The sequence below is a fragment of the Camellia sinensis genome, chromosome 11, assembly GCF_055761805.1.
Source record: "Camellia sinensis isolate YWXY chromosome 11, ASM5576180v1, whole genome shotgun sequence".
NCBI classification, from domain to species: domain Eukaryota; kingdom Viridiplantae; phylum Streptophyta; class Magnoliopsida; order Ericales; family Theaceae; genus Camellia; species Camellia sinensis.
Genome location: NC_138971.1, coordinates 48,951,373 through 49,023,461, shown reverse-complemented (window position 1 = coordinate 49,023,461; position 72,089 = coordinate 48,951,373). Strand labels below are relative to the sequence as shown.

The 72,089-nt window shown below is 38.3% G+C and overlaps 1 protein-coding gene across 14 annotated transcripts; it reads left to right on the top strand.

The window, feature by feature from the left end:
• Positions 1-16,150: 16,150 nt before the first annotated feature.
• On the top strand, positions 16,151-51,004 carry LOC114312122 (geranylgeranyl transferase type-2 subunit alpha 1). 14 transcript variants are annotated; one of them, XM_082893865.1, is made up of 6 exons: positions 16,151-16,529; positions 36,594-36,667; positions 37,757-37,945; positions 39,255-39,430; positions 39,757-39,910; positions 48,005-48,704. In XM_082893865.1, the coding sequence occupies exons 4-6, from the start codon at positions 39,391-39,393 to the stop codon at positions 48,570-48,572; spliced, it is 762 nt and encodes a 253-aa protein (XP_082749991.1). In that variant the 5' UTR covers positions 16,151-16,529; positions 36,594-36,667; positions 37,757-37,945; positions 39,255-39,390; the 3' UTR covers positions 48,573-48,704. The 14 variants fall into 14 exon arrangements, 11 of the variants coding, with proteins under 11 accessions (XP_082749991.1, XP_082749986.1, XP_082749993.1 ...); XM_082893860.1 differs by having other exon boundaries at positions 16,289-16,529; positions 39,217-39,430; positions 48,005-48,701; XM_082893867.1 differs by lacking the exon at positions 48,005-48,704 and adding an exon at positions 50,371-51,004 and having other exon boundaries at positions 16,293-16,529; positions 39,217-39,430.
• The last annotated feature ends 21,085 nt before the right edge of the window (positions 51,005-72,089 follow it).

Here is a 72,089-nt window from a genome sequence, read left to right as displayed (position 1 = left end):
TGCTAAACTCAGTGATATCGTGAATTGCTGTTTCACACTCGGTGAAAAAATCTCTAAAGCTAAGGTTGTTGGAAAAATTTTGAGGTCTTTACCCGAGAGGTTCCAATCAAAAGTGACTGCTATTGAGGAGGCACAAGATGTTGATAACCTCAAACTTTATCAGTTGGTTGGAAACTTGTAGACTTATGAAGCCCACCAAATTTCTAAGAAAAAACAAAAAGATAATGTGGCTTTTACAAGTGCTCATGAGACTGCTAAAACCCCTAAGATTGAGCTCGATCTAGAGTCCGAAATGACGGCTATGTTTACCAAATAGTTCAAAAAAAATTTAAAGAAAAAGAAACCTAATTTCAAGGACCCTAGTTCAAAAGATAAGGGTAATGAAAAACCCAAAACTTTTCCATCAAAAGTTGTTCCAAAAACTGAGAAGAAGATTATAAAGGGACAGGGTGTCAAATGTTACGAATGTCAAGGGTTTGGTCATGTTGCTCTTGAATGTCAAGGGTGTCAAATGTTATGAATGTCAAGGGTTGGATCAGAGCAAGAACCCAAAGAAACCGAATTCGGTGAAGACGGAGATAGTACCTAAATGGCATTCGGGTCTACTATAACTCAACCCTCTCCAAAGCTAGTTGAGTTTGCTCGTGGTCAGAATCTACATTGTGCTTCTACCTTTGATGGGAGTAATTACTTATTCTGGAAGATCAGAATGAGGATGTTTCTTAGAGCTCATGACCTTGAAGGTTGGCAAGCAATTGAAGAGGATATTGAAAGCGTTGACAATCCGAGCAATCAAAGAGTTCTGACTACCATCCGTGAAGCAATTTTTGAAGAAGAATAACAACGAATTGCTCACTGCGCAAAGGCCAAAGATGCACGTGACATTCTGAGCCAAGTCCATGAAAGAGGAAAGTCATCTTCACAACCATCCATCAACTTTCATGCCTTAGTTACTTGACTGGATGAGATTGAGAAGGAAGAGAAACAAAAAGAAGATAATGAAACCTCAGAAGACAATGATGAGATTGATGGTGATGACCTACAACAAGCTTATGAAAAGCTTTACAATGAATCTCTGAATCTATCCAAGATCAATGACAAACTCACTCTTGAGCTCAAAGCATGTGAAAGTGATAATGTCAAGCTAAAGGGAGAGATTGCAACAACAAAAAAGGATGTCATCAAGATCTCCAATGACAGGCAAGACCTTTGTGGAAAGCTTCTATCTTGTGAAACCAAAAGGAGTGAACTTCTGAGAATCTATGCCACCTATGAAGAGAAGATTGGAATTCTTGAGATGTCACAAGCCGCTTTGGAAGAACTGATTGGTCAGAAAGAGGAAGAACTCAAAGTTGCTAGAGCCACGATTGATATGTGGAACAAAGGGTCAAAGACACTTGAAGACATTATTGGGTCTCAACAGATGAGTTGTGACAAAAGTGGGACAGGCTATGGTGATACAACACTCCAAAAGGGACAAGTCTCTACATCGCATGACCTAAAGACTCAAGCAAAGGGAAAGTTCAAGGGTGATCCTTCTTTTTATCAACCTAAAGGGGGTAAGATCGACAAAAGGGAGGTAAAACCTATGTTTGTTTGTCATAATTGTGGTAGATATGGCCACATTCGTCCTTATTGTTTTGAATTGTTTGGTAAGGTGTCTTAAAAGGGTAGAAATTCTAATACTTTTTAGGTTAGGAGACAACCTTACATGTCTAGGCGGAACACCAAGATTCATGAGGGTGTTCACAATGCTAAGACGTTTACCAAGACTACCAGTCCTACTTCTGTTAAGACCAAAAAGATATGGGTGAGAAAGAGTGACTTAACTTGTTTTGTTGTTCACACTACATTGAAAGCACGTGACTCACACATGTGGTATCTTGATAGTGGGTGCTCTTGTCACATGTCTGGTGACAAATCCTACTTCACATCTCTTGACAAATATGAAGGAGGAATTGTTACCTTTGAAGATGGTGGCACTTCTAGAGTCATTGGTAAGGGCTTCATAAGTGTGGCTAGTCTTCCTAAGCTTGAAAATGTCTTACTTGTTGATGGCCTGAAAGCAAATCTTTTGAATATTAGTCAAATGTGTGATTCCCATCATGAAGTATTATTTTTAAAAAATAAATGTGAAATTTTGGATAAGAAGGGAAATACTGTCATGCATGGGGTTCGCACATTTGATAATTGCTATGGGATTGTTACCACTAATGATCTTACTTGTCACTCTGCCGTCATAAGTAACCTTGACCTGTGGCATCAAAGATTAGGTCACATGAATTACAAAGACCTAACTAAGATAGCCAACAAAGAGCTTGTGAGAGGAGTACCCAAAATAGGTAAGAATGTGAACCATGTGTGTGGACCATGTCAACTTGGGAAGCAAACTCGTGCCCCTCATAAAAAGGTGAACAACTTCACAACCAAACGTCCTCTTGAACTGGTTTATATGAATCTTATGGGACCCACTGGCACTGAAAGCATTGAAGATAAAAGATACATTTTTTTAACTGTTGATGATTACACTAATTTTTTATGGGTTAATTTTTTAAGAGAAAAATCTGATACGTTTGATGCTTTCCAGGCCTTAGTCTTTAAAATTCAAAATGAACAGGGTGTTTCTATTGGGCGTATCATAAGAATCCGAACTGATCATGGTCATGAGTTTGAAAATAGTTTGTTTTCGGATTTTTGTGATATGCATGGAACTAAGCATGAGTTTTTTGCACCGATTACTCCACAACAAAATGGAGTTGTTGAGAGGAAGAACAGGGTAGTCCAAGAGATGGCTAGGGTCATGCTCCTCAGCAAGAAAGTTCCTCCTAAGTTCTGGGTTGAAGTCTTAAATACCGTTGTTTATGTTGTAAATCGTGTGTATTTAAGGCCTGACACTTTACAAACTCCATATAAATTGTCGAAAGGGTTGAAACCTAACGTAAAATATTTCAAAACTTTTGGGAGTAAATGTTACATTTTCAAAGATAGAGAGCCCTTGGGAAAATTTGACTCTCGAAGTGATGAAGGTATTTTTCTAGGGTATTCAACCACTAGTAGAGCTTTTCGTGTCTATAACCTGTGTACTTTATCTTTAATGCAATCAATCAATGTGGTTATAGATGACACAGGTTCTCCTACTCCAACGATACATGAGGAAGATAATAGTGAGTTTCCAATCTTGGATACTGAACCACAAAGTCAAAGAAAAGCAGAGATGAAGCTCAAAAAGGTGAGCCAACATCAACTTCAATAGTAAGTCTGAGCCCAAAGAGTGCACAAAGAGACATCACCTCAGATGCTCCTGTAACTACCAGTCCAGAGTTCAAATCATCAGTAGGGGTGAAACTGAATCATCTATCTCAACAGGTGATTAGAAGTGTCTCAGACCAAATGAAAACCCGAAAACAAATTCAGGAAGAGATATCTCGTATGTGCTATATTTCGTTAATTAAACCTAAGAATATAAAAGAGGCCTTACTAGATGATAGTTGGGTCAATGCTATGCATGAGAGTTACGTCAATTTGAACGTAACAAAGTTTGGACTCTTGTTCCCAGGCTTAGAGACATGAATGTGATAGGTACCAAGTGGATATTTAAAAATAATTCCGATGAGAATGGTATTGTGGCTAGAAATAAAGCTAGGTTGGTTGCTCAAGGCTATACACAAGAAGAGGGTGTTGATTATGATGAGAAGTTTGCCCCTGTTGCACATCTCGAATCTATTCGGATTTTACTTGGTGTTGCATGCATTCTTGGGTTCAAATTATTTCAAATGGATGTGAAAAGTGCCTTTCTAAATGGGTACTTGAAAGAAGAGGCTTATGTTGAGCAACCAAAAGGGTTTAAGGACCCAAAATGTCCACACCATGTCTACAAGTTAGACAAGGCGTTGTATGGGTTGAAACAAGCCCCTCGAGCTTGGTGTGATAGACTTACCATCTTTCTTCTTGATAATGATTTTTAAACCGATAGTGTGGACAAGACCTTTTTTGTGAAACATACCAAGTCTCATATATTTGTTGCTCAGATTTATGTTGATGATATTGTGTTTGGATCCACTTCTAATTCTCTTGTGAAATATTTCTCAGATTACATGACACATGAATTTAAAATAAGCATGATGAGGGAGTTGTCTTACTTCTTGGGTCTTCAAATTAAACAGTCTCCTTCGAGTATGTTTGTCTCTCAGACCAAGTATGCCAAAAACCTAGTGTCTAAGTTCGGTCTAGAGTCAGCCAAACATGCACGTACTCCCATGAGCACTAGTCTTCACCTTTCCAAAGATTCCTCTGGTATTGATGTTGATCTTTCCCTTTATAGGAGTATGATAGGGAGTCTCTTGTACCTCATAGCCAGTCGACCTGACATTGCATTTAGTGTAGGTGTTTGTGCCCGTTACTAAGCCTGTCCTAAAGAGTCTCATCTTTTAGCAGTCAAACGCATCGTTAAGTATGTTAATGAGACGTTGGGGTATGAGATTTGGTTCTCGACCAATACTACTGTAGAAATCATTGGTTTTTCTGATGCTGACTAGGCAGGGTGTGCTGATAATCGTAAGAGCACATTTGGAGGGTGTTTTTACCTTGGGAATAATTTGGTTCCCTAGCATAACAAAAAGCAAAATGCCATCTATCTTTCGACCGCTGAAGCTGAGTACATTGTTGCAGCGAGTTGTTGTGCACAAATGTTATGGATAAAGCAAATGCTTCATGATTATGGTATAGACCAGAACACTCTTGCCCTTTTCTGTGATAATGCAAGTGCCATTAACATTTCTAAAAATCCTGTCCAACACTCTCGCACCAAACACATTAACATTCTTCATCATTTCATTCGAGAGTTAGTGGAAGAGGGCCTTGTTGCTCTTGAACATGTACCCATTGAGCATTAAAAGGATGATATTTTTACAAAACCCCTTGATCTTCTTAAGTTTGAGTTCTTTAGAAAGACCTTGGGTGTAGTGCTCAGTCACTAGGGTGTGACCTATTTCTTGAGTGGGTGTGAGTGATTGGCTGTTTGTGTACTTGGATGCTATAATCTCATTGTCACTGATTTCTATCATCTGTTGCATTTAGACTTATATGAACACCTCTCACACTGCTTGCAAGATTTCATTGTTCTTTGTTAATAGCTCATTCTGAATGCTTATACTCATTAACTACATGAACTCATTCAGTACACATCATTGAGATAAACTGTTACAGGGGTTTCCGCACAAGTGATCAAAGTTCTCTATGGACCTCTAACAGTGTTTCTTATATATTTTTAGAGGAATTGACCTTTACTGGCATATCATGAGTGATGTTGAGTCTCTTAATCATCAACCATCATTTTTTCACTTTCACGGTTCCTCCTTCAGTTATTTGCAGTTTGGGCATTAGGAAAATGCTACCTTAGAGGCACCAACCAGGCCTTCCTTTTTGTTTTTATGCTTCTTTGGTTTGGTCTCCATACTCTTGAGCGTGAAAGCCACCAATGAGTGCCCACAAGAATGAAAAGTTAAAAATCAAAGGGGGAAAAAAAAAGGACTCATTGATAGAGGGGGAGCCTCCGCTTTTACTCAACAAATACCCCTTGATTTCTAGTGGTTTGACTTTTCTCAATGATGTTTAGTAACTCTTGCCAGAGGTCTAGCCATCCGATCACTACGAGAATTAACCCTAGCTCTGTGGCCTTTCAAGGATTGCACACACACACATTCATTATGTGAGCACTCATGTTTGTCTTTAAGTTGTGCATTCCTATATAGCTTATGCTCATTGATTGATGTTTACCTGATTTGCTCATGATACTGTGCTTCATATTGTCAAAATTACGAGTTTGTAGGCTTCATGGAATGTGGATTATCCCCTTTTAGTGTCACGGTTTGTTGTTGTTGTAATCCCCTCTTGTTTCAGGTCCCACTTGACAGTGTGAGTTGTTTTCAATTGCTCAGAATGGTGCATTTTGCCTTTGTTGGTTTTTCTTACCCGCTTGAGTGGCAACTCTAGCGCTCAAGCGGAGATTTCCTTCAACTAGTACTTTTGCAAAGTGCTCAAGATTTTGAGAGCTTGTTTTTTGCGCTTGAGCACCCCATTCTTGGCTCAAGCGGAGAGACGCACCTCTGTGAGTCCGCTTGAGCGTTGAGTATCATGCTCAAGCGGTAAGCCCAGTATATATTCCTTCACCCGTCTTTCAGGCTCATTTTCCCTCCTTTTCGCAATTGTCTCTCTCTCTTTCTCTCTCTTGCCTACGGCTTCATTTGTGACTTATTTGGATGGTGATTTGGTGATTTCTTCTTCCTTCTTCTCCTCTGATTCATCTCTGGTAAGTTTCTCACCCCATTTTTTGTTTTTTCTCCCTTTGCTCTCTCTCTCTTGGTCTGCGTTGTTCTTCCCTTGTTCACACACTTTACAGAGGGTTTTCATCTGTTGAGTGTTTATGCTTGGAGGTTGGATCTTACTATGATAGTATTGTGTTCCTTACTACTTAATTACTAATGGTTGTCATGATTACTCCTGCTTTTGGTGTCGTTGGTTTTTGTTTCCATTGCTGTTGTTACTATTTTTTGTTTCTGGTGCTTATCATGATGTTGTCTTGGGTTTTTGGTAACTACCAACTTTTGGGTTTCCTTTTTGTGAGGTTTGATTCTGCTATATGGCTGCTTGTCTTAATGGCTTATACTTTATTATGGTTTGCATTTTGTGCTTTATTGGTTTGTTTAATGTTTCTGCTAATGGTCCTGTTTCTTTGAACTCTATCTATTGGCCTTGTTACTAATATTTTTTTTTTCTACTGGGTTTGGTCTTTGCCTTGGTTTTTTTTTTTTTTTTTGGGAGGGGAGTGGGGAGGGGGAGGGGTGTTTTGTTTGGTTAGTGTTGGTTCTGTTATTGGGATTACCATGTCTACATCTAAACGTCATAAGTCCACTACTACCCATCCTCCGTATAACTCTGATCGGTTCCCCTCCGTGGAAAACGTTAAGAATTTTCGCAAAGCCTTTATTTCTCAGACTGTCCACTTGGAACGCAATGTACACCATAATACCTTTGAGTCCATACCTATTCGTCCAGTGTTTGATCCATTGGTGGGTGATCTTGTCCTTTCCTTTTCCGGGTGTCAAAACTTAGATTGGGTCAGGGAATTGTATTGCAACATAGAAGGGGTTGATGATGTAGGTCCTTCCTTCAAAACCTAGGTTAGGTCTAAGGAAACTTGTAGTTGACCAGGACCTCATTCGTTCTCTTTTCGATATTAGCGCTGTTTTCAGTGCCCGCTTCCCCTTCTTTGTCCGCCCCACCTGTGACTTTAATGAGGTGGCCATTGAATTGTGTGGTACACCCTGAACCTGAATTCAAGGGGCTCTAATCAAGCAGAATGAACTCTTTCCTAAATTTAGGTTGTTCAACCTCATTGTTTGCGCTAATCTCATTGTCACCACCCATTCCTACGAAATCAACCAAGACTAAGGGTATACCCTGTACTGCATTGATCACCAGCTGTCCATCAATATTGCTACTCTTATCCTCCGCAAAATGATTGTTGTGATTGGCAACAAACAATTAGGGTTGCCCTATGGTTGTTTGATCAATTGTCTCTTGTCCAAACTTGAGGTCCTGGTCTTTGAGGAAGATGAGTATGCCACTCCCATTAAACTCTTTACTAAGAAAATCGTGTCTCAAAGTTGGGCTTATGTTAAGGAGGAGTCGTCTAGGGCGGGTCCTTTTTCTTCAGGTGATGATGATCTTCTAGCAGAGGAGGCTGAGATTGATGTCGTGACAACTGGTGCAGAGGAAGCTGATGTTCATCCTTGGACCATTTATGGCCAGCTTCGTTGATTTGAGCAGTCCATGACTCAACGATTGGATCACATGGATGCTCATCTTGATGCCTTCGATGGCCGCCCTGGATATCTTGAGCAGTTTGCCGCACAGACTACTCTTCAGCTTGATCAGATTATCTCCATGTTTCAGTTACAGCAGCCTCATCCACAACTGGTCGATCCTTGACTGAGTTGCTCATTGGACAGTAATTTTTTTTCACTCTTGTGTAGTTTTGTTTTTTCTTCTCATGTTTGTTTACTGTTTGTCTCCTGGCCAAAAAGGGGGAGTATTTTGGGGCATTTTTGTTCTAGACACATAAACACTGGTTAGTTGTTTACTTTGTTTTAGACCTGCTAGACCTTTGTGTTTGCTAAAACAGTTTTGGGCATGAATATTAAAACAGTTTTGGGCATGAATATTAGTTTTGGATATATAGTTGGATATATTTTTTTTTTATATCATATCTATCTTCATATCTTATTTTGTTCCACAATTTTGGTTTGTATGGTATTTTGGTAGTTTCCACAGGTGGATTGTTTAAAATGTTTCTAAGTGTGTCTCAATCAAATCGGCATTTGTGGTTCTGCAGTTTTTGTTTTTGGTAGGCTGGAACTTTTGATTGTGATAGTTAGTGTGTCTAGTGCTTGTGTTTATTAGGAAAAATTGTCAGAAAAGTTTTGCCCAAGAATTGACAAAGGGGGAGATTATTAGGTCCCTACTTGTTGCCAATTCCGTGAACAAGCTTAGCTTAATTGAGTTGTAATTTTTCCTCTGTTTTGGTCTTCCCGCTCGAGCGGTAAAAGCTGTGCTCCGGAGTTTTCACACTCTTAGAAGTTTGGCTTGTCTACAAAACTACTGCAAGGTGTGTTTTTACGCTTGAGCGTAAGTTCCAGTGCTCGAGCATAGACCTTGTTTAGTCACACTCGTTTTAGTGACACCGTTCGAGTGGCAAGTCCTGCGCTCGAGCGAGGATCGGAGATCTGTTCGCTATAAAAGCAGTGGTTCTGTCAGATTTTAGGTTACAACTTCCAGATCTTCTTTGAGGGTTCTAGGGTTTTCTTCTGGGGCTGTTTTGCAAGTTTTCTTTGATGTTTGATTGAGTATTAAACTCATGATTTGACAAGCATACATCCAAGATTTGTTTGATTAGTCTACAACAAGAGTGTTCTTCTTCGGTGGAATCCAGAGATTCAAGCGTGGAGTGTTCGAAGGAGTTTGAAGCTGTGCGCAGTCGTTGATTTGACATGGATGTTATAGATTCAATATCAAGCTGATCAATTCCGAGATGAAGGCTTCGGTGAAAAAAATACAGATTGTTAAAGACAAATTGGTTGCGTTTGGGTAATTTGTTTCGGTAAATTTGTATTCTTTCTTTCTTCTTAGTGGATTGATTAGTGGCGTTTTGCTCGTGATTTTTTAATCACAATTTGAGGTGCTTCAATTGTGATTTTTTTCATGTAAAAATTGGTTGTGTCGATTTATTTTGTTTGAAGCAACAATCTAAATTACTCTCGTACGTGCTAGATAATTTAGACTGTTAATTTTAATTGTTTGGGAATTATTACAATTAATCTAGATCTAAATCATGAATTACTTAGGTTTTTCAATATCAACCCATATAACTTGTTGTGGTCTATAAGACAAGAAATCACCACCACAACAACAATAACTCTCGGACTCAACCCCATCCATGTTCCAATCACCTACAACACCCAAACCACCACCGAGTGCTCAAACGTTCGAGTGCAGAGAGTAAGAAAACTCCTCACATACAAAGCTCCCAATCAACTCTGTCGTAACCCGAGACATAAATAAAACACAACCAACAAGCAATGTTATGGCACATCAATGCCCGAAAATTCTAAATCCTTGCAAAATAAATATACAACATGTAATTAGCAATTCAGGGTAGATCAAAACATGATTTCCTAATACAAGATACAAGATACCCCATTCCTATTGGTTTCAAAACACTTTGCTTTCCCAAAAGGTGCTCAAACCTGCACCGTCACAATCCAGATACATTTTCAATCGTCCATAACGAAACTCAGAGATTTCCAAATTGTTTTTCCGAAAACCAAAGGTGTTATTTATAACACAAAACCATTTTCATTCTGTTTTTGATTTGTTGGATTTAGCTTTTTATTAAACCGAAAACTTACGTTTCAACCCAAAATTGTTTTAGTTCAAGAAAAGTGCCCAAGGTCACAACACAAAAGGAATTTTTTTTTTTTTTTCCCCGCAAAATCATTCCTTTGGGTTCTCCGGTGAACCATAACACAGTCACCCAACAAAATCCATCACACCCATGGTGATGCCATAATACTAAAACAATATTTCCACGATGAGAATCTCTAGAATTTTCGAAATATCAGCAACGCAATAACATAAGAGAAAAAATTTTTACACCCTCCAATCACATAATAGCATAAAAGCGCTTATAAGACCAAAGTTCCCAACTGTAACCCCAAACTGGTTACCACAAACTCAACACAATTTCCCAACTGTCCATACGGGACTTACATGCCACACCTTGACACCGTTCAATTACACAACCTTCAATTCCATTCTATTCCCGTGGTGATTATATGTCAACCAACGCAAATACCAACCAACCAACTATCCAATACCACTATCCCACACCGGCTCCAAACACCGACATACCTCTTAACTCCACCTATCTCAAAACTACACCAACATATTGCCTAACCAAACCAACTTCAAGATGGAGTTCCTCATATAATCTTACATTCTCATTGAATCACATCGGACTTCGCAAGTTAACCAATACTACCTCAAATCCTTGTCCATCCCTTACACCTATGCCTACATGGCAACACTTCTTTGCACCAAACTTGAGTTCGAGCCGAATTCCCAATGATCAAAATATGCACTCACCCCATCACGTCAAGTCCTACATCAACCCGTGATTGTTAAATACCTCCCACACACCTAAAAATTGATAAAGTCAATAACAAAGTTACACAACTCACTACCTACTATACACAACCTTACCATACCACTTGAAGTTTTACTCTCAAACCAAAACTGCAATAGAAAATCACCCCAACACTAGGGATCCTACATGAGGTTCATAAACAATCTCCACCTACCATGAAAGTAATTTAGTTTTAGCACACATTAATCCACGCAACAATATATTAAGTATAATATTACCACACTAAGGCAACCTCCTGGAATAGTCCCCATGATCAATCCCCTTCTATGCACTCCCTAATCACACACCTATACATACCGCCAATCCAAAACAAAAGTGAATCTATAATTAAAAGTAATTACCATAAAACAAAACTGCCACCCTAGTAGGCTAGAAATAATTGGCCCATAAAAGAAACTCAAGTCACCCTCATGTCAGCCACTCTTAACTAATTCATACACCACCACTGTCAACTCCCAAGGACTTGATAAGGATTCTTAAAGATGCTCTAAGGACATCAATTCATCTAACCAACTTCTTGGTATGAACAAATACACTTTACCCTTCACCAATCTATAAGACTCTCGCTTAATTTGCCCAACTACTCTCCTCACTTAGCACCAAAACAACAGTAATCCAACACCAAACACCCCTATAATGGGTTCTATATATGTGCAGACCGCTCAAGCAACCCGAACACCACACTCCCAGAAATTTTGCAAAATGAAGCTAACCGCTCGAGTGTAACAAGTACGCTCGAGAGAAGAACAATACCCTCTAAGTATCTTTGTAGACCTACAAAAATATTGGAAGTTCTCAAAGACCGCTTGAGCATAAGAAACACCGCTCGAGCGAACTGGCCAAAATCGAGTCTAAATCAAAATCATTATGCCTCTAACATAAACCAATAACCAACATCAACAAACTGAACATACTGTCTGGTATAACTCTACTCTCACAATATTCTAAGAAGTCACAATGATTCTCCAAACACTCACAATCCACAACCAACTTTACTGTGCACCCATCCTAAATCAATTTCATTCAACACAATTTATTTAGCATAACATACAATCCCTAATCAAAACAAGGCTCTTCGGCCATCACATTTCCAAGTCAAGATGCAATAGTTCATACATGTCAATATGAAGATTTTCAAATTCCACAGCAACTCATAAAATAAACAACCCACCATCCATACATACATATATAAACAAAGTCAAAATATTTCAATGGTTCACACCGTACTGGTTACAAAACAAAACGACTACATAATAATTACCACCGCTTATCCTCCAGTCACAAAACAAGATAACCAAAACTAATTACCCAAAACAGCTATCCCTCTGCCAATATCACTATCACATTCCTAACCAGACCGCTAAGACGGGTTATTCTCAACCCCTAGAACACTTCCAGAACTATGACGCCAAGGACAAGAGCTACAGACGTGACCTAGCTGGCCACATTTGAAACAAACTAGCATCTCTCCATTTTGATGGTAAAAGTTTGACCCTCCAATGGCCCTCGAAGTCTGGCCTACTCGGTTCTGGTATTGGTATTGCCTTTGCTCGGATGGATAAGGCTGAACCTAACTAGATTGTGGATTACCCGAAGAAGTTCTTGATTGTGTACAAAAATGCCTAATATGGCCCGGTTGGTTACATGCATAACAAATAGGTGGCCCCCAAAGATGTGACTGGTTTAAAGCCTGAACTGGTAAGGATCCCAATAATTACTCCTCCTATGAACACTCAATCACCCCAAGTCCCGACTGGCTAGATGATCCTGTTGGTGCAACTATTAGTTGAGGCAACAATCTTGCGCTTCTCCTTTGGCTCTTACTAGGCCTACCACGAACCCGAGCTGCAGGAGTTGTTGAAGTGGCTTCCTCCCCACTCTGTCTCATGGCTAATACTACGGCCTCCACATAACCACCCCTTCCACAAGTGCACGATAATTCCTATGCCAAGACCCAGCAATCCTTCCTCGAACATCATCACATAACTTGTTCTCAAACTCTGCACAACAGAGCTCCTCGATTTCCACCAATTCCAGAGCAAACCTTTATAGATTGGTAAACCACGCCTCAAATTGTGCCAAAGGTGTAGTACCTTGGCGCAACTCCATAAATTGCCTCCTTAATTCTTCCCGTATGGAAGGAGGAAAGTCGTCACTTCCTTACCTAAACAACCTAACCAAAAACAAGCACAACAAATTTAGCATATATCTAAATGTACCCCCAACAAAATCTCATACATTTTAGTATTAAACACACAATGCATTCCACATAAGCACTTAGTCACATAGTCACACACAAATTACATTCTTAAAATAAAATTTGTTCCACGAAACCTCAAGAATTCCTATTAGAATGAACATTGATCAAGTGTCCTTCTAATAAGACCTCCAAGTGTTTAACAGACACAAATCACATCCTAAGGATCCAATTCCATACCCACTTAGCCATATAAACATGTTACATTTAGCATACTGAGCATACAAATGTCCTCACTGAGCATGATAAACCCATTATGGCTAACCACTTTCCGCGAGGCCAAGGTTTTCAAACCTAGTAAGCTCTGATACCAAGTTGTCATGCCCTGAATTTACACGGTCCAACCCAGTTAATAAACCACCCAACGATAAACAATTGATAACAACTCTCATGCAAATGTATATAAAATAGTCACACAATACATGTGTTTATTCGATTTCATACATTCCTAGATATAACAATCTAAGTCAAATGGAAGTTCTGAACTAAAACATGCAAAGGTGTTATAAATTATATTGAAACGCCCAAAGGCTTACATCAAATACAAGGGTGTAATCCTTACAAGAATGACACAGCCAATAAATAATATGAATGGCTCATGGCCTACAAATAAAAGAACCACCCTACACAGTTCCAACACAACTTCGCGTCTAGGTCCATATCCACACATGTACACCTGAAAAACACTTTCAGCTATGTAGGGTGAGCAAAAAGCCCAGTAGAGAATATTTCAAAAGGTAAATATGCTCCACCAGTGTAAATGACCATGATGCAATACATACATACAATATGTCCAAATGTATTTTCTAAATCCACTTGCTTTCTTAACAAAATTCTTTCTTTCTAGTTACCAAAACCTTATGTTTATTCAAAACGTTTTCCGAGTTTACAACATATTTTTGAAACAAAAAAGAAATCCATTTCCAAAAAAAATTCCTGGTATCTCAATACCAATGAGCAAATACATTGCCAAATCAAATGTGAACATATCTCTAAACAATCGTAATTACATTGCTAGAATCATTTCCAAAACATTCCTTTTCAAAACCAAAGCGATAAGAAATAAAATAGGTAAATCTCCAGGGCTAGTGCTCATAATAGTAACTATACAGGTCACTATGTCATTTTTACCGGTATTAATCGAAAGGCTCGACACCTACCACGCAGGTTTAGGTTTTACACCAATGACACACATGCCAACTTAATTCTGCTTTAACTCGCCCTTATAGCTTTACCATTTCAATTACCATTTTCCAATAACACAATACACAAGATCCAATGTATAATTTTCAAAATGTAACAAATGTTCTTAATACATAACACGAGAATTTCCAAAATAGCCTTTTATAAAATACACAGTTCCAGTTCCAAAATCCCTTTCAATATCCATGATATGCATGATTCATAAACAGTTCAGTTTGCCTAGTCCACATACAGTTTCTAACATGCGGCAATGCTATCCTCCACTGATAGCCAAAATAGTTATCTCTAATACAATAAATAAAAAGATAACAATCCGAATATACAAATCAAAAAATATTAAAGTCACGATTCCAAAGAATTTCCAAAAGAGTATCCAACACTCGGTATTTCCCAAATCTCATAACACCTTTTTCTAATCAAGTCCCTTTTCCAAAAATCAAATAATTCCCAAAAGATTATCTTTTAGGTTTTTCTCAAATCGGGGCTTTTCACTTCTAAAAACTTATATGCATCTTTGTAAATGGAAAATAGATTTTTTTGTAGATAAACTATAGCTCAACAACCCCATTTTGAACAAACCCTCAATTCATCAAACAAATTTCCAAAATCAATCCAAAAATAATGAAATCTACATATTAAAATACACCACAAATACACTACCGAACTGACATCGAGTTTAAGAAATAGACCTTACCTTTGGAAGCAAGAAGGAACAAGCTAGAAAAACCACCGGTGACAAAAAGACGATCTGCTCAGATTTAATAGAAGCCCTCGCCGAGCTCTACGTTTTGGTATAAGGGACTAGGGGTAGAAAGTGACTAGAGGTAGTTGAAACCAAGCTTGGAAGTTTGAAAAAGGAAAAAAATGGTGGACTGGAAGAGAGAGAGAAAGGAAAAGGGATCAAAAATAGATATTTTTTACTATTCACAGGTTTTTATATAAAACCCATCTCGAGCGCGAACTAAAAGACCACGGGCATGACCTGCCTAGGTGGCACGGTCATGGCCGCGACCTACCTAGCCTAGAAAGACTTGGTTGTTGCCCAACAACCAGCTCGGACCACTCCGAAGGTCCACAACCACCAGACAAGACCGAAAACGCTGGACATCAACGTGCCCCAGCTAGAAACTAAATCAGCAGAGGGCTTTCTCTACCCATGCCACTATAGCAAAATCGTCCACTAAAAAAGAGTACCTTTTTTTACTGTAGCTCAATCTATTCCCTCTTATATAATACTAGGTGCGCGGGCTATGTGCATTGCACGATAACTCGTGCCTATGATGAGTTGATGTAATATGTAATTTAAAATAATGTGATTGTAAATTTTGTGAAATTCATAAAATAGATGAAAATATATAAATAAAACAAGAACTGTACGTAGAACATTGTCTAAACAGAGATGAAGAACAAAAACAATTAATGGAAATATAGAATTAGTTGTTGCTGAATAAAAAAATAAATGATTGCCTGAAGTTTAAATACAAATCAAACCAAGACCAAACTAAGAAACAAAATTAAAGAAATTAGAAGTGCAAAGAAAAAATTGATTGCAAAAAAAAAAAGAAAAAGAAAAAAAAAAGAAAAAAAGAAAGAAAAATAAACCGTGAAACCATAACTAAGGTTGGTTGTGAAACATTTAGTGATATTATAAAAGCTTAATGCATCTTTCTATGCATTCAGAAGAATTTAACAAATTTACAATAAGAACCTAGAAATCAGTAAATATCCATATAGAAGCTTGAATACAAACCAAAAGAAGAGAACCTAAAAATCAAAACATATATAAGTATAATGCTTTTTTTTTTCCTAAAAATATACTTCCCATACTACATACCTTTAACCAACAATAACTTTGCACTGCTCAAACTTTATAATATCACCACCTAAAATCCAACAAAAAGTTTCATCCTTTAGGCCACAAATATGACAAATATTGAGTTGTCAAGATAACAAAAACATAAACATTTAAAAAAAAAAATCGAAATCATCCATCAGTAATCGCATATAAAACTCACAATATTTTTTTCTATAACCATATATAAAAAGTGCGAAAAAGCTATCGGAGTGAATGTAACTCATATTAAAATGTCCAATACACCTTTCTTGTGGCGAAATACAATATCAGTTGAACCAAGGCACTAAGTGAAGAAAAGTTCCTGTAGAAATTCCTAGAACCCAAAACTCTGCTCTTCGAGGAAGAAGCTCAAACCTGGCCAAGCGATTTGATTTGTCTGTTTCCCTAACTGCATCTAGCAAGGGCCATTATTACATTAGACATTTTTACAAACTCCCAAATAACACTACTTGGTAAGACATTATTACAAACCTTTTGTTTTGTTTTGTTTATACATTAGATGATTACACATCATAGTTTCCAATTTCTTTGTTTGTAGATGTTGGTATTGGAATTGTATATTTGTGTGTTAATATGTGTTTGTTAATATGTATACCTTGCACACAATGTGTTTGACAATATGCCCATAAGAGAAAACTTGTTACGTTCATGTGCTTCTCACATTTATTGGCATTGAAATTGGCTTTATTTTATTAAATTTTTTTTTTTTCATATCAAAAAGTCCTAGACAAATTAACTTGCTTGTTCTTGTCACACCACATGTAGGGGCAGGGAACAAACCCAAAAAAAAAAAAAAAAAAAAAAAAGAAACCCGAATTTCTAAAGTTACAACAAAACCTTTAAAATAAACTCCTGAAAATCAATTGTATACCAGGAATTTTCTATATTATAAACTTCCATTCAAGCAATATGAACTGATCTTATTTGCCAAATATCAAACTGCTCAATTGAGCCTACATAGCACAATTTTAATTTGCAACACAAATCCAATAGGACAACCATGACAACACAAAATAAAATCCAATCAAACAATAACAACACAAAACCAGGAAAAGATTCAAAAGACATAGAAACTCAAAAGTTTTACAAGATACAGTTTCTAAGAGCAATAAGATGCAAATAGAGCTGTGAAGTATGATTTTTCAAGTATAATTATATGGGTTGTCTTGATTTCATCGCTTGGTTTCTATGTTTCTTTCTCTACTCCAAGTATCCATCTCAATATGATGGATTATGGAGTTTGAACAATGATTTTAGAGATAAATGAGTGAAACCGGAGAAAGAGAGAGAGAATAGAGAGACTAAGTGTGTGAAACGTGAGGAGAGAGTTTGTATAAGTCTATCTATAGTATGAGTGGAAAAAATTAGGTTTTGGGCCCACAAATCTGATTAAAAGAGCAGTTTTCACGTGCTTAGTTTAAACAGACCGCTAGAGCATCAAAACCTACGCTAGAGCGGTGAATTGGGGCTTGTAATACATATAGCTATAACTAAATCCCTCATAAAGAGAACTAATGTCAACATAAACATTTTACCTATGGATTGATGAAAGCATATTTGAAATTAGCAAATTGACAAATAATCTAAAAATTGAAATCCAATAGTGAACTGATAAACACTTCAAAATAAGGAAAGGAAAACATTGTAGCCTCTGATTGGAGGGATTCGAATCCAACTTTTACTAACATGCTTCATATCCATCTATTGGAGGGCATATTTTCTCCCTCTAGGTAACTCGCACCAAAAAGCCTTTCCCTACCGGCAACACCCACCCTCCTTAAACTGCTTCTATCTTCTTCCTGTCTTTTCCACCTCCTTTCTCTGCCAAGAACAATCTCACTTCTACCATCCCTCTATCTCTCTCTCCCTCTTCATAACTACTCTCACCTATAAATAATCTGAAACTAACCCACCACACTTTAAGGCATTTCAACCTACTCTCTCTCTTTTGTCCCTAAAATATCATAAATGTAGATATAGTTGCAGAGTATCACAACTCTCAATCCACATTCTACTGTTAGAGAGTAAATCGTCAACACAAGCTGTCAATTGATGGCAAATATAAATAACTTCCTTCCCAATTGCTTTGGTTTGGTAAAGAAATGATAACAAAATAAAAATAAATAAATAAATAAAACAAACTTGTAAAATGACTGAGTTTTACAAACTTGTAAAGTTGCAAAAGTATACAAGAAGGCTGATTTATTTTAGTTCAGAGACAACTTGTGTGGCAAAATTGATTTGGGACTCTTTTGTATACTGATTCTGACATGTTTTATATCCATTTCTTACAATTTGTACTTTTCTCCATCATTGTAACCCACATCTACCGGCCCTTCTCCACCCACCAGTTACACCTAGTCCCTTAAATTGCTTCTATCTTCTCCGCCATCTTAATCCACCAAACACAATTGCATCTCTCTCCTTCTCAAAATTTTCCACCATCAATCACACCTATTGATAATCTAAAACTAACCAAAAATCAAAAAAGAAATTTTGCACCCAAAACAAGTTGAAAAGAATGTCTAAAAATGACCACCACGGACTAGGAGAAATCAATTATCACTATTCAACTTCTATTCACATCAAGTACAAAAAATTATCTGCTTGGAAACAGTCAAATATATGTGTATATATATTGAAGGTACAACTTTACCTATTATTTTGATTAGCTATGTAACACCCTGCAAATACACCCTGTTATACACACCAATATTATGATCATACAAATCCCAAAAGGTCATCTTTCCCATTTGAACTAAAAGTTGAGTGTCTACACTACATATAGAACATCCCCAAGATGTTCAAAAGTCTTCTCTCAGTTCGGTGAACTAGATATCTTAACAAAACATAAGCCCCTCGGGCGTGCAGTATTACAAATACAAGAGATAGTTCTGTTACATAAATCCCAAAATAAATGCAAAGCAACTAAAAGCCCTTGACTTCAATTAGCTCCCCAAAAGAAAATAGGGTTGGTGCTTGCGCCAATCCTTCAATGAGGTCGACCTTCTTCAACTCCTGAAAAACAGATTAGGGTTGAGCTATATGCCCAGTAGGAATACATTTATCCAGGTATCTAATCCTCTGAATATGGTTGTGGCGTCCATGTGAAATAACAACACAATAAAAGTTGTTTCACAAGTATATATATATATACCACATCTCACAAGAACCTTTACAATCTAATTCAAATAAATTTAAAAAAAAATGTTATTTAATTAAATAATTAAACATTTATAGCCAAGAAATCAAGTCACATACATTCCATCACATAAGCCCAACTGAGAACAACCATTTCTTTTCAAAGACAACCCCCACATTCGCCGGCTATTATACGGGGGGGAGTGGGCACCCTAAGAAAATCATTTATTTTTCCACTTTTGCCGACTACTATACGGCGGGACTGTGTAGATACCCAAAAATATTTTTCCCACATTCGTCCAACGATAAGCCTAGACAGGGCAATTGGGCACCTTTTAAAACTCCCTGAGCGGGTACACACAACACCACCTTCACACATTACCGACTCACACATGGACTCATGCATGCTTAATAATTAAATCACATTTCAATTCCATAATCAACATCATGTATCATCATCACATATAAACATCACATAGAACTCATTGGCTAATAGCATTCAAGCCATCATCTCTTCATTTACACCAGTACCCACATATTATCTCTTCATTATTCACTAAGGTCATGAATCAATTAGGTATTTCATTAGCTAGGGAATTTTCTAACCAATTGGAAATATAGGGTTTCTCTAAATTTTGGGGGTTTCTTCCCTTAGTCACAAATCTAGTTCTTTAACCCCATCTTCACCCATATTAGAGAGAGAGATTTAGGGATTTCAAACAAAATATTATGTGAAAGAGTAATTACATGAAAAGTGGGTTTTATTCAACAAAAACTTCAATTAGGTTGTCAAACACACATAATACCATGAAATTTCTTCAAGAGAGAAGAGATACAAGAATAAAAATATCCCTACCTCGAATGACGAGCCAAAACCCAAGCTCCTTCACGGTTCTATCGCAAACCCACGATCTAATCGGTAAAAACCGATGATCCTTAAGTGTATTTCGCCTCTAGCAAGAGATTTCGGGTGGATTTTTATGCTAAGAGAGGTGTTGGATGATAGGAACTTAGGGTTTTCAATAGAGGGGGGAGGGGGAGGAGATCAAGAATAGAAAAAGGGGGGTGTGAGAATGACCTACAGTTGCTGGGTTTACAAAGATGTCTTCGCGATCCCCGCTTGAGCGTGACTTCCTACGCTCAAGCATCTAAACACAATCAAGAAGGCCCCGCTTGAGCGACAACTTCCACACTCGAGTGTAGAAAGAAAAGTCTCAGAAGTTTTATAGTGCTACAGTGTAATTACTGGATGCTATCATTTCACGCTCGAGCGTGACATCCCACGCTCGAGCGGACATGCCTGAAATGCCACAAAGTGCTGGGAGCAACAAATCCACGCTCGAGCGACGGATTCCCCGCTCGAGCGGACCCAGAAACAAAATGTCACAAGCTAAATGCCCATTGATTACTATATGTTCTTACATATTTTTGGATAAATTACATTGACCTCTCATGCTATAAAGAAAGTGTTAATTAGTTGTATTTCATGAAACATGTATAGAGAGATTGAGTACTAAATGGAGTTGGAATTTTTTTCAACATTTGTCAATACATCATCCCTAGACATGCAAATAATAGGTTGGACCAACGGCAAGACTACTGTCGATTTTATTGGCAAGACTACGACCGATTTTATTCTTGTATTATTTGTTTTTTTTTTTCCTTCTTTTAATTTATAATACAAGTAATTTATAATTTTCTGCCACCTTTCTTGGCTTGCCAGTTGTTTCACAGCCTTACAATGATATTGTTGATGCCGGAATATCAAAAACAGATGTCAACTACTGTCACACCCCAAACCCGGGTATGACAGGCCGTGGCCCACAGGGCCTTATCCCAAGGCACACGTAAGCCTAAACACAAATCCATAACCACATTGAACAACTATACAATAGTCTCGAAATAAATAAATCAAAACCCAATCCACTGACATGCCACAAAGTATAAATGGTAAAACCAGCCATAACTAACTTCCACAAATATATACTAAATGGGACACAAACCGCCCACAAAATAATATAATTCTAAATAAAACCCAACCACAATGTATGCACAAAACTCGACATAACAAGCTAAAACAAAATAAATGAATGTCCAAAAGGTCCATGCAATTGAGTCCCCGCTACGTCATGAGTCCACTCTAAGTCCTTTTAACAACTAGAAGTGATAAACAACTAAGTCAGCTGATAGCTTAGTGAGTAACAGCATGGATAGTATATACAGTTTTGAAAACAGGGATGAATTCCAAAATAAGATATATATCACAGAAACTAAATTGGCATACAATTTTGATAAAGATAATATGTTTCAAAAAGAAGGTTCCACAGTTCAATAGTTAAAATACTCATGTCTCTCAAGAACATGATAAATGACATTTTTCATTTAAAACATATTACAACATGAACACCAATAACTTTCTGGGTACCAAGAATAACAAGTAACATGCCACATAGTTCTCAAGGCAATAAGCCCGTTTGATCCAATATCGAACCAAGAGTCATCCTCGGGAGGCAACCCGGGCCTTTTCTCTAAGACGATCCGATTAAAGATCACCTAGCCTAGCCTAGGTTTCTTTCTTACAATCGTTGAGCACTAGAGTCATCACGGCCCAACCCGGACCTATTCCCTAGTGGCCAGAGTCGCCACACACAGTGGAATAATTTCCCTAGACTAAAATATACAGATGGCCCCGATAATCAATACAATTTAGTTTCGCAAAACATGGTAGTTCACCATTATAAACATGAGACCATAACAAATCATTTATAGTATGCCAAGTTTACACATGTTTCAGAAATAACTTAATTCCATTGATAATATAATAATTTATCAAAACAGTTTAGTCCTGAAACAACAATTTAATTTTTCAACAGTTCAGGGTAGGAGAACATTTATAAAAATATGTAGCATGAAACTACTCACCTGAAAATGAAATAATATAATCCTCGAATAGAGTATGAAAGTCCAACTAGTGCCTTGAACCAAGTATGAAAACTATATGTCGCTACTAATTTAAAAATATTAAAGAGAATAATAAACTAAGTACCCCACACTAAAACGCACTAACAAAGCTCAACCCCACTCACCGTTACTCTTAAATAGTACCTAAGTTCATGTTCTTCAAGGTCTCAAATTACTCATGAAATGGGTTCAGATCGAAACTTAATTAAAAGTAACTTTAAGATAAAATAGAGTTTTGAACAAGTTTTCCTAATCTATTCGCTAACTTTGAAAATTAAAAACTCACTCCACGTTGTTCGAAAAATTCTAAAACCCTCAAGATATCAACTAATATATCCTAAGTTTCAAACCCAATTGGTTTTACTTGATTTGCTTGTCAAAATAATTATTTACAATTAATTATATCCAAACAGGTTATTTTCTGCAGCACTTAAAGAAATTGACGGTTCTCTTAATATACATGAGAAACCAATGCAAGGCCACAAATTTAAGAAACTAGACTCGTAACCGGTTCTAATGACATTGATTTGATAATTTTTGGATTTATACCCAAAGAGAACGACACTTCTGAAGTTATTGTTTTACACCAGTTTTCTGGACAGATTTGAACGCACCAGTTAATATAGATTTTGACTGCCAAAAATTATGAGAAAATTTTGATATGCAATTCAATATGTAATTAATCTACTGTAAAACTTTCAGTTCAAAATTCATTCGTTTACTATATTTTCTTGGTTTTTAAAGTTTATAGCTATGTGCAGAATTTCATACTCATAAATTGCACCCTCAACTTTATGTACCCGTTTAATTCCTCAAACTACATAAAAAAAAAATGATATTCACAAACAGTGGTGGCCAAGTACTCCTACCTATCCCACGTTTCACTCAGAAGGTTCACCATTACAAGCAAAAACACTCATTGAATATAACCCATGCCAGATACTTGTTTTTCATACATCCACTAAACCCATTACACTATTCCACACCAACTATTAACCTGATAGATATTCAAGCAACCTAATCAGTACCTTTCATTCCTTCTTCTTCCAAAGAATGCACAAAAACAGCTATACAAAATAACTATATTTAAAAATATTGGTTTCTACCTTGGAGATGGAGTTATTCAAGCACCAAACTAGTTCTTCAATTTTCACCAAAAGCTGTGCCTATCTCCTCTTCTCTCTAGACTTCACGGTTGCTAATTCAATATTATGAGATTTTAGGGTTACCCACACACTTCAAATAATCCGACTCCCTTAACCTTTTTATTTTCTTTTATTATTATTATTATAGTAAATTTTGCCTCTAAATTAGAGATTTCCACTATAAATTTATTTTAAGTTTAAAATTAATTAAAAGACCCTGCAACAATTTTAATTTGTACTTTAAGATTCATTATGAAAATATTTGAGATTGTAAAATTATTATTACATAATTATTTATTTGATTTGTATATTCGGGTTCTCACAATTATGCCTATGTAGGCTGTGGTATGCTACCGCAAACTAGCCTGGTGCCCACTAATATGTATGTATATATATAATTTTTTTTTATTTTATTATTTTCTCACTTGATTTATTTTTATTTTTTTCATGTTTATCCAAAATATTACTTCCAAGTTTCATTTTCAAATATATATAATTTTATTTTTAATTTCTTCAGAAAGGGTGGACTTTCGGAGATCAGATTAACAAATTCACTTCGACCACGCAAGATGCCTTGACCAAAATATTCAGCCAACAAGACCTTGTAGAACATTTGAAAAACTCAATCTTCATATTTTCTTTGGGAATAAATGACTATTCTTGCATTTATCTTCCCTCTAACAATGGTTACTCCCAGTAAATTTATGCCCGACGCCTTTGCAGAAAATCCTTCTCAATGAACTATCGATGGGTCGAACGATAAAATGCATCATGTTCACATCACCACCTTGAGTGATTATAAATTGTTTTATTGTTTTATGAATTCTTTTATGCAAATCATGCTTTATAAATTATATTAATAGTTCAACTATGTTATTTATTTTATGAACCCTATTTGCTTAAAAATGAAAACTCATGGATATAACTATTTATTAAATATATTTTTGAGCAATTATTTTATAAGTACCACCACGGAAGTCCCATGTCTGGGGAGACTTAAAAATAACCATTGGCCTTCTGATTAGTCACTTTATGACCATCTGTCTATCATGGATCCATTGACCTTCTGTTCCATTTAGTACTGTGGTTATAATTATTTTACTTATATGATTTCTGCATTATGTTTCTGTTAGTTAAAATGATTTATTTATTCGAACCAAACTATTTATTATTTAACCTAAATAATTACCTATGGTGATTTGTATACCTTATGCTCTTGTATAATATTTCTCATTCTGCCATGTGCTTATAACTATTAAACCCTTTCAGGTGAAGAAACTTAAGGAGGAATTGTTTTATCCCATTAATCAAGACCCAGACTTGAGATAAACATTGTGTTTTTTTTTTTTTTTTTTTTTTCCTGTTATATGTGATTATTGTCTGACTCATGTTAAATAAATTAAAGTTCCAAAGTATGCTTTAAATATTTATGTGTACCTTTTATTTTATCCTACTACATTATTTAATTTGTTTAATCTAGAATTAATCCTTGGTAACTTTAGAAATCAACTATTTGCAACATCCAATCCAAAGCACCAAGGTTGGGTCGTGACACTCAGACTGTCCGTCAGTTTGAGGGTGATAGACAGTACTAAAAGTCAATTGGGTGCCCATAACACTCTGCAAACTTTGCCACAACCGTGCAATAAAACGAGGGTCCCTATCTAAGACAATGCTTGCTGAAACCCCGTGAAGGCGGACAATCTCTCAAATATAAAGCTCAGCTAAGAAATGGACTGAACCCTCCCATATATATAGTAAGGAAATGAGCCGACTTAGTCAATCCACTACCACACAAACCGCATCGTTACCCCTCTGTGTTCTAGGATGGCCCGAAACAAAGTCCATAGTGATGTGCTCTCACTTCCACTCTACTATAGGTAAGGGTTGTTGGCAAGTTAGACACTTAGATGCAAGAAACACTACATCTCGTTTCATACCCCTCCACTAAAATTGACGGCTAAGATCATTGTACATTTTTATACCTCTCGAATGCATGGCAAGGCGTAAATGATGGAATTCCTGAAAAACTTCGTCTCTACAGGGTTCTGGTACAAAAAAGATGTTCTAAAAATGGAACACTTGAATCAGAATGTACCCTCAACCCCTTCTCTTCCTTCCCTTGAGAGATCTTCCCTCATATTACCTCCACTTCCGGATCACCTTGCTGAGCTTTTATAACTCGAGTGACGAGTGTTGGTTGTGTAAGAACTGTAAACAAATTGGCATGCTCAGGAGACTTGCCAAAATGCAAGTCAAATTCACCCAGAACACCTAACATTTCCCACTCAATAATAGCAAGACTATCAATGGTACTCACGGATTTTCTACTCAAGGCATCTACTACCACATTGATGTTTCCTGAATGATAATGCAATTTACAGTCGTAATCTTCCATAAATTCCATCTACCTCCTCTGACGTAGGTTCAAATCTTTTTGAGAGAATAGATACTTAAGGCATTTATGGTCCAAGAATGCATCAAACTTCTCTGTATAGATAGTGCCTCCACGGTTTTAAGGCAAAGATAACCGAAGCTAACTCTAGGTCGTGAGTTGGGTAGTTTCTATCTTGAGTCTTCAACTGACACAAACCATACACCACAACCTTACCCTCTTACATCAAGACACATCCCAAACCTTCCCTTGAAGCATCACAGTCCAGAATAATCAAATAGGTGTAGTAGTCTGCCTAGACTTCAACTCTAGGAAAGATTTCTCACATGACTCACTCCAAACGAACTTGACACCTTTTCTGGTTAGTCTAGTCAGCGGAGAAGTTAGGGTAGAAAAGTCTTTCACAAATTGCCTATAATAACCAGCTAGAGCTAAAAAGCTACGAATCTCAAAGGCGTTCTTTGGTCGCTCCCAATTTTGCATACTATGACCCCATTCCCAGAAATTACATGACCCAGGAACTTCACCTCGAAAAGCCAAAATTCACATTTCTCATACTTAACATATAACCAATGTTCCCTAAGCAACTATAAAACAATACGGAGGTGTCCCTCATGCTCCTCTTTGGAAGGTGAATAAATAAGGATGTCATCCACGAAAACCACTACAAATTTATCAAGATATACTTGTAAGACTCGATTCATTAAGTCCATGAAAGTGGCAGGGGCATTGGTTAAGCCAAAAGGCATTACAAGAAATTCATAGTGGTCATATCGAGTACGAAAGGCCGGTTTCGGAATATCCTCCTCCTTCACCCGCAACTGATGATAACCTAACCTTAGGTCTATCTTTGAAAAACATTGGGAACCTACAAGTTGGTTGAAAAGATCATTTATTCTAGGCAACGGATATTTGTTCTTAACAGTGACCCTATTCAACTTGTGGTAATCAACGCATAACCACAATGAACCATCATTCTTCTTAGCAAAGAGAGCCGGTACTCCCCATGGAGAAGTACTAGGGCGTATAAAGCCCTTGTCTAATAACTCTTGTAGCTGCTCCTTCAAAACGAGCAATTCTGCCAATGCAAATCTATAGAGTGACATAGAGATAGGTGCAGTGCTGGGCACTAAGTCTATAGAAAACTCGACCTCATGATGAGGTAGTAATTCAGTAAGGTCCTTAGAAAAGACATCAGAATATTCGCAAACCACTCTAGGGAATACACCTCGAATCCTACTATTCTCATCATCAAATAAGGTTGCAAGAAGAAAGCTAAGTTCACCTCGACCACGTGGGTCATACAATGGCGGTAACAATCTATCGGTTCTATCCCCCAGAAAAGAGAAACAATCACCACCTAGTGTGCACACAGTGACTCTCATACGGTAACAGTTTATAACGGCACAGTAGGAGGACAACCAATCCATGCCAAGGATGACATCAAAACCCCACATATCTAATAACACAAAACTGAAAGGAAGCCGGCGATCAGCGACTTCAATCACACACCCGCGACATTCCTGATTCAAGACAACTTTACCCCCGACATATGACTCTACCAGAAGCGAAGATTCTAGTTCTTCACTTTCTAACCCCAAAATGAATGGGAATGCAGATGCTATGAATGAGTGTGATGCTCTAGTGTCTATCTACACATTGGCCCAAGTATTGAAAATAAGATATGCATCTCTCACTACCAATGGCCCAGATGACTGCTCAGATGGGGTAATGGCATAAACTTGCCCCTCTGGTCCTTGTCTACTTCGATCTCCTCTCTAAATGTAGGTCGGTTGGACTGACTTTGCGGAAGTGGCCCCCTGTACCACCCTAGATGCCTGTCCAGACTAAACTGGCTAATGAGTTTGCCTCTAACTTTAACCTGACTAAAAACCTCCCACTGGTCGGAACCCTAAAGCACTAGTCATCCTGGTTATCTGTGGACAAGGCCCCTTTGTATGACCAAACTAGCCACACTGATAGCAGATGGGCAATTGACCTCTACCCGGTGTCTGGCTCTAAGAATAAGCCGAAGTTTGGCGTTGTTGACTACTCCTTTGGGGACATGCAACGGACTTATGGCCTTGCTCACCACACCAATAACAAGTAACTCCACTTTGCCCCGTACTATCCGTACTCTTCCTTGGCCTAGGAATCAATGACATGACCTGTAGAGGTAGTGATTGAAAAGATGACGAACCCCTTGACTTTTTGGATGATCTAGTATCCCCTCGAGACTTTGAAAACCCTTGCCTCTTATCTTTAGCCTCCAACATTACTTCCACATGTGCGGCAGACTCTACTAACCTATCACAATCACGAATCATATTTCCCATCACTTTCATCAAGATCCCTAGACTCAATCTTTTCTCAAACTTTAGGCACCGACACTCTTTCGTTATTACTAGGTCAGGTGTAAAACAAGATAGACTAGTAAAGGTAGCCTCAAACTCTATTACGATAGATTCAAATTGTTCAAGCTCCTCAAATTCCCTCCCTAGATGCTCTTTCGTAGTAGGAGAAAGGTATTTCTCCTGGAAGGCATGTGAAAATGCCTCCCAAGTGTGCTTAATTCAGCCCTTGGCATACTTCCACCATTGGCTTGCGTTTCCCTTTATCTGGTAGGTGGCAAGCGCTACTCGAAGTTCACCCTCACGGATGTCTAAAATCTCGAAAGACTTGGTGATTTGATCTAGCCATTCGTCGGCCTTCAATGGTTCAGCGCTGCTGTAAAATTTGGCAGGGTTAGAGAGGAAAAACTCCTTCTTTAAAAATGAAGTCCTAGACTCTCGCTTGCTCAGCTCTAAGAATATCCATGCACTCTCTAAGAGCCCCAACCATCTCTCGGGCTAACGCCGCCGTAGCGTTTTAGGCCGATGGAGTGGCCATATTATTTTGACCCACTCATTCTTCCAGATAAGGGATTTCCAGTTGGGCTGGAATGTCCCGACCGTTTTGGCAAGGTCTACTACGACCTTTACCATGTCGAAACATCTGATATAAGAGTAAATGTAAAATAGAATTAATTCATAGTTCACATACTAACACACCACCTCACACATTACTCCCAGTTAAGTCTTGATTTCACTCCAAACAATTAGAGCACATACAAGTCATCATCCTAAGATATCAACTCGTTCCATGACACTCAAAGATTTCCAAGTGGAAGAGGCATTGATCGGGTGCCTTTCCAAAGAGACTTCAATGGTTGTAATGGACACCAGTTATATCCAAGAAACTTGACCCCATACCCAAATATTCACATAAGAATGGAAACATCCAAACATGTAAGGCAAAACGTCCCATCCTAATATGATAAACCCATTATGGCAAGAGCCACGTCCCATGAGCTCCAAGTATTCAAACCCGGTTAGCTCTGATACCAATTTGTAACGCCCCCCAAATCTGAAACTGTAAATTATCCAACACAGTCAAGATGTATATATAATATTCAACTCAAATTCACAATAAATCCCAAAATTTCTCTTTTTCATTGAACTATAATTCCAAGGTTACAAAATACATATGCAAGCTTTCACAATTCAAGAAGATAGAGAAAGTTAAACAAATGTCGCACGGCTTACAATATTAAATACATGGCCTTCAATGAACAAAAGGGGCCCTTGATCTCAAAACTATATAAAAGTTCAACAATTACATTACAAATTCAAAATATCATTGACTTTTAAACAAAAGAGTTGGTTAGCTTCTTTTTCGTTGGGGTAGTTGCGGTTCACCAAGTCCTGAAACTTGTTAGATAGGAATGAGCAATTGCCCAGTAGAGAATATATTTAATCACGTATATAAAAATTTGATTTAAATTATGCATAACTGTGTTCCTTTACTCATGCACATTAATTTCCCAATCTCATAACCTAATACACATAATTCCATTTAACTCTACATTTCTCGGTCCTCACACAGATGGCCAGTAGGCACCTCAAATATTCCACATTTATCGTCCTCGTACAATCAGACATGTAGACACCTCAACATTCTCATATTTGTCGTCCTCACACGACTGGGCAAGTGGGCACCGCAATGCCCCACGCAGGTAAAACCATATCATACAACAAGCAACAATCCAAAAGCTCAAATATCATCTCAACATAAGGGATCTCAACACATATCTAATTTACCCATTAATTCCTCTCTTATTACCCACGAAGACCCATGAACAACAATTAAGGTTTCATAAGAAATTTAGGGCTTTTCTTTCCATTCCATAATTTCCAAAATTATTAATGTATACATTATTTTTAACTAAAAAATAACCAAATCTCCCATAAATCTTAGGACAAAACTTGTTATCACCATTAGTAAATATACATCACCCATTCCAAATCACACCTTCATATCATGAGATTAACACATATTCAAACCAAAGCATAGATATACATGGGCAAAAATATTTCTACCTCAAAGGTTGTAAGAGAAGAGACGGAGACCCAAGGAGTGAGCTTGAGAAATAACACAATCCAATCAGTTCAATGTGTAGCTTATGGCAAGATTAACAACTTTGATAAAAGGAGAATGATGGATTCTTGCTTAAAATGGGTGAAATATAATGCTTTGATGCTAGGGTTTTTGGAAATAGGTGTTAGAGAGAGAAATGTGTGAAAAAGTGAGCCCAAAAAATGTTTAGATCGAGTTTTAAAACTGTTGTTCTGAACAAATCACTCGAGTGAACTTTCCACCGCTTGAACAAAGTGCTCAAAAACAAAGAGACCGCTCGAGCTAACTTTACACCACTCATGCGGTAAACATAAGCACTTAGAAGTTTTGCGGAGTAACAGTGAAAATACTAGAAGCCTCATCTCTACGCTCGAGTGACAACAAATACCGTTCGAGCAGTCATGCTTGCAACAAGCAAAATACTGGAAGCTTTGCATCACCGCTCGAGCGACAAATTGACCGCTCGAACGGTCTCCTAAAATAGATTGTTACACAATTTGTGTTCGCGATACTGGAAATAGAAGTTGATTTCGCAGCTTCTTGGTCCACTTTGATAGAATCTGAGATTTTCCAAGTGCTTCGACCCAGAGAGGACCAGAGATGAACCTGAAATTTGAGATTTTCGGGTGCTGCAAACCAAACGTGAATGAATAAATCTGATCAGTTCACGAACTCAACTTTGATTTTAAAGAGAAAAACCAGTTTGCAATACAAGAAACAAGATTGAGATGGCTTCGGATCGCGACTACCAAATCCAGGGTAGTTCTTAATTGTGAAGTCAAATCTATGGCTTCTGATCAACTCGATCAGACTTGTGATGGCAACTTCTGGTGGGACGATATAGGGTTCACACCCAAGAATTAGGGCTTAGATCCAAAACCGGGTATGTTTCTTATTTCTAATTGACGAACTGTATGTACAATTAGGAACAATTAAGTACAAGATCTATAGCTCTGATACCAAATAATGAAATCCAAATGCAAATGAAGATCAAATTGAGAGAGAGAAGACAAACGCCCCAATTAGGGGTAAAACCCCTAAGGGGTAAAAACAGAAACTAAGCTCTACTTTGATCATAATGTATATTCTTTATTCTAAAACTAAGTACAATATTTATATGCAGACTAAAATGCACTATCTAGTAACCTATAGATATCGTTATAGGCCTCTTTAATATCCTTACAAGCCATTTACATTATATAGTAATGATGTAACATCATCATTACTCTATCCTCCCCTCGAGAGCTGCCTCTCTACTCTGCTCACCTCCTCCATCCCTTCACTGATAGAAAAATGTGTTAAGCATTTGATTTCCATCAGGGAAGGGAAACATGGAGTATGGAACCGCTGTTGCTTTCGAGTGTAGCATGTGTTAAGCACAGAATGCCGGTAATAGACAGGTCAAACCTGCCCCAAGCGAATATTACTCTTACAAAGCTTTAAAAAAGGAATGGGAGGGCTTTTCTCTTAATGCATAAGCCCACCACGGTTGAGGTCTTATAGGCCTCTTTAATGTCCTTACAGGACAATTGACTGTATTGTAATCATGTAAATAATGATTACTCCCATGCCCTTGATTCGTGTAAAAATGATACAATCAGTGAGGCATGCGATTGCATGCCTTACTTCCTTATTTCAGTATTAGTGAATTAAGGTAAATCCCGCTAAATACTCTTATGAGGCAAGTGTTTTACACTTATTGCTAATTTGGACGGAATGTCTAACGGTGCACTTTAATTTACAAACTACAAGAAACTATGTATTTATTTCTAAATAAGATGAGACAAACAACATATAAAATAGTAAAGTAGAATGTCTTTTTTTTGTACTTAAAAAAAAATAATAATAATTATGTTAATATAAGAAAATTTGTTGGATGGTCTTTTTTTTTCTTTTTCTTTTTCTTTTTTTTTTTAAAAAAAAGCATAAATAGGTTTTTTGGCGTATTGGAAATTTTGAGACCTCTGAGAATTTTCCGAAAATTTTAGGGCCTTTGCACAATTTTGAGTCCTAAAGCACATGCTTTCAAACCCTATTTGCTGAGCACTAAGGGCTTTCAAGTTCTTTGAGTTGGTGTTCCAAAGCTTGATAGTAGCATTGGCTCCTATCAGTTCTAGCTCCCTTTTTGCTAATTTCTCTTCAAGTTCCTTTATTATTTCAGCTCTCTTCTCCGCTTCTTCTAAAAGAATGCACACTCTCTTTTTCAACTCATCATGGGCACTAAGAAAAAAGGTTCTTTCGTTCTCACAAGTGTTGAGTTTGTCAAACAGGGAGGCTTTGTCCATGATGAGGGTTCCCATTCAAGGAATCTTTTTCTTCCTAACATTTCTTGTTTTTTTTTTTTTGATAAATTTTTCTTCCTCACATTTCTTCAAATTTGAAGTGAGTACAAAATTCTACTTTGTGAAATTGCTGCATTCCTTGTACATCTTCTCGTAGGTTTCCTCAAAATCTTCTTCTTCATTATCAGAGGACTCATCATTAGAGTTTTTGCTGGGAAGATCACTGCTAGCAACCAATGTCTTTTCATCCAGGGTTGTATGAAATGCCATGAATGAGCTTGCCTCATCTTTCCTTTTACTTGACTCGCTTTCATCATCCCAAGTAACAACGAGCACTTTCCTTGTGACACTCAAGAACAATATGACCAAGACTACCACATTCATAACATTTAACTTCTTGGAATATAGAATTAGACTTGTCAGATTTTACAAAAAAATTTAGTTTCTTATTCCCATTTTCTTTAGAAGTTGAATCATTGAGATTTAACGTTTTCTTTTTCAATTTTTTTTTTTTTTGTTTTTTGTTTTGTGAACAATGCCAATATCTCGGATTCAGATTCATCATCGACATCAGATTTACTTTCATCCTCATGAGAACTTTTGAAAGCTAAAGCATCTTTATGTTTTTTCTTTGAGAGAAGATTTGTCTCATAGGTTTGTAAATTCGAAATCAACTATTCCAGCTTTAGAGTGTCAATGTTTTGAGCTTCTTCTATTGCTGTAACTTTTGATTGAAAGTGATTGGGAAGATAACTCAAAAATTTGGCAACAATCTTAGATTCAGGAATTTTCTCACCCAAGGTAAAACTAGAATTGACAATATCACTTAGTTTGGCATAAAATTCATCAAAAGACTCATTATCTTTCATTATAAGAGTTTCAAAATTAGTGGTGAGTCTTTGAAGTTTTGATCGTTTAACCGAATTTGTGCCTTCGTGTATTGTCTCAAGGATATCTAGAGCATCTTTAGCTACTTCAAGTGTGCAAATTCTGCGGACTTCCTCAGATGTGACAAAGCTAAAGAGAGCATTAATAGCCTTGCTATTCAAGTTAGAACTCGAGTAATCATTATTATCCCATTTGTCAACAAGTTTAGGAATAGAAACATCATCCATAGCAATCATAGGTTCGCTCCAACCATTCATGACAGATTGCCAAACTCTCTCATCAATTGACTTTAAATAAGTTCTTATATGAGCTTTCCAATAAGAGTAGTTTGTTCTGTCTAGTAAAGGAGGACATTTATTGTTGATTCCCTCTTGGTTTGAATCCATAGTTAATAAGCACAAAGATCAGATCACGTTACTATAGCTTTGTTGAAAAACAAAGGACTAGCGTCCCGCTCTGATACTAATTGAAAAATTATAGGGCCATGATCTTGTGATTATTGCTTTAATAGATTCAAACCAACCGAGCTTAACAATAAACTAAAGAACAAGAAGCAAACACAACACAAGATTTTTACGTGGAAAAACTACAGTTGGAATCCACCAACATGTGATTAAAAAACCATGGGCCCTCGGCCACAATACCAATCCACTATGAAGAAGAGTACTACAAGAGATTTCTTACACCGACCAATCCAGGCACATGTGCTCTCTCGAGACCTACAAGTAACTGACCTCTATATATCCTTCAATCTGTGGATATCCGCCGTTATTAGAGAGATGTCGAATCCACGATTCACTCACTTTTTAAGAACACTCACAAGTTATTTGGTGATTTGATTTAGACTTGATGATTTCATGAAAGAACAAGTGAGAATGAATCATCAAGAAAACATGAGAGAAATATACAACGTAACCTTACTATAGATCACTCTCAAAAGATACGCTCAAAATACCTACTCAGTGGTTCAAAATACACAACTGAACAAATTTACTATCTATAGACAAGTGACCATCGCAGATACAACCTGATGTTCGCGAGAGTGACCATGTTGTTCGCGGGTGCGAGCATATATGTTCACGGGTTGTAGATCAAAAACTTTTGGGAGCTGATTTCCTCGTAGCCTGGTCGCGACCTATTCATAGCCGCTATGAGCTTGATCGCGGGCGCGATGATCATGACAGACAAACTACAATTTCTAACTTTTTGCAGCCTTCTTCTCTCCTCGTTTTGAGGCATGTTTTGCTTCATTCGTTGCAAGAAAACCAATCACTCTTTTCACCATACTTGTCAAAAAGTCTATGCATCCCACATGTTAATTAATCGAAGAAAAATATCAATCCAAGAAAGATGTAAACATGATATGACCCGTGCTTTGACAACATCTAGCAGACAGGTAGCCTTATTTCTAGCTAAATTTTCTACTTATGTAAACCATGCTTTTGCCACACTTACACAAAAAAAAAAAAAAAACATACTTTGATTATTCCAAGATAGATAATCAACAAACAATATTTTTTTTTTGACAAAGAAAACAATGCAACCTAGTCAACATTTTTTAAACCAAGAAATATATTTCAAGAATATGTTTTGCAAGCATACCATCAAAACGTATGACCATAAAATCTCATATAGATAATGTACCAATAATCAACAAGATCATATGTTTTGTGAAGAGAGGAAATTGTCAAACTCATAGGATAAGAATCTTAACACTCTTTGATGTCCTTACAGGACATTTATGTTATATAGTAATGATGTAACATCATCATTACTCTACCTTCCCCCCAAGGGCTGCCTCTCTGCTCTACTCTGCTCACCTCTTATATCCCTTCATTGATAGAAAAATGTGTTAAACATTTGATTTCTGTCAATGAAGGGAAATATGGAGTATGAAGCCGTTGTCTCTTTTGAGTGTAGCATGTGTTAAACGTAGAATGCCGGTAATAGACAAGTCGAACCTGCCTCAAGTGAATATTGCTCTCATGAAGCTTTAAAAAATGAGTGGGAAGGCTTTTCTCTTAATGCATAGGCCTACTACGGTTGAGGTCTTATAGGCGTTTTTAATGTCCTTACAGGACAATTTTTTTTTTTGAACAGGAACTTACAGGACAATTGACTGTATTGTAATCATGTAAATAATGATTACTCGCATCTCCTTGATTCGTGTAAAAATGATACGATCAGCGAGGCAAGTGTTTTACACTTATTGCTAATTTAGACGGAATGTCTAATGATACACTTTAGCTTACAAACCACAAGAAACTATGTATTTATTTCTAAATAAGATAAGGCAAACAACACATAAAATGGTAGATTAGAATTTGTCTTTTTTCTGCACTTCAAAAAAAAAACATAATAATAATTATGTTAATATAAGAAAATTCGTTGGATGGTCTTTTTTTTTTTCCAAAAAAAAAAAAAAACATAGATAGGTTTTTTGGCGTGTTGAAAATTTTGAGGCCTTTGAGAATTTTCCCAAAATTTTGGGGCCTTTGCACAATCTTGAGTCCTAAAGCACATGCTTTATCTTCCTTACGCTTAAGCCGGCACTGATGTGATCTAATAAACACTGATAATTTTGAACAATCTTGTATTTGTATGTGCAAATTGTTCAGTTACACGAAAGAAGCCCTAGATGTCAATGCGAAGCTTCTAGAGGCCAATCCTGAGTATCTCACAACTTGGAATTACCGAAAATTTGCTGTTGAACACATTCTCAGTCATTCTGAGACTGATACAGAGATTGATCCAGACTCCATTAAATCTATTTACAGTGAAGAACTGAGAGTTGTACGTTTGTCGGAACCACTCATATGAAAATTTATATCTATTTCTTTTTCTGTCCATGTATTTGATGCTGTTTGGTTGCTGAAAAACTGAAGGAAAAGAAAAAGAAATTCAGCTGTGCCAAATTGGGCTATTTGGTTAAATTGCGTTCAGTGCAAAGTTTGTTTTGAAATTTTAAAATTTTAAACCATGTGATTTTGAAATATTACGTTGCTTTCTTTTCTTTGGTTTTTTCAACGGCCAATTGTAATTATGTTTTGTGTATTGTGTTCGGGTTCAATTTATTTTGAATTTTATGAAAGAACTCAATATATATGTAAACAGAGCGTGCATTGGCAAAGAATTATAGGTCTTATGGTGCCTGGTGTCATCGTAAATGTGTGAAGATTTGGGTTTGATTTACTTTAATATATTGAAGGACTGTATTTTCAAATGGTCTAATTTGGTATTTATTTTCAGATTTGTGGCAGCATTAAAGAACAGATCATCATAAACGAAAACTTCAGTAACTATTCTTCTTGGCATAATTGTAGGTATGCTTGTATCTCAATATTATTTTACCATTTGGATCATCATAATTAAAATGGAGAAAAATGCTTTTTTGTGCCATTGCTTGATTCTCAAGTTTTTTTTCGTGCCTGTTGTTATTGTAGTATTACAATGAGATGTGCCAAAGTCATAATGTTTTATCTGGCTTCATGGTTCAGTTATAATTTGTTTTCACAATGTCTATGATGTATCTTATCAAGTTATCACTGATAATTCTTTAATTGTATAATCCTTAGATTCTTTTGCAAAAATTGCTTTAGGAAAAATGTGTTGGAACTTTGAAATTAGTTCTAGCTTTGGTCCCATTAGATGCAGAATGTCTAGAGGTAGTATGCATAGTTATATAGAACATACAAAAAAAATTTGTGGATTTTCTGCAACATAGGGGTTTTTATTTTTATTTTTTATGACATTTTAGTTAAAGACAAAATATTCAAATATCCACTTTAAACCATATGACTTATTGTTTATGTAATAAAACATTCAAAATAGGTAAAGCATGACAAACTGGGTATAAGTTATCTTGTAATGTGATGCAAGGTTGATAAGATATTGATGGCATGCAATGTTATATAACACATCCACTTTAAAACATGTAACTTGTATTGATGGTATATTGTGATGCAAGGTTGCGAAATGCTGTCTCTTTTCATGCATCTTGTGGAACCGGGGAAAAAATATTCATTAGTTCTATTCCTTATATCATAAGTTGATAAGCACTTCACTATTTAAATGGTCATTAGCCTAACAGATTCCAAAAAAGAAACAAATGGTGTTTATTTTAGATTACTCTTCAACGGAATTTTTCTGTATGTATTACTGTTTAAGCAGCTTTCTATGTGTGTAAATCTGGCATGTGATGTTATATAAAATTGTAGCTTGATTAACCTTCAACTTGCTTTGGAGTCAAATGATCAATTCGTATGCACATTAATATTATAGTGGAAACTGCATGATGAAACGCCTGCTACCTTTTGATATTCTATCTATTCTAGCAGGATTAGAAAATTAAGTTTCCTGTCCAATTGTGCCTTTTGTTTTTCCTTTTCAACCTTACCATAAATGTTCTGCAGTGTAATTCTGTCTCATTTACTGGAGAAAAGGGCTCAAGGATTTTTCTCAAAGGAGAAAGTTCTGACAGAGGAGTATGACCTTGTACATCAAGCTCTTTTTACCGACCCAGATGATCAAAGTGGATGACATTGGACCCACCACATTCTCAATACTACAAGGATGAATATAGCTTAGTCGTGTTAAAGCAGGTGAATATTTCTTCTCTTCTATATTACTGTTTAGGAAAGCACAGTCCATTTAGGTTCATTTTTTATTGTTGTGCTGGATGTATGAGTAGTATCTCTTTAATATTTCATGTTCTCCTTGAGGAGAGCTAGAGCTTTGAACAATTGCATTTAGGAGTAAGAACAAGCTGATTTGAGTTGAGAAGCAAACAATGTATTGTGTGTTTGTGCTTAACTTAGCAGGTAAGGAGCAGTGCTTGTGCCTGGTTCTTGTTCGGTTGAATTTGTACTGTTATTGTTTGAGCTCAGTTTGGCCAAAACAGACAAGCTACTCCAGTTTGTCTCTGCTCATTTTGTGAATACCATCAGATATTATTTCCTGGTGGTTTTAATATCCTACTGATGTATTGATTACTTGATTGGCCAGCACAGGTATCTTATATGAAATTATGCCTCAAAGCTCATTATATAAAGTCATAGATAGGCTTAAAATATATTAGTAAAACGACACTTAAAATGAAAATATATGTTTTCAACTTAACAAGCCCAGGTGGCAAAGTCCCATGGAAACAGTCTTCTTCAATTGTCCCTATACAAAGGCATGTTTTCACAGCCTCAACCCACACACCCTCTTAGGCTAAAGTCACCTTCAACTTGGATCATGTCATTCCCACACACTGCTATCTTAAATTGGTCTATGTTACACATGAGGTTGTCACCACTCATCATGCTTGCATCAAATTAGAAATCTGATGGTGGCTACTGAATGCCCTCGTATTAAAGAATCTAAATGTTATTAGGTTTGAGGGGTTTTGCTCAACATAGTGAAGAGTTTTTCACATTTAAACTGAAAGAAATTGGCTCAACTCTTGCTTTAGCTTTCACTCATTTTGCTTAAGAACTAGGTCAAATGACCCTTTAGCCATCCAAAGTCCAAATAATTGTACTTGTATTGCAGTCCTATAAACATGCTGTTTTACATGCTCATTTAAGTAAACAGATGGGGCATGCTTCTTCAATAAGTTCATCTAGTATTCAAAGTAAAACCAAACTTAGTTCAACTATTTAGTGGCTGATCTGTTCATATAGTGGGTTTATTATTATTTTTATTGAGATTAGTCTAACTAACTATATAGTTATGTTCATTGGAATTATGAATGTCTTGTGTAAGAATCTCTGATAGTTCTTTTCAACACAAACTCTGAGAGATCTCTAGTCAATAATATTAGTAAGAGTTAGTGTTAAAGATTTGCCTTGAACCTTTGATATAGATTACTGATTTTTCCATAACCCAGATTCTCATATTTTTTGTGCTTCTGCGGCTGACCTCCAGTCCGGAATCTTTGCTGAGGCATTGCTGTCATTACTGGGACTCGGCATCATCAGGCACCAATAATTATATCTGTTTACGACTCAGTAATCTTTCATTGTCACATGTTGGGTCTATTGAGAAATTACTGTGGGTCCAAATGTTAGACCTCAGCCACAACCAACTTATCTCAATTGAAGGTAAACTACAAATAATTCTTTAAAATTTTCATTGCCACTTGAATCTGTTTTTGTGGTTCGGATTTTCAATTCATTGTATTTCTATATCTATCTATCTATCTGTCTGTCTGTCTGTCCATCTATATGTGTGTATTATGTCTTCATATATCCAATATTATACATAAACACATTTGTACAACATTAGTTTATTGCATGGCCATCTTTATTTGTAAAATGGTGCCAGTCAAAGTCTTGATAGTTTCATGGTGCATTTTGATGCTTAAAAGGCATTTCTAATGATCATTTAAATGCAAGTAATTGAGTGCTTTTATCGGTCTTTATGACAGGATTGCAGGCTATGCAGCTTCTTCCTTGCTTGAACCTCAGAAACAACAAAATGGGTAGTTTTTCTACCCTGGAGCCTTTAAAACTAGTAAAGTCATTGAAAGTGTTGGATATCTCATACAACGAAATCAGTGCACACGCTGTCGACACAAGAAGGTACTTGTGCTCTTCTCCCCTCTCCCGTACAGTAGGAACTTAAGAAGTGATTGGAATTTTGGTGAATTTGCAATTAGTGGTGTCAATGTGACAAATTACTTGGAAGCATTTGCAATTTTTAAAGCCTCGAAGTTGACACAATTAGACATTATTGGGAATGTTGTTGCTGAAGAAGAGTTTAAGTTGTTTCTGGTTAAGATATTACCTGCACTTCATTGGCTCAATGGTGTAGAACTGCACTGATTCTACATTCCTTACCCTGTTTCTCATACGGTTAAGTTGTAGCTTGTTTTCATATAATTTACCTAAAAACAGTTGCTGTTTTATAAGATAGTGAACATTTGCTTATAGACACTTTTAACCCCAACTATTTTGCCATATGCTCTTTTGGTAATTTTATAAATTTATCAATTGATCTCTATTTTCCCCATTTGATTATTCTTGGTTTCATATTAAATCAGTGAAATATTTAGCTGGAATTTTTGTCCAAGGAGATTAATAGAAAAATACGGAGGAAAAAGAAGAAGAATATGCTTATAGTTTTTATGGATTTAGCAAAAAAATAAATAAATTAAAATAATACTGACATTGTACATATGGAATATTGCTTTAATAACAGTAGAAATAGAAATAACAGACAAGTTGAGGTTGAAAAGCAGGAGATACCAAAGGGTGAGCAATTTTGTTACGTAGGTTTGATTATTAATAAGAATGGAGTGAGGTTGAAGATGATGAGGCCCTTAGAATCAAAGTAGGCTCAAATAATGCTATCTCCATTTGAAGCAACCCTCTCCATATGTGTCCAGGTTTCTTTAGTGGACTGGATAAAAGTAATTGTGGTTCGAAATGTTAGGCTGTTGCAATTGTGTTGGTTCAATAGTGATCGATGACAGCATTTTGGCTTGAATGAACTTTACAAAGAGATTAAACAAATCAAAATCAAGAGTACATTGAAGAAACTGATCAAGTCAACAAAACCCAAAATGGTATGGATGTAGTCGAATGTGCAGACTGCAGTGGCATCAAGTATCTGAACTGTAAACATTTGGCACTGAAGTAATGGAGAACTTTGATTGTCAAAGTGATGAAGCCATCATGAATCCTCCTGCCACAATGCTGTATGATTGATCTGTACATTTGGATTTCAAATTGTCGATTAGGAGAAGATTAAAAATCATAAGATTGAAAACAAAAATGAGATGGAAGACATGAGGATTATCACTTTTTATTTATTTATTGTGTTTCATTTTTTATTTTTGTTTTCTAGGAAACACAGGGTTAATTTTTAAAGAAATGAGTTAAAAAGTAGATACCAAATATTTAGATAAAGTGATATGTGTTTTCTTTCCTCCAAATTCCTTGGACACACATTCAAAAATAAGCCAAGATAGACACTAAAAAGCATTCCTAGGAGGGCACAAAGGCACACAGCCCTGCTCATCCTCATAACCTTTGACACTTAAGTATTGAATTAACTCTCCCATTTTGTTCTCTTTTAGGCTCTTTTTTTTGGAGTAACTAGTTCAACCTTGTTGGATCAACTTATATTTTTATATTTTTATAGGCGTCTTATTAAGTCAACCTTAGAATTCTTGCTCAACACTCACAATTTCTTAAGGTTAGGTATTTGCCTTGCTTTAGAATGGTATTAGTCAATAAACAATAGGGCAAATTACGACGGTAGTTCTTGTATTTTAGTCATTGTGAAATTTTAGTTCTTGTAATTTCAATTGGCTCGATTTTAACCCTAAATTTATGACTTTGTCTCAATTTGGTTCAATTGATTTGAACTCTTAGCATTTTTATTTTTTTTATTTTTATAGAAAATATGCCCTTAAGTGTTATGTGTCATATTTTTAAGGGTAAAATTATAAACTTACTCAATTCTATGAGTTAACAAATTTAGTGAAAATTTTCTTTAAAAAACACTAACAATATTATCAATTGAACTAAATTGATACAAAATTTAAAATGAATGGTCAAAATTGAGCCAATTGAAGGGACTAAAATGACACAAGAAATAAAATGTAGAGATTACTGGTGTAATTTACCCTAAACAATAAGCCAACTAACCAAGCATTACGACAAAACCAATAAACTAAGTCTATGTAGGCCTATTGTAAAATAATTTAAGCTTATTTCAACTTAATTCACGGCAAATTTTAAAAAGTCTGTTAGGCCATCTACGGCCCTTAAATTTGTAATCAAATTTAAGAAAAATTATTCATCCACATAATTCTCTCTCTTCCCCCCCCCTCCTAAAACCCCTCCACCCCTTCCCCTCAAATGATGTGACAAGCAAAATTTGAAAAGTTGACCCACATTCAAATATTTCCTCAAAACTCTCTTTACATGCATTTGGTTTTGCCATCTCATTAGGGGGATTGTGAGGGGAAGAAATTGTATGGATGTAGCACTGCTGCAAATTTAATTAAAAATCGAAGTTTGATTTGATATGACATTCCAATGGATAAACTTAGGTATGAACGTAAATTTGAGTAAATCTTCAGTAATGGCAGAGTGGTAAATTTGAAAATTACAAAATGATCTTGAAAAAATTCGAGTATATATTCAAGTCTCCTTTAATTTGGGTTAATAAATGGGTAAAATTCAATTTCATATAAATTTGAGTTAATTAGTGGAGAGGTGTTTTGCAAGATTTTTATTTAAATTTAAATTTGATAAACCTTGTTTGGCAATTTATCCAAACAAATAAATAAATTAATAAATAAACCTTGTTTGGCATTAGACTAATATAGTTAAAAAGTCACTATAAATTATCACATCAGTCTTTTTACTTTTCGTAAAAAATCAAACAATTAATTAAAATAACCACTTCTCAAACCATAGGGGTTGAAAATGTCCTTAGATGGTGGTTTTCAACTTTTGCTTGTGTGGGAAGATTTTTTAATTGGAAATTTACTTAATTATGGTTCCTACATGAATAGTTCCCCCCACTTATTTCTCTTTTACTCTCGAACCTCTATGACTAATAAGGACAAAAAGGATAATTACACAATGGGGGTGATGGAACCAACTTACCAATGCAATGTGAAGAAAAACATGAATAGTTGAACTTATATGTGAATTTGACTGTTGCACAATAGCTCTCTGTTTTGATTAGGTTTTTCTTAGTGATTCCATTACTATATGTATATCATTGTTGGAGCATTTTGCTCAATTCTCAAAATTATAACTAGAATCCATGGCCTCAATTGGAAAAATCATAGAATTCACCAATAAAAGGAGAATACATATATATGCAAAATACAGTCTATAACATATCCTGGACAATATGATAGTTCACAAACCATTTATTTAAGGCACAAAATCAACATATATACTAGAACTATAGAATTATTCAAACTTATTTCTTTCCACCAACTCAAGAAAATCCATAACATGATCTCAATGTTGCTTTCCTATGAGGCTCCTTTCTCCAGCTGAATATAAGACCCTTTGATGGCAGCAAAGCATATAACAATCATATTAGTAGATGCTATCGTGGTTTCTCTGAAATAATGCAACAAATGACTTCTGAAAAATTATTTGAGAAATGTATTTGCATTATTCGAACTATATAACAACAATCCTGCATTTCCTTCAATGTTTTTAAGCATGTGACAAAGAATTTTGGCGCTTTTGGTAAAGAAATTAGGTGGAAATTAATATGTACTTTAAAATATGAATGGTTATTCTTCAAGTCGTGATGATGTTCCAAAAATCATTAACATGAATAGCATTGTTATGTTAATGATAGTAAGGAATTGATAAAAATTCGAAAGATTCATGCAAGATAAATCATGGGTTATGAAGATGTTGATTTGATGCACACATCGCAATCATGACAAGATACAGAGGTAATATAGGTACATGACGAGAGAGAGAGAGAGAGAGAGAGAGAGAGAGAGAGAGAGACACGAACCAATTGGTTGATAAATTCATCCTCCAAATTTGCCTTTGTTGAACTTCCTCCTTAGCCGAGCGAACTTGATTGCTATGTTTATTGATATCCAATTGTAGTTGTTTTCAATGAACTGGAAGTATGCATACCTCCAAGACTCCTTGAAATTCAAAGTGCCACAAACCCCCAAGAACCCAACCAAGAAACCAGGTCCAATGCCAGTGTAGAACCACAAAAAATCAGTTTCATCTGTAACTTTACTCTCATCAGCATGTTTGTGATCACCATCAGATGGTTTATCATCGAGGCAGCTATTTAGTGGTGCACCACAAAGGCCATCATTGCCTATATAAATGGAATGATCGTCGAGAGTTTGAAGTTGATTTCCAGTTGGTATTCGCCCTGATAAATTATTGAATGACATGTTCAAATGACTTAGGTAGGTTAAACTGGACAGACTTGGAGGAATGGGGCCAGAAAGATTGTTTCGAGACAAATCAAGAGATTCCAATTGTGTCAAATTGCCAATATTATTAGGGATCCTTCCTTTTAGATGATTTCCAGATAAATTCAAGTTCAGCAACCCAGAAAGATCCATTAACTCTTCTGGAATCTCTCCAACAATGCCATTGTTTGAAAGGTCCATGGAGATGAGAAATTTGAGTGTCTTGGTGTATTCCAGTTCTCTTCCTTTCATTGAATCCAAAATGTTCTCTTCGTAAAAATAATCCAGTTCCGTTCCAGTTGGATCACGATCTGGTGCAACCATGGCAGTGAAGTTGCCAAAACAACGAGGGATATTTCCCGTTTATGTTATTTTGTGCTAGGTTCAACAATTGCAAGTTTTGGAGATGACAGAGTTGCGGAGGAATATCACCATAGAAATTATTTGATTGAAGATTGAGAAATGTAAGATAAGTTAGGTTATATCCAATCCATGGAGGGATATTATCAGTGAACATATTTTCACCTAGATCAATGGTGAAAAGAAATGTCAAATTCTGTAAGGACAAAGGAAGCTTCCCATAAAACTTATTGTTACGCAAGTGCAAGGATTTGAGAAATTGTGGGGAACCCAATGAACTTGGAATTTCACCATATAGACTATTATTCATCAAATCTAGCACTGACAAATGATCCAACTGCCCCAAGCAAGAAGGAATTTTTCCTGATAACTGATTGTTTGAGAAATCAATAAGATTTATATACTTTGCCTTGCACAAAGACACTGGAATAACACCAGTCAAATGGTTATTTGAGAGAAGAAGATAGTAGAAGCTCATCGTCGCATTATCATCACTCACAGTAATAGGTCCTGAAAGCAAGTTATTGGAGAGATCTAAGAAAGAAACATGTGAAGGAAGCGGTGTTAGTTGGCCCTCAAATCTGTTAGAACTCAATTGTAACCATTTGTCATCAACACTATCTCTATATTTACATTTTTGAAATATTGGCACCTTTCCTTTGATCTGATTGTTGGAAAGATCCAAGTGTATAATGCCACAATATATACTCTCAAAGCAATCAGGAATGACAACTGAGATGCTTGCATTAGACACGTATAACTCTGTAACATTTTTTTGTGTTTTGAGCCATTGAGGAAATTGGGGTCCTACTTTGATGGATGACAATTGTATGACTTGGAGTTGAAAGGGAGGAACCCATTGGGAGGTCACATTCAAAACTAATGAATTTGAATGCAAGTACAATTCATTTAAACTCTTGAGTTTGGCAAAGTGAAGTTCAAATACGGTGCCAACAAATGAATTGTTTGACAAATCTAGAGATTCTAGTTTTGAAAGTTGTCCAAGACTAATTGGAATGCTCCCATTCAATTGATTGTCTCCAGTATCTAACACTCTCAAATATGATAGTCTTCCGAGTGATGATGGCAGCGGACCATAAAATGAATTCATGCTCAAGTCTAGGTAATTCAAATGATTTAAATCGAGTAAGGAAGGACTTATCTGACCACCCAATTGGTTCATTTGGAAATTTGGATCATGGTCGTCGGAAATTGGATTATGCAGATCAAGCTTCACAACATGGCCTGTTTTTTCACTACAACTAACTCCCTTCCATGTGCAACAGTCCTTTCCAACCACCCACGAGGATAAACGGTTTGCTTCATCTGTGAGATTTCCTTTGAATTTCATAAGAGCTTCTCGCTCACTCGCTATGCAACTCACATTTGAATTTGTACTACTACAAATGAACTCAAGTCTTTCAATGAAAAAAAGAGCAAATAACATCACAAGAACACTAGAGGTTGAGCCCATAGCTTCTGAGTGTGGAATGAAATTTTGATGCCAGTGTTAAAAGATTAGAGTTTTATAAACTGTATAAGAACACTTGATTGTTTTGAAAAGTCTCATGTCATGAGCACTTAGATATAATTATTATTATTGTAATATAATATAATATATATAATTAAAAATTATTAAAATATGTAAATAAGAATATTTATGTCCAAATCAAGGTCTTCAGTGGATTGCCATTCCGTCTTCTTGGGGGTAGAAACGAGGCCATTACCTTTTCTTGGGGGTAAAAACTCTTGTCTCTAGTCTTTGGTTTGTCAGGTTCATATTGGACAAAGAGCAATGATAAAATAAGTTTGTACAAGTGTTTTCTGCAAGTAAATTTAATGGTGTTAGTGTTACAAATTAATCAAAAGAAAAAAGATTAGGAGCTCTAAATTAAAATTTTTAATAGTTTTAATTGGTGTGTGAGTCTTATGTGATGTGACGTTTTGATCTTAATTTTTTTTTTTTTTTGATTTTTCACATCATTAGTATTCTTTTAGACCTCTCAAATTAAAGGAATGTATCATTTCTGTAATCTAAAATCATATGAGAAGTATATAGTTATTTTTAAAAGAGACAGTTAGAGTGAGTCAAACAAGAATGAGATAAAATATTATATATAAACGGCCTCTATTTTAGTGGGGCAACCCCGCTACAGACCCCCAGTGATTTCCGACCCCTAGTGACATGACAGCTGATGTGTAAATACAGCTGGAAAAAAAAAAGAAAAACAAAGTCTGGAAAAAGCGAGAACCAAACCTGTAGCTCGTCTATCCTCACCTCTCGCCGCCATCCTCCTCCTCCACCGACGACGGCCATAGCTCGCCGAATTTCTGCAAAAATGTATTCTGGACAACAGCCATAGCTCGGTGGGAATTTCGACGACGGCAAAAGTTTTGAGCAATATCAAATTACTGTGCCTCCAATACACTTTTGAATGGTAATATCTCCATAGCTCGCTCTCATCTATTCTCAATCTTCGTCGCTCTCATCAATTGGGTTGTTCTCTGTCCATCAATCTGTAGGAAAATTTATAGTTCTGTGCCCCTGTAGGTAGTAAACTGAATGGAGATAATTAATTGTTGCTGCTCATAATTTTCAGGAACTACTTTCAGTTGAAACAAACAGTGGAAAACAAGTGTTGGGTGTAAAGAGATATCTTTTTCTTTTTGTTTAGCTCACTGCAGAGGCATTATAAATTTTCTACCAAAGTATATGTTGAGGTATGACGAGTTTTTCCTTGAAAACTTTCAAGTAGATGTGCTAGTTTAAGCAAATGGAATGGAACCTAAGGCATTGTGTCATATCCAAATCCATTGGGTTTTGGTTTTACTACCCTATTGCCTTTGTAGTATAACTTCATTCGTACGCCCTATTGATGATATATCACCTAGAATGTTCTCTAGGGGTTTGATCTGGATTGGAGTCTGTTATGTGATTAAAACATCTTAATTGTGTTAGGCAATTCAGATGTTCTAATGAGCTTTTCACAGTTCATAAGTAAATTTATCCGAAAAATGTTGAGGACTTACTTGTAGACTCTGTAGGTACTAATACTATTTCATGTGATATTGAATTATTGGATCCTCTTCGCCTGTTAATTGGTGGTGACTCCTCTGAAATTCAAATTGTTAGGTGCTTTAGATCATTCACTGTAATCCAGCTCAGAATTGTGTTCTTGAGCTCCTTCTAGTATATCATTAAGGATCAATGTGCAGGTTTCTCTAATGGCAGTGGGGATGTTTCTCATTTTGGTGCACCATTAGTTTTGAACCCTTATATACAATTATTACCTCTTTTACAGTTCATTCGCTTCAATCAAGTTTATTTTCTCTGTGCTGCAAGTTAATTGTTCTAATAGCTGTATTTGTTTAATTGTTATTTCAGTACGCAAAGTGAAAGAATGGAGGTTGATTCAAATGTTGGTGAGAATCCTTTAATACATGAGGGCGAAGACGTTGAAGAACCTAAAAAGGGTATGGGTTTTAGCTCAAGGGAAGAGGTGTACACATATTATGGCAAATATGCTAAGCATGTTGGATTTTCTATAGCTCATAGAGTGCAACATTTTGGAGATGATGGGCAATTGCTAAACTTTGCAATTGAATGTTCTCGAGCGGGGCAGAGAAAAAAGAAATCAGAAGTCAACCCTTTGAAGCCATGTTTGTCCACAAAGATTGGTTGCACAGCAAGGGTACGAGGTAGTGTACAAAAGGATGGGAGATATAAACTAACCACAGTTAACCTTGAGCATAATCATGATTTGATTCCCACCGACTCACGTCATTTTGCAATGAATAAGAAAATTCTTACTCCTGTGAAGAGAAGATTAGAAATTAATGATCAAGCAGGGATTGGGGTGTCTAGGAACTTTCATTCAATGGTTGTTGAAGCAGGGGGATACGAGTCATTGACATTTGACGAGCGAGATGCAAGAAATTACATTGAGAGCTAGAAGGTTGAGGCTTGGGGAAGGTGATGCCGAATCACTTCAAAGTTATTTTATGAGAATGCAAGCACATAGTGAGAGATTCTTTTATGTGATTGATGTTGATGAGGAGTTTCGCATTAGAAACTTATTTTGGGCTGATGCAAAGAGTCGGACGACTTATGAAGATGTCGTTTCATTTGGCACAACTTATTTGATGAACAAATATGACACGCCATTTGCTCCATTTGTCGGAGTTAATCACCATGGACAGTCTATTTTGCTTGGTTATGGATTGTTGTCTAGTGAAGACACTAACACATTTGTTTGGCTATTCAAGTCATGGTTAAGTTGTATGTCAAATCATCCGCCAAAAGCTATCATAACTGATCAGTGTAGAGCTATGCAAAATACTATAGAAATTGTGTTTCCACAAGCTCGACATCGGTGGTGCTTATGGCATATCATGAAGAAAATTTCGAAGAAGTTGAAAGGATATGCTTAGTATGAAGCCATAAAGTTGGCTATGCAAAATGCAGTTTATGACTGTTTGACAAGAACTGAATTTGAGAGTAAATGTGAAGAGATGCTTGCAACATTTAATCTTTATGATAATGAGTGGTTGGGGGTACTATATGATAAGCGGCATCGATGGGTACCTGTCTATGTTAAAGATATTTTTTGGGCTGGCATGTCAAGTACACAACGAAGTGAAAGTGTGAATGCGTTTTTTGATGGATATGTAAATCCAAAAATTACACTGAAGCAATTCGTTGAACAATATGACAATGCCTTGAGAAATAAGCTAGAGAAAGAGAAGAAAGCAGGCTTCAAGTCTCGACACAAATTGTTTGATTGCCTAACTATATATGGTTTTGAGAAGAAATTTCAGCAAACCTACACCAATGCGAAATTCAAAGAAGTTCAAGGAGAGTTGAAGAGATTAGTTTACTGTCAGGCGGTGATTGTAGAAGAGGAGGGATCAATTTCTACATATAATGTCCAAGAAACGATGGTAGTTTGTGAGAAGATGAAGCATGTGGACTTTGTTGTCTATTTTAATTCAACTGAATGTGAAGTTCAATGCATATGTCGGTTGTTTGAGTTTAGAGACATTATGTGTGCTCACTCACTCGCTGTGCTTGTCAGAATATGCATAAATGAGGTGCCAAGTAAATACATTTTGCCCCGGTGGAGAAAAGATGTGGATAGAGAATACGCATGCATCAAAACCACATACACCGGCTTTGGGAATGATTTCAATGCAAGTACCTGTGAGAGGATGAACAAAGGAATACATTTATGATAGTACTGGTCCTAAAGTTAATAAAAAATAGTTCATAGAAAGGTAGTGGAGCTGCCATTCTCAGATTGTCACGCTGGTGCTGGTGCTGCTGAGAGATGGAGTTCGAGTGATGGGTTTCAAGGTGCACTACCTTCTGCATAAGCTCAGAATCAGAATCACCCTTGGAGGTGATTCTGAAAATCAGCTTATTTACCCTCCAAAAAAGCTGTTATAAGTTTTAGTTGGTGTCATAAAGCTGTAACAAACAGTTAGATTCTGCTTTATTTAAGCTAAAATCTATAAGTTGAGTAGAATATGGGCAATAACAGTATGGAATTAGAAGTTAAAAAGAGGTGTGGTGATGGCTTATGAGGACAAAAGTGTCATTTTAATCAATGGACAATAAATGTACGTGGAACCATATAATTGGATTGTGGTATTAACTACTCATTTATTTTTGCACTTCTGAAATTTATCTCCTTGGATAAATAAATCTTTAAAAGCTATTCGTGCTTCATAATGCTATTTAAATTCTTACAGGGACGAGGTGCTTGTGACTTCATTCAATCATTGGATGCTACTAGCAGTCATTCAGATAGAAGTGTTATTTCTCAGTCTACATTCACCAACTATCATGACACTAGCCCCTCAAGCAGTGACTTAGTTGAGGATGGGGATTTTAGCCAACAAGGGATGGATGTTGTGTCACATGTACTGAACAGTTCTGAACATCCTCAAAAGTTAGGGGCAATTTCTGAAATTTCTAAGAGAGATAAAGTGAAGCCGATGGATTTTCAGGCCCAAGATGAGCTTATGCGAAAGCATTGTAAACGACAACGACATAAGGCTCCAGAAGTTGATGGTTTCATCCTTGATGTCGACACATTTTCTTTGTTTTCATGTGTCAATCTTACTTTTAAAAAAAAGAAAGAAAGGGATTTGCATAAAAAATCTGGACACATTAGTCTTCAAAATGATCAAGTAAAACATGTTTCATTTTAGAAGATAGATAGATAGATACAGGTTTTCATAATTTACCTTTTCATTTAATGGGAAAACCTGTTTCATAGATACAGGTTTCATAGATTATGAACAGGTTTGTGAACAGGTTTATAAAATTATGAAAACCAAGATTATGTTTCATAATCTTGGATCCATCCTGTTATGTTTCATAGATACAGGTTTCATAGATTATGAACAGGTTTATGAAATTATGAGCAGGTTTCCAAGATTGGGATAAACAGGTTTATGAAATTATGTCTATCCTGTCATAATCTTGGATAGACAGGTTTCGAAGATTATGTTCATAGATACAAGTTTCATAGATTATGAACAGGTTTCATAAATTATGAATATGTTTATGAACAGGTTTTCATAATTTCAAATGAAGGATAGTTGGTTTTTCCAAATTTCGTTGTTACAGCTTTATGACAGCTTATTCCAAATTCCAAATTCAAGTATGTTACAACTTTATGACACCTGCGTAAATCACTGTTTATGAACAGGTTTAACATGCGTAAATCAGTTTTATAAAGTATTCAGTATTATTGCAAATTCAGCTTATGAACAGGTAACCTGCGTAAATCACAGATATACATTATTTATGAATACTGAATACTGCGTAAATCACAATAAATCACAGATTGAATACTGAATACTTGAATTTGGTTTAACCTGCGTAAATCACTGTTTATGAACAGGTTTAACCTGGTTTATAAATCACTGGCATAAAGCTTTATAAAGCTGATTATGAATAGGTTTAACATTTCGCTAATAGGTTTATGGCAATGTAAGACTCCAAATGAAAAGGCCACAATTCCCAAATGAAAAGGCCAAATTCAATCCCCAAGATCAGATAGAATGACAGAGAAAATCAAAAGGCCAAATTCAAATTTAATTTTTCAGTATTCAGTGCTGGAGCAAAATATCTGTCAATTCTGGGCTTTCTAGGAAAAAGTGGTCGACCGACTACCTCCACTGGTCGACCAACCACTTTTTCTGGTCGACAAGGATCATTTCTGGTCGGCATATGGTCGGCATGCTCCATTTGTGGTCGGCACACTCCCTTAGTGGTCTGCAGCAAAAATCAGTCCTGGTCTCCGACTTGAAGCAAGCCTAACTCCTTCACCTGGATGTCTTTTCAGGTCATTCTTGTGTGCAAATTGAAGCCCTGGAAGTAAAATTTCCAATGGTGGCAGCCTCACATCAAAATTTCAACTGTGCTAAGAGATATCCCTCTTTTAGTGAAGACTGCTAAGTTTCGGTCCAACCGGATTGATGCCCTACTTCAACCAACTATATCTCCCCCATCCGGACTTGGCTTTAGGGGATTATTGAGTGCAAAATGAAGCCCCAGAAGTCTTCTTTCCAATAGTGGCGGCCTCATAGCTGAAATCCAAGTGTGCAAACTGATAGCCCTGATTTAGCGAGGGCTGCTCGACTCTCTCTTAGCGATTCGTGCCCATCTTCTTCTCCAGCTTGGTTTCTTCCCTCTTCTCCTCTTTTCTTCAACTCGAAACCTCTAAACAAAATGTTTTAGAAGATTTTTCAAAGAGTTCACCTCTCTTTCATTCATTTCTACTTTTTCCCTGCTCAGTTTACTGAAAATCGCAATATTTAACAAAATGCGAGCATCGGAACATCGTAGGAACTTTATTTCAAAAATATTTTGAAAGAAAGGGTTTTAAGGTCTAAAATCTTTGGTCAAAATAGTTTTGGTCCAAAAATGGGGTATAAGGTTTGGATTTGACTCTCTCTTTGCCAAAGAAACCGAACCTTTGCACTGCACAACTTTCAACACCAAGTAAACCATCAGTAACGCCCAAGTCTTAAGGGCAGTAAAAAATGGGGTGTTTACAGTTGCCCCTCTTTGACAGAGCTCGAAGTCATGAAATGACGTGAGCGAATGTCAAAGCCCAGAGACGACCCATTTTTGACAAGGCCGAAGACTTGGACAAACAAATAAATAAATGGTTGCGCCCATAGGCTGCCTACGTATCCCTTTGCAAGGAATCAAACCAGCGTAGTTTAGGGGCAGGATGCAGAATGATATGCAATATTACCAAAACAATGTGCAATGACATACAATGTAATGAAACAATGCAAATGATATGCAATGTAATTGAGATAATCAAATCACGAGCAGTGCAAAACCACACAAATATCATAAAGGGATGGAGATGCAGAATCAAACTACGTTTAACACAGAAAAGGTGCCGGAAACCTCAAACCACAACTCTCTTTAGTGGGATAGGTGTATGCACATGCAGAACTGTGTGTTTCGCAAAAAGAAAACAAGATACAAGTAATTCAGTGGGATGATATAAGTGAGGAATGATCTGCTGAGGAAAGATCGTGATCCTACATGCTGAATACAACAAAACAAAATACGATGCAATGGATGCAATGGATGAAGTGAATAAGGCACACGGCCAAACCACATTTTGCCTAAAAAAGGCATGAACACAAAACAGACCATGTCTAACACAGAAAAGGTGCTGACACCCTTAGACCACAATTCTCTTAGAGGAATAGGCGTGTACACATTAACACAAAACCATGCCTCAACGAAGGAAATGTATGAGCACATGCCAGACTAAGCTTAACATGGAAAGGATGCAAGCGATAACATGGTATGATGTAATAAACGAAACAAATAGTGCAGTAGATGCAAAAAGGGGTGACATACTCCAACCACGCTGGAATCGTGAGAGGAAGAAGAACAAATCCCAAACACGCTGAAATCGTGTGAGGAAGGGGACACTTAAACCACGCCGAAATCGTGAAATGAGGTCTGAAAATAACCACTTAGATACGTTCCATGCAACCTGAGATGAATTCTAAACACGCTGAAATCATGTGAGGAAAAGAACACTCTAACCACGCTGAAATCGTGAGAAGAGACCCGAAAACAACCGCCCAGGGGTGCGTTCAATGCGACCTAAGATAAATTCCAAACACGCTGGCATCATGTGAGGAAAGGAACACTCCAACCACGCTAAAATTGTGAGAAGAGGCCTGAAAATAACCACCCAGGTGTGCGCACGACGCAACCTGAGATAAATTCCAAACACGCTGAAATCGTGTGAGGAAAAGAACACTTTAACCATGCCGAAATCGTGAGAAGAGGTCTAAAACAACTGCCCAGGTGCGCACACGACGCAACCTGAGATAAATTCGAAACATGCTGAATCGTGTGAGGAAAAGAACACTCTAACCACGCCAAAACCGTGAGAAGAGGTTCGAAAACAACCGCCCAGGTGTGCACACGACGTAACCTGAGATAAATTCCAAACACGCTGAAATCGTGTGAGGAAAAAAACACTCTAACCACGCCGAAATCGTGATAAGAGGTCTAAAACAACCGCCCAGGTGCGCACACGACGCAACCTGAGATAAATTCCAAACACGCTGAAATCGTACGAGGAAAAGAACACTCTAACTACGCTGAAATCGTGAGAAGAGGTTCGAAAACAAGCAATCAGGAGCGCATTCCATGCAACCTGAGATGAATTACAAACACGCTGAAATCGTGTGAGGAAAAGAACACTCTAACCACGCTGAAATCGTAAGAAGAGGTCTAAAAGCTGCTACTGCTCGCGCTTCACGCGTCCCGAGATAAAATACGCCCAGGGCCGCGCTTCATGCGTCCTGAGATAAATTCCAAACACGCTGAAATCATGTGTGGAAAAGAACACTCTAACCACGCCGAAATCGTGAGAAGAGGTCTAAAACAAAGCAATCAGGAGCGCGTTCCATACAACCTGAGATAAATTCCAAACACACTGAAATCGTGTGAGGAAAAGAACACTCTAACCACGCTGAACTCGTGAGAAGAGGTTCGAAAACACACAATCAGGAGCGCATTCCATGCAACCTGAGATAGCCCCGGAGGATAAATGATAAATGATACAAGATAACACAAGATGCAACCTAAATGTTCCACGCAACCTAAGATAGCCCCAGAGGATAAATGATAAATGATAAATGATAAATGATAAATCAGGAGCTCGTTCCACACAACCTAAACGCTGCACAGCGTGAAAGGATAAATGATACAAGATAACACAAGATGCAAATAAATGCAATAAGTGCGATGATATGATACATGTTACAACATGTTACATGCACTGTAGTGCATGATATTTAGGGAATGCATGAAACAAACAAAGCGGTGCTTTAAAAAGCACCTTATCGGGTGAGCGACGGTGAACCGCTCTACTCTGACGGGGATCTCCCTTCATGTTCTTCGAACTCTTACCTTCAACTCATAGTATAAAGGTCTTGAAATACTAACAAGGAGCGACTTCTGCAAGTAGAAGCCATGGATGCCGCTTTTCTTCTCCTTTAATCATATTCATAACTTTCCCTATTCTCCAACGGGGTGACAGACTAGGTTAGTTCAGTATCCAGAATTGAGGCGCATACATGCTACCTCAACCTATGGGGCTACCGTACAGATTTCAAGCCGGGGACACACCCCTGGGTATTTAAACTAGACTTTAGTCTCGAAAATTTCAAACCTTTGTGTTCTAGGCATTAGCCATTCGAACTCTAGTTTTCACCGTCGTAGTTGATCTCCTAGGAACTCATTACAAACACAGCCAAGATGCCTCTAGCAGGGAATGGTACTTGGGGAGAGCACTTCGGATCGCCATTCTGGCTTAAAGCAAGCTTGATCTTGAGCTTGAGGTAGAGGCACACTCATGCTTTGGAGGATTGACAAGACCTGAGGAGGTACATCCGGAATGCAATCCTGAAACTTTCTGAAGTTGAAACAAACTCAAATGCCCTACATTTTCCCTCTTTTCTTTTGCTTTGCAGTCCGGAACCTATATAGCTTCAGATAGGTTTTGGTTTTACTGTTCTCACATGACCTGGATTGAACCCTATAGTTTTATGAAAGAACAAATCTTGTCTTGTACAAATGTGGAGAATGGCACAGCACTCTGAGCACAAAACAAATCATTTTGAAATTGAGAAATGAATTCTCAACCGGGTATTGAGCATACGACCAACCACAGCCAAAATGACTAAACAAGGGAAAACAAAGGTAAAACAACATAAACACATCTATTGACGCACGAAACGACTCAAAACAAGAATCGAGACAAACAAAACAACACACACGACACTCAGATGTGTTCCAATGGCAAGAGACCTCTCAGTTCACGAGGAGCCAATTTCTTCGGGTATTGTTTCCCACCCTTTTCTCATTTGTGATTCTCACATCACTCTAGCACTCAATCTCTTTTGCTCTGAAAAGCCCTTTCCTCACTTTTCTCTCAGCGCACATCTTTTCATTCTTCAATCTCTCATTTTTTATTCCTCTCCTGGGTGGTTGATGGATAAACAAGAAGTTGCGGGCTCTTGCCCCTAGCATTATGCTAGATTCTCTTTCTTTCGCTCACAACAGTGAGCTTTCCCATAGAGGGGTTGTGATGCGGCTAGATGTGCAGTACATCTGTAACTGACATCGGTTGATGATGCACTTGGCTTAACTTGACCGAAAATGAGTCGGCACGTCTCACCAGTAAGGTATACAATTGATTGGCCTCACACATTGCATTTTCTACGTCCCCATTCCGGGTCAGACACCAATTTTTGATTTGATCATCTAGATGAGGGAACTGAATATCCCACTCCATTTCCAATTCGAGCTTCGCACTTATCTTGATACATCGCTGCTTGGAGGATGAGAAAGCTTTCGACCCTTTGCTGTTAGCTTTAGCTGTGCCCTTTCTGGCAAATACACTGATAATGGGGGAAAGACAAAAAACCTGACTCAACTGTGCCCCTAGTTCATCATGTTGACCATTTTTTGTTTTCGGCTTTCTACTAAAACAATTTTGACCAACATGAGAGTTAGATTAACATACTTGTTCGATTTTCTGATTCAAAATCATGCAAGTCAGGTTATGAGCACTGGAAATTTTCCTTTTTTAGGTCCAAGAAATGGTCCAGTTTTGGAAAAATAGAATAATTTTCGAGAGAATTAGTCAACCTCATTAAAAATTCTCAAAAACTATTTTTGTAAATGGCCTCTACTAGACCAACATGGAACTTACTCTTGAGATGCACAACCTCAGATCTGAACTTGAATTGTCTTGCAGCTGAATCTTTCTAACGGAATAGGACAGTCCGAATTTGAACGAAGACAAGCCAATTCTCACATGGATGAGATAACCGAGTTTGAACTGGGATAAACCAATCAACACGGATGAGCCAAGATGGCTGAAAAGGATTGGGGCCGAACTTCAGGATAAAGTTGCCTACGTATCCCAAACATGGGAATCAGGCCTGACGTAGTTTCGGGTTAAGGTACACTTGGGTATTAACCTTTCCTTTTGCACTCTAACTTTTGCCAACGCCGTGTTTCCGAGTTTTCAACCTTGCGAGCTCTGTTTTTGTTTTATTTTCAATTCTTTTCATCTTTTCTTCTTTTCTTTTCTTTTCTTTTCATTTTTTCTTTTCTTTTCATTTTTGTTCTTTTTCTTCATTTTTTTTTCTTTTTCTCTTGCTCTAACTTTTTCCTGGGTCGCCCTTCTGGGTTTTCGGCCCAGCGAGCCTCTCAAGGATAAAGGTGTAACTTTATCCATGTTGATCAGTCGTAGGATCTCGAAGCCATCTGAATCCAGGAGAACGGCTGCTGTTCACTGATGATGTAGAAGTCCATCCAATGGGGGCTGAAGTTGCCCTTAGTGTTGCAGATAGGAACTCGACTGTTTTTTAGCAAAATTTTTCTTCTTTCCGTTTCTCGGATTTGGCTTTCCTGCCAGTCTTCATTGGTTTGCAGAATGATCCATCTTTTGAATCTTTGAGCACATTTGACATTTTTGCCCCTAGTTCAAGGGCTACTTCTGATCTAGCTTTGCAAGCTTCCTTTGATAACATTTGATCTTCTTGATCTGACTTTCTTTGCCCCTAGTTCGAGGGCTACTTTAAATCTGGCCTGGCGAGCCTCCTTTGATGTCATACGACCTTATTGCCCCTAGTTCACCAAGTCTTTCTCCCTTTTACTTAACTGCTTTTGATGGTTAGTTTAGGAGCACCATGTTTCAATTAGCATACCTTATGCTTGCATTCATTCATTTTGTCTTGCATGCACCGAGACTCGGCGCATCAGTCAAACTACATTGTCATTTTAATAAATCTTTGAATACGTGTTTAATCACATGTTGTTTAAATTGCTTCATATGCCATTTTAGCAGCCGAGCCTATTAATTGTATATCGCATGTATTGTATTAGGCATCTTGTATAGTTAGGAATCATGCAAAGTTTTCTAAGTCTTATCTTCTTAGCTTGGAGTACTAGGTGAGTTTTTATGCTTTAGGATACTTGCATGAATGTGAATGTCGCCATGATTTGCATGCTTACCATGAGGCTAAATGCTTACTTGCTAAAACTGCTTGAATGCTTGTGGATGAAGGCTTGTTGTTTGAATTGGAACGATTCAACGAAAGTAAGTTTTAAGCCCATTATGTTTGGTGGCAAATCTGCAAACTTTTAAGCCCACTTGAGGTGGCAAATTCAAACAATTTTCGTAAAAACAAACTGTAGACACCCCATTTTTGACCGTCCTCAAGACTTGGACGTCACCGTTTGAACACTCGGTGATCATCCACGTTTGTGTTCGTCTTGAGTTCCCGGAGGCCTCGGCTACGCGCCTTGCCTCAGGATCTCTCGGCTCGACTGTTCTGTGTCTGGTTTTACACCAAACACTTGTGTTTTGCCTTCGAGGGGCAGGGAATGCCTTGTGAGGCATCCCCATACTCCACCGGCCATGGCTTGAGGCCACCGGCTGTGTTTTGTTTCCATCGGCCAAATGTTTGGCCGACCGACGCTACAGATGGTCGACCGGCCATCTATTTTGGTCAAATTACATTTTTGGCTGGCCGATCACTGTTCATCTGCTTTTGTAGATATTTTTATGCCAGCTGTGCTAGCTGGCATACACTCTGCTCCCCTCCATACACGTGTATGGAGGGATTTCCCTCTTGTCTAGCTTGTTTTGGAAGCTTTACAAGAGGGATTTTCTATAAGAGGGAGCCTCTTCTTCCTCCATTAGGGTTAGAGAAAAAAGTTCCAGGAGCTCTGATATTAGGGTTAGGTCATAGTGTCTCTATCCTATCTCTATATTTCTCTCTCTCTTTTACCTTGTGCGTGTTTTGTCTTACTTTTGTGCACAAACACCTACTTCTTCACCTTCTCTTGGTTGCTGAGGGGCCAGAGGGTTGTTCTTGGTGTTCTTGACTGGTTTTGAGCTTTGAGGACCAGCTGGAGCATCATTCTTGAAGAAGGTCAACAAGGGTAAGAACTTACCCCTTTTTACCCCATATTTGCATAGTCTTTTCGCCTATCTTGTGACTGTTTTTAGACTTTGTGTATAACATATAAAAGCCTTGTCTTTGCTTGCTCTAAATAGTTGTTTAAGGGTGTTTTAAGCTTTGGGGTTTTTTGACCCCTCTTAAGCCTTGTTAGGCTCTATTTTTGTGCCATTTTGGTGAGCTCCGGGACCACCTTGTTTGGCCCTCCTCATCACTGAAATCTTGAGGGATTTCAGTGGTGAGGATGGTGCCTTGAGGTCCTAAGAAGGAGAGGGCCACCCCCTCTCCTTGTTGTCCTTGAAAAATGGCCATTTTTGCCTCATGTGTGAGCACCTAGTTTAGGTCCATGTTGGCCATGCCTTAAGTGTTATTTGGTAGTATTTTTCCATATATTACCTCTGTTTTAACTTGGTTTAGACACACCTTGCATGCCTTGCATACATGTCCTGTAATGCCACATTTTTGCCTTGACATGCTTTAGGTTTAGACCCTTGTTCTAGCATGATTTAGGCTTAGCTTTGTGAAGCTTTTGTGCTTGTTTTAGCATGTTGAAGTTCTGTTTTTGGTTGCTTTGGTCGACCATGGCATGCTTAGTATAGCCTCTTTGCATTCTTGGCTTGTGAGCCTCAAGTGCATGGACCATGAGCATGCATTACTTGCATTATTTCAGTGGTTTGGAACCATTTACCATGTTATTTCAGTCGTTATAACATGCCTATATGCTTGCGTTTGATGCTCCTTCAATGTGTTAAAAGGTTGTTGCCTTATGCTCCATGAATGTGCCTCTTTGTATGCTTGCATATTTAGACCACCTAGATGCCATCTAGGTACATCCTTAGTTTCGTTTAGGTCTGCATTGGACCTATTTTAAGTCCCCTTACCCTTGTGAGGCTTGGTTGACTTGGCCTTGATTTAAGCCTCCTTGGCTTGCCTTAAATACTTGGACCATTTGTTGCATGCTTAGCTTGTCTTATTGACTTGGTTTGGCACCTTTCATGACATGATTTTCAGAGCTTATAATGCATGCCATGTGTCCATGTTTGCATCCTCTTAAGTGTGCTTGAGAATTGCTCTATATGCTTAAGTGTTGGTCCTTGTGTGCATGCATGTTTACATGTATTTTGGCTTCCATTCTTGAGCATGTTGGCCACTGTTTTAGGCTTGTTTGAGGGCTGCCTAAATTAGTCTAAGTCCATTCTCGCATGTTGTGGCATGTTTACCTTATGTGTTGTTGCATACTTGGTTTATCGCATGTGTTACATGCTTAAATCTTAGTGCATTTGGCATGCATCCTTCTCCTTGCTTTGGTCGCTTAACATGCCATATGTCTTGCACACTTGCATGTTGGCATTGCATCTCACATGCTTGCATGTTTGCATGTTTGCCCCATGATCATACTTTCATGCTTGTCCTCATAGCATGTTAGCTAACATGCCTAGGTTGCATATCATTGCACGCATCTTTCGCCTCTTGATCAAGCCATGATAGAGGTTGAAGGCTCCTTTGTTTGTTTATGTACATTGCACTTCATTTGATATCAAAATGCGCACTTGGTTACTAGGGCCATCATGCATTGAAATGCGCGATTGGTGGCCCGAGAATCGAGAGCCATGTCCCTTTGAGTCACAAACATGATAAGGGATGTGTTGGTGCACACATTTGCTTGAAAAGCATTGCCATGCCTTGTTTTGCCCTCTGCTGCTGTCAAAACAGGATTCTGCAGGAAGCTTTGGCCGGCCGGCCATCCATACTGCCGACCGACCAAATATGGATGGCCGAGAGCCCAACAAATGGTCGATGACCATCCTGCTATGGCCGGTGATGATTTATCTTAGCCGGTGGTGATCCACAATGTCCAGAGAGTGTTCCTTGAGAATTGTGCAATTTTCAAAGGAGCAGAGCAGGGGAAACAGAGGCGAACTTGTGCACGACAACGGATTTCCGAGCGGAGCCAAACACGCATTGCATTGGGCCCTCTTCCCGAGGATGTTTTACTGCTTTCTTAGATTAGTTAATTTGCTTAACTAGTTTAATTGGTTTAATTGGTCTGTAACATTTTAATTAGCTTGTAGGTTAATTAATTGTATTATTCTTTCGGTCCTTTCGAGTGAGGGCGTATATGTAATAAGTGTGGGTGCGTGTGTGCATGTCTTCCAACCCCCGCTTCTTTCTCCCTTTTACTTACCTGCTTTGATGGTTAGTATTAGGGCACGTTTAATTTAGCATACTTTATGCTACGCATGCGTGCATCATTCATCAGTATTGCATGCACCGGGCTCGGCGCATCATACTAACTGCATAGTATTTCAAATCTAACTTGAGTACGTGCTACTTGTTGAATTCCGCATGCCATCCTAGGATTAGCCGAGCCTATTCTAGTGACATTTTGTATGTGTTGCATTAGCCACTTAACATGAACTAAGATCATGCATATGATCACTAACTAGTTTTTGTTTTAGCTTGGAGTACTCGGTAAGCATTTATGTTTTAGCATCCTTACATGAGTGTGAGTGTTAGCATGATACCATGTGGCTAAGTGCTTATGTGATATAACTGCATGAATGCCTGTGGGTGAAGGTTGGATTGTTTGAGTTGGAACAACTCATTGAAATCTATGTTTTAGCCTACTTACGAGTAGCAAACCATTTTCAAAACAAACATGCAATGTTTTGTTCCAATTTAGGCGATTTGGTCTATACTTGTTTGCTGTGCGCATAACGTAGTAATTCTAGGCTAATAACCGGATAAGAACACATAACGTTTTCAAAATTGGATATCATGGTTAGTAGAGGCCGATCTTCGGATCGGGTGAGAGGGGGTGCTCATAGCTGACATTTCCCAATCGTACCCAAGTTCCCGAGCCAAGGCAACTTTGGTGATGACGGACACGTGGCCTTTGGCACCGAGTCAGGGTTTCCTAAATTCCCCCAAAATAAAATATTTAGGTGGCGACTCTGTATCTGGCAAAGCAGTCCATGTTTGGCACTTCTTTTCTAAAAATCTGTTTTCTCAAAACGATTTGCCGGATTTGGACTCTTTGGTTCAGATTTAGAACCGTGACAATTTGAGAGTCCTGAACTGTAGTGAACCCAATATGAACAGAAAGGGACTCATCCTCCTGGGGCGTTCGGGGACGTCTACACAAACATAAGTTGAATTGTTCCAAAGTAAGCAAACTAGTCTATACTTGCTTGTGCGCATCACATAGTAATGCTAGTCTAATAACCGGAATAAGAACACATAATGTTGATAAAAAAATCATATCATGATTAGTAGATGCCGATCTTTGATCGGGTGAGCAGGGATGCTCAATTCATTACCTTTCCCTCTCGTACCTAAGTTTCCGAGCCGAGGCAACTTTGGTGATGACGGACACGTGGCCTTTGGCATGAGTCATGGGTTTCCTAAATTTCCCTAAAATAAAATATTTAGGTGGCGACTCTGTATCTGGAAAAACAGTCCAATTTTGGCACTTTTAACTTAAAATCAATTTTTCAAAATGATTTGCCGGATTTGGACTCTTTGGTAGTTTCACATTACACTTGTGAGATTAGATTCAGAACCGCAAGAGTCCGAACTGTAGGGCTTCTTTTTGAGCTTCTGAAAGGCGGCGCGAAAAAGTCGTGCTACAGTTTCTGGCGACTCTGTTAGGGATTTTAGAGAATTTGACTCGAACTCATGATATGACTTTTTATCTACACTCATGTGTTTTTTTGCTTTTGCATTTGCATTTGCTTCGATGCGCCTATGTCACAGTGTTTGCCACTTGCTATTCCTGAATGGTTTGCCGGAGGCTTGCTTGGAAAAGCTTGCCAAAAGGCAGATTGGTTGCGGGCTCTGCCATGATGGGAACACAACCCTTGGATCTGGACTACCGCTGTACCGTTTGATCCTCCTTTTACTTCTCGGTGTTAAGTGTGAGAGGTATATTAGGTTGTCTTGCTGAGGTACCCTTTTTTTGACCAATCGGCCTAGTTGCATATCGAAAGCCATAGATACTGGTCCAAACTAGGACAGGTTGCTTACCCGAATTTAGGATTGTGTGAAACACTTTGCTTGAGTAGTGAACCCTAGTTCTTGACGAAACTAGGATAGGGTAACCCTACCCCATCATAGGGGTGTTTTGGCTCTCATTTAACTGTTATTGTAACACGTCCCCGAACGGCCCGGGAGGGTGAGCTCCCGTTCTGTTCATTTGTGGGGTCACTACAGCTCGGACTCTCAAATTGTCACGGTTCTTAATCTGAACCAAAGAGTCCAAATCTGACAAATCGTTTTGAGAAACAGATTTTTGAAAAGAAGTGCCAAACATGGACTGCTTTGCCAGATACAGAGTCGCCACCTAAATATTTTTTATGGGGAATTTAGGAAACCCTGACTCGGTGCCGAAGGCCACATGTCCGTCATCACCGGAGTTGTCTCGGCTCGGGAGCTTGGGTATGATTAGGGAAGGTCAGCTATGAGCACCCCCTCTCGCCCGATCTGAAGATTGGCCTCTACTAACCGTGATATCCATTTTTGAAAACTTTATGTGTTCTTATTCCATTTATTAGCCTAGAATTACTATGTTATGCGCACAGCAAACAAGTATAGACTAGATTGCCTAATTTGGAAACAAGCATTGCATATCCGTTTGTTTTGAAAAGCGCTTTGGAATTTGCTACTCGCGAGTAGGCTAATAGGCTAAAACACGTATTTCAACGAGTTTTTCCAACTCAAGCAATCCAACCTTCACCCCCAGGCATTCAAAAGTTTATCTCATATAAGCACTTAGCCACATGGCAAACATACTGTCATGGCAACATTCACACGCATGCGAGATGCTAAAGCATAAATACTTACATCGTACTCCGTGCCAAAAACGGGAACATGTTAGCAATCAATGCATGATCCAAGTCCATGTTAAGTGCCTAATGCATCGCATACAAAATGTCATTAGAGTAGGCTCGGCTAGTCTATGAATGACATGTGAAGATGCACAAATAACATGTATTCAATTCGAAATTTGAAGTACAAATGCAGTTAGCATGATGTACCGAGCCTGGTGCATGCAGGACAAATGTATGAATGCACGCATGCATTGCATGAGGTATGCTAATTTAAACGTGCCCTAATACTAACCATCAAAGCAGGTAAATAAAAGGGAAGAAAGAAGTGGGGATTGGGAGACATACACACACTCACCCACACTTATTACAAATTTGCCCTCGCTCGGAGGGACCAAATAAATAATACAAATTAATTAACTACGCAAGCTAATTAAATATTACAAATTTCTTAATCAGCTAACAAACTAATTAAGCTAGGAAAACAGATAAACCGCCCCGGGGGAAGAGCTCGATGCAATGCATGCTCGATCCTGCTCGGAAATACACCGCCATGCATAGGCTGCCTCTGTTTTCCTTCCTTTACTCCTCTGGAGGCTGCCAAAACCTCAGGACTTCTTCCTTGGACATTGGGGAACACCACCGGCTGAATGGGATTGCCACCGGCAGTAGCATGTGGCCACCGGCACAAAATGAATCCATCGGCAGGGAAATGATTGCCGGTTGGCACTAGAAATTGCCGGTCGGCAGAGTGTTCCTGCAGAATCTGCAATTGACAGCAACAGAGGGCAAGGCAAAGCATGACAGCACAATTCAAGGCATATATGCACCAATCATGTCCCTTATCATGGTAATGACTCAAAAGGGCATGTGTCTCGATTCTCGGACCACCAATCACGCATTTCCATGCATGATGGCCCAAGGAGTCAAGTGTGCAACTTTCATGTCAAATGAAATGCAAACTAAACAAATGAACCAAGGCCTAATTCCTATCACCAAGTCAAGGAACAAGGCATGCATGCAAGATGCAATGCAACCTAGGCATACAAGCTAAGGATGCAACATGGCATGGCGAGACACTTATGCAAGCATACAAGCAAACATGAGGCAATGCAAATTGATGGAAATGTGGACTTATATATGATTTAGGCAACTCTAAATAGGCATAAAACAGTGGCCAAAGTGATCAAAGTAAAGGACCAAAACACATACACACATGCACGTGTTAAAGGGCCAATGCTTAGGCACAAATTGAACAACTCCCAAGCACACTTGAAAGAGGTATAACATGGACTAATGGCATGCAAGGTAAGGATTGAAAATCATGTTAAGATGGTGTCAAACCAAGCAACAAGATAGGCTAAACATTAGCATGCAAATGGTCCAAGTACTTGAAGCAAGTCAAAGGGGCTTAAACCATAGCTAAGCCAACCAAGCCTCACAAGGCTAAGAGGACTTAAAATAGGTTCAAGACAGACTTAGACCATGCAAAATGGACTCTTAGATGGCATCTAAGTGGCTCAAATTCAAAGGCATGTGCAATGGCCAAAACATGGAGCATACTACACAAGCTTCCGAAGCATTAAAGATGCGTCCAAGGTAAACATATAGGCATGCAAATGGGACTGAAATGACATGGTGGATGGTTCCAAATCACCAAATCAATGCAAAAATGTCATGCTATACATTCGCATACTTAAGGCCAACAAGCCGGAATGCAAAGGGGCTATACTAAGCATGCCAAATCCGATCCAAACAACTATGGACAGACCTAAGACATGGCAAAATATGCACAAAATCTTCACAAAACTAAGCCTAAAACATGCTTGAATAAGGGCTAACAACCTAAGGTATATTAAGGCAATAACAAGGCATTACATGGTAGGTATGCTAAGCATGCATGGTGTACCAAAACCAACAATAAACAGAGGCATATTATGATATAATAGGCACAAAAAAACAGCCAAGGCATGGTCAACATAAAGCTTAGCTAGATGCTCCCTCAAGAGGCCAAAAATGGTCCATATCAAGGATAACAAGGAGAGGGGGTGGCCCTCTCCTTCTTAGGACTTCAAGGCACCATCTTCACCACTGAAATCCCTCAAGATTTCAGTGGTGAAGAGGCCCAAACACCAAAGTCTCGAAACTTGCACAAAATAGCACAAAATGAGGCCTTTCAAGGCCTAAGAGGGGTCAAACACCCTCAAACTACAAAACACTCTTAATAAACAATCAAGAGGGCTAAAAAACAGAACTTTTTTGTATTATATACTAAGCACAAAAATAGTTCAAAGATAGGCAAAAACAAGATGCAAAAATGGAGAATAAAAGGGAAGTTTCTCACCCTTGTAGGCCACCTTCACAAATGATGCTCCAATGGCCCTCATTGGCTTGAATCCAACACCAAAACACCAAAATCAGCCCCTTAGAACCTCAGGAGCCAAAGGAAGGTGAAACACTAGGTGTTTGTGTGCAATAGTATGGACTAAAACACCTAGAACACAAAGAGAGAAAAAGAGAGATAGGAGATATGTATGAACCCTAACCCTAAAACCAGGGCTTCTCTCTGTCCTTTCTATCTCTAAAATGTCTCAAGTGTCTAACCCTTGCAACAAGAGAGAAGAGCTCTCTTTATAGAGGCTTTTGTCTTGTAAAGCTTACAAGACAAGCTTCTAAAGAGGGAGATCCTATGGAGGGGAGCCAAAAGCAAGACAGCTATCTTAAAATATCTGCAAAAGCAGATGTACAGTAGTCGGCCGGCCAAAGATGCCATTTTGGCAAAAAAGAGTGTCGACCGGCACTAAATAGTGCCGACCGGCAATATACATTGCCGGTGGCAGCAAAAACCAGCCAGTGGCCTCTGGCCATAGCCGGTGGTGTGTGGGGATGCATCACAAGGCATTCCCTGCCCTTCTAAGGCAAAACACAAGTGTTTGGTGCAAAACCAGACACTAAATGGTCGAGTTCGGAGATCCTGAGGCAAGGCGCGTAGCCGAGACTTCCGGGAACTCCAAACGAACACAAACATGGATAATCACCAAGTGTTCCAATGGTGACGTCCAAGTCTTGAGGACGGTCAAAAATGGGGTGTCTACATTATGTGCTTTTAGAGTGAAACTCTACAGGAATATACGTATCAGTTGCAAGTTTGGGCATCAGTTTTGGGGGCAGAAATCAGTGTTGAGTGTAGTTCTCCAGCTTATGATTGCAACTGCGTGTTGTTAGTGTCTGAACCGAGGTGCTGTGCTGTTTCTGATTTTTGTTTTCTTTTGCTTTATTCCTTTTTTGCAAGGTAGTTTTTCACCATTGCTTCAGACGATTCTATTACCCCCAAGCACTCTGGACCCATGTAAGGTGACTTTATAGATCCGGGGATCTTGTCAGGGGATAGCCAGTGTTTGCTTCACTCTCACCGGTTACCAGATAAAGGAGGATCAGGCATAATTCGCTAATTCAGTAGTCACCTTTTGCTTCACTTGCACCTAGCCAGGCTCAGACTTCTACTTCTACCCTAGAAAGAGAGTATTCTCCAGTTCTGATAGCACAAAATTCCCCAGTCAACATGGAAGATATGCTTCGTCAGCTCCAGCAGACCATCGATACCATGCAGCTAAATGCGGCCAGCCAAGCAGAAGTGATAAATAGGCTTCAGCAACAGCAACCACAACCGGCAGTAGCCTTTGTATCCCATGCACCCCCAATGAGTATTCCAGCACCTGGGGTCCCTGTCAATGTCCAAGAGAATCTAGGCATTCCGGTAGATCAGATCCCACCTCAAACCTCTAAGGCACCAGCATACCAGACTGAGGCGCCATTTGAATTCGAGGTTGACCCCACTACACTGAAGGTCAGTAAGCTAGAAAAGCTCTTTAAGTGGGCACAGGGCATGAATTCAATCCCTAATATTGAGGATGGATACATAGATTTCGTAGTAACTCTGCCAAACAGATTCAAGATGCCGCACGTAGACCGTTTCAACGGCTCCGGGGATCTTATGGCCCATCTACGATTATTTTCTAACATCCTACGACCAATGTGTCTCACCAGACTTCAGAAGCTGTTGTTTTTTAGCCGGACCCTGTTGGGTATAGCGGCCATCTGGTGTGCCAACCTCGAGGACACTGTGAAAAGAAGTTGGGAGGAAATAGCTGAAGCCTTCATCGCGTAGTACTCCTACAATACCCAGATCGAGGTCACTACCCGTGATCTTGAAGTGACTCGTCAGGAGCCCAAGGAAGGCTTCTCAGACTTTGTGACTCGATGGAGGGCTAAGGCCTACATGATGACTATCAGGCCATCTGAAAAGGACCAAATCAAAATGGTGGTCCGTAACTTGCAAGGGAGATTATTACAAAAGATGATAGTTTTGCCTTTGTTTACATCTGCTGAGCTCCATGAGATAGGGGTTCAAATCGAGGATGCGATGAAGCAAGGGTTGATAGACAATGGGAAGGAATAGCCCAAGAGGCCTTTTACATGCAGCTCTAATGCAACCACTAGTAGTAGCACCTCTGCACGGCCTTCGGATATGAGTATGGTCACCACCACACCTAAAACTACCAACCCGCTTGCCAATACATCCAACACAACTCCGCAAACCTCAACCAACCAGCCCTATCTCAAAAGGTCTTTACCTCGCTCTCTATGTCTTTATCCAAAGTCCTAGGGGTCCTAATTAGAAAAGGGCATCTTAAACCACTAAAGCCTCGTCCTCTACCCGAACCTCTCCCTCCAAAACACAACTCGACCAAATATTGCATTTTTCATCAGCAGCACAAGCATGACACTGGTCAATGCTATAGGTTGCGATATGAGATTCAAGATCTCGTTGACAATAAAGTGATAGTGCCTCCCCAAAAACCCAATGTCACTACATCCTCTCCCACCACATAACCAAGTCCCTCCGCCTCGGTATATAAACCTCATCCACACACTGGCTATCCCTTATGACCCCAGTATATAGATCACCCCTTCCCGCTTGCCGGTGTTGTATATCCCTGAGAGCACAGACTTGTGCATGATGAACGCGTCTACACTTCAACCCGAACCAGTGGTGGTGACAGTGGAAGATAAAGGGAGGTCAACCTTGGTGGAGAACGTTAGTCCGTTGTCCGAGGGCTTTGAGGACTTATCTAAAGGGATGTACAACCCGTGCTGTTATATTGTTCCGATCAATCAAGCTAAACCGAAAGTGGTGCTGCTGACTGAGATAGAGGTCAGTGTAGTTCAAGAGGATAGCCCAAGTCAGAGATTAGATGATTTGGCCGACTTGGAGGAGGACATAAACAATTTGCAATTCTTTGATGAGCAAGATCAAGAAGGCGTGCATATTGATTGGTTTGACCTGAACAGGTCGATAGACAATTCTAGGTGGCTAAGTGATGAACCCGATATAGATGAGGGAGCTGAATTAAAGCTGGAAGAACAAAAAGCAGGAACCGCTGCAATGGCTAGAATGGCCGATGAAAAGGGTAAACTACCGAAAAACACCAGTGTAGAACAATTGGCTCAGGAACTGGGTATTGTTAGTACTATACATACTGAACAAGAAGTCACACTGAAGCGGTTTGAACAAGAAATGGGTAGAGATAACCGGAAAGCTGGAAAGCCCAACACGCTGTGGGGGAGATTTGTAATGATGAGGTAATCCGAATGGAGTCGAATGACTGCTTGTCTACTATTGAAGGAGTCTGGTGGGATGACGATGACCTACACTTGGCCCATACCGATGAGGATTGGGGTGAAGACTTTCTCAACAACACTTGGTATGTGGAAGAAGTCGACCATATGACAAGAAGTGGCTGATATTTCAAACCACCGCATCTAGACCAACCCAAAGCCTCCGGAAAGGACAAAGAAGTAAAGAAACAGAAAGAAAAACTGTTGGAGGAAGAGGCCGTGCTGAAATAGTTGAAGAAGATTCAAGCTGATATATCTATCTGGGGTCTGTTTATGGCTTCGCGAGTGCACAGATAGGCTGCACTGTCGGCAATGGATAAAGCTAAGTTGTCCATCGACACTACCCTACAACAAGTGGGATTAGTCTTCCCGGGAGGCGTTGCACCAACTTTGACCTTTTCGGATAAAGAACTGCCACTAGAAGGCTCTGCACACAACAAGCCTCTATACATATCAGTGGAGTGCCGGGAAAAATGGATACCAGTGGTATTGGTCGGCACTGGGTCAGCAATCAACGTTTGCCTATCACGCATAGCTTATGTCATCAGTTTGAAACTGGCTGATTTTGTGCCTACAGCCCTGGTGATCCGAGCATATGACAATACAAGCAGAGAGGTGATGGGAATAGTACAGATCAGAGTACAAATTAGCCTAGCTCAACAGGACATCGAGTTCCATGTCCTGGACGTTCCGGCCACTTTCAACCTACTACTTGGGTGACCCTGGCTGCACCATGTAAAGGTTGTCTCTTCTACCCTCCACCAGATGTTGAAGTACCCCCATGGGAAAGGGGTAGCTATAGTCTTTGGGAATTCATCTATACATCCTCTACCAGAGGTCACTACATCTGTGCTAGATATTGTGCATGGCGAAGAGGATGTCTTCCTTTCGCAGTTTACCATGGCTGAGGCCCAGGTGGTACAAAATATCTTGGCCATTGATGAGGGTTTGTATGTTAGTGCCCAATCTGTGTATTTCATGAACAAATTCAATACATGCCAGGAATGGGACAGGGAATGAGTGGCTAGAAGGGCATTACTACATTGGCCGATGTGCCACATAACCCCATGCCTTTGGTCTTGGCTATATGCTCACCAAAAAAGACTAGGTGAGGAAAGGGAAAGAGATAGCCGGAAGAGCCAGAGCTAAGCAGACCAGCAAGTGCTATGAACTTGTGCACCGACCTATTCGGGGAACCCTAAATGGTTTTTTTGTTCGAGAAGGTGAAGACTTCCCATTCTGTGGTTTCCCTGAACCCTAGTTCAATTCTGAGAAGCAGCAGGTTCCCAACTTTGAGATTTTCTTTGACTTGCAACTGTAAGACAGTGATACAGAGGAAATGGTTGAACCGATTGCTGAAGCTGCAAAGAGCACCGAAAGTGATTCCAACAACAACAAGCTTTAAGTAGGAGCAGCACTAGCATGTCTCCTTTCGGTTCCTTCGATCAACTCAGAGAGCTTGGGGGATAACCTGACCGTTTCCATGATCAGAACCAATCGGATGTGAACCCTTCTAGCAGCATCTTGGATGCATCCGACACACCATCCCTCATTTAGCAGCTGGAGGAGGGCTACCTGTCTAGTAGTTCTAAGTCGGGTAGTGAACCAGAATCTGATTCCATAGAGTCTATGAAGTCGGAATCAGATTCCGATTCTTCTGAGTCTAGGTCCGGTATTCCTGGGGTTGATAACTCGGATGCGAGGTTTTGCTTAGGCCATCCTTTTCTTTTTCCTTCGAGTCGGTTGTAACCGAGGAATTGGATCAGCTTAACCTTGTGAATGAGAATGTCACTACAGATTCTGAGTATTTCTCTGTGCCTCTTGTTTATTGCATTGATCATGATTTTCAAAATTTTGATGAAAATGATGAAGAAGGAATTCCTCTGGTTTTGAAAATTTTGATTAATGAAGAGGAGGAGAGGTTTGTAAAATCCCTCGTTGATGAAATCATTGCTTTTAATGTGGATACTGAGAAGGATCCATGTCTGGTCCAGATCGGGTCCACGTTGAGCGCGTAGTCGTTTTATTAAAAGGTTTTAAAGATGTTTTTGCGTGGTCCTATGAAGACATGCCTGGAATCGATCTTGAGATTGTACAGTATTGGATCCTTCTTGACCCCAAGGCCTGACCCATCAAATAGAAGCTACGGAGAATACGCCCGGATTGGGCTTTGAAGATTAAGGAAGAGGTCACCAAGTAGAAAGATGCAGGGTTCTTGCTAGTATCTGAGTATCCAACTTGGTTGGCCAACATTGTTCTAGTGCCAAAGAAAGACTGCAGAATTCGGGTGTATATGGACTTCAAGGATCTGAATAGAGCCAGTCCGAAGGACGACTTTCCCTTGCCGCACATTGATGAATTAGTGGACTTCACCACGGGCCATGCATTGCTCTCCTTCATGGATGGATTTTTCGAGTATAACTAGAT

Coding starts and splice junctions, on each gene's coding strand:
- LOC114312122 (XM_028258326.2), top strand. CDS start 37,880: ATGACATTGGACCCACCACATTCTCAATACTACAAGGATGAATATAGC. Junction 37,946..39,216: donor GCTTAGTCGTGTTAAAGCAG/GTGAATATTTCT, acceptor TCCATAACCCAG/ATTCTCATATTTTTTGTGCT. Junction 39,911..48,004: donor CACGCTGTCGACACAAGAAG/GTACTTGTGCTC, acceptor TTGTTATTTCAG/TACGCAAAGTGAAAGAATGG.